We start from the raw sequence: 60,948 nt of genomic DNA, 5'->3' as shown, positions 1-60,948 counted from the left end.
TCCTTATTCGTGTTTTTCTAGGGATAGGTAAGTATCACGCATATTTCTCGGAATGCGCATTTTCAAGAGCACGCTGTACTCACACGCATGTAAATGAACGAGTAAGCTTCCTACGCATTTTGAGGGGTACGCATTTTACGCATTTCTACTTACTTGTACTCTAGGGAAGAGCAAACTTCTTGTACATCTCTAGGGATAGGCGAGCATCGCTAGTATTCCTAGGGACAGGCAAGTAAGAACACATTTCTAGGGACACTATTTTCTTCTCGTGGCCCTCCCTGTCATATATCTGCACTCCCCACTCCTCTACCACCGTCATCCAGGAGCAAGATCCTCACACTTATTGAATGAAGAGTTTTGAGTAAGTTCTTGTGAAAATTTTTATGAATAAATTTCGGACCCCCCTGGGCTGGAACACCATTGAGTTCTATGCAGGGCAGTCTCAAAATCTCGGGACCCTGGGCATGGCCTTCTTGAGAGCGTCGTGGGCCTCTCCCACTAAGAAAGTGATTTTTCTGATATCAATCAATCTGCCTATCAATTTAGATGCTTAATGTCGAAAACTTCAATCAATTCTCATTGTCATAAGAGTCCCCCTTTCCCCCCCCCGCCACTCGGTGCCCCCGGTCCGTAACCGGGTGGGCTCATACGTTAAGACGGCACTGACGCTGGACTAAGGTATGTTCTGGGGGGCCTCCGTACTTGGCCTTTGCCTTCAGATCTGCATCTTTTTTCATCTCTCTATGGTCCCTTTATCACCACGTCACGAGTCCCCTTCTCACTTGATTGTTTTCCCGTGGCCTCTAGAATATCCCAGTGCCACAAGGGGACCACGTTTCCCCGGATTAAGAAACACTGGTCTAATGGTTCATAATTTCTATAAATTCCTCGTAAAATTGTTCAATATTTTTCGGCTCCATATTTAACAGCTCCATCTACTATTCGCGGCCTTTTCTAAAACGAATCTTAATTATTATTATTTTTCTGTTTTCAAAGAAGTTCAAACCTAATGATTGTAAAACATTCACAGACATCGCGCCATGATTTACGATTGACAACAACAAAAAAAAAGAGATAGAAGAAGAAGAAGATTCTACAACTGAGATAAGACCGTTTGGTAGACAGACATAAGAGAGAGAGAGTGGGCAGATTTCGTATAAGGTTACTTGCGCGCCAAAATGGATGCATGTTGCGTATGAAAAAAAAAGCAACATCTTCATCAAGTTCATTCATGATGTTTCAGACTATATATATATGAATGAAAACGAAGACGCGTACGGAAGGATCCAGAAGCGAATGTGGACGTTTCAAAAAAAATAACAATCGGAAGTTCGAAACCCGACACCACATTCGACATGAAGGACATCACAGAAGTGAACAAACCCTTTCACCTTTTTCATGCCTTGCTTTCACAGTTATTTTAATATCTTTCTTCTCTTCGTTGAATCTCTTGAATTGACTTCTTCATCCAGAGCTCCTGATTCGTCAATGAATTCTAATAACGTCCAATGGAAGGAAACAAAGCCAACTGACGTCATAGATGTTTAGCTCTGTGATTGGTGCACCGTGTAACTCCTCGTGTACAATCGCTATTACTATAATTACTGGGACTAAATCTCGTTAGAAAGTTGTTTTTTTTTTTGTTTTTTTTTGTAATTTTATTTTCGAGTTGAGACATGCTTGGAAATTTATGACTTCTGTTATGTGGAGAGGTTCTCGAGAAGCAACCAATCAGCACGACTTTCGCTACTCCCTGACCAATCAGGGACGTTGAAGATTTGATGATCATTTAGACTGTTATGCAAACTAACCATAAAATAACACACTGTTAAATAAACATTGTGATATTTTGATTGTGGGTTCGTGTTCTGGTGGATATCCCGGGCGAATGTTTGTTTTCTTTCGAAAGAAAGGGGAAGAGTTCATTGTCTTTCGTCATCAATTCGATTATTGACTCTTTTGGGTAAGAACTTGTGATCCTCTTTTCGGTTAAATACTATTTTCCCGTTATCGAGTAGAGATCTTCAAAATCTTAATAAGTTTCTGTTACATACGTACCTGGTAGTCTTTTGTACCCTGCATATATGTGAGAAGTAAATTTCAATTAATGTAAGAGACATTATAATCGACAAAATTGAAATACATTTTTGTAACTTTCACATGTTTGAGCATTTTAGGATCGTCCACAATAAACGCGTTTGGATGGTCTTAAAACACTCTTGCGAGATTTAAGATTCAATGTTGCCAGTTTTAATTCACGTTGTTTCGCATTTTTCATGGCTTGCAAAGTTGCGAATTTCGTCGTGATTTACAATGTTGCGAGTTCTTTCATAAGTTGAAATATTGTGAATTTCAATGGCTCCACTGTTTTGAGAAATTCACATTGTTCCCAGTTTGATTGTTTTTTTGCTTTTAAAATTCATATTGTTTCGATTTTTCTTTTTCCGCGTCACGACTGAAGAACCAAAGACAATGGGAATTATCTCTTTAGCACTAAATACAATTCACATTGTTTGGAGTTTTTTTTTTTCATTCATATTTTTTCCAGTTAATTATTTACATTCACATTGTTCCCGGTTTCTCTTTATTCTTATTGCTTCCAGTTGTTTCTTATTAATATTTTTTCGTTTCTTATTTTTTTTCACTCGCATTTTTTTTCCATTCACATTTTTCCAGTCCTATACAATTCACATTGTTTCCAGTCTCAAATACAATTCACATTGTTTCCAGTCTTAAATACGATTCACATTGTTTCCAGTCTTAAATGCAATTCACATTGTTTAGTCTCAAATACAATTCACATTGTTTCCAGTCTTAAATACGATTCACATTGCTTCCAGTCTCAAATACAATTCACATTGCTTCCAGTCTCAAATACAATTCACATTGTTTCCAGTCTCAAATACAATTCATATTATTCCTAGTCTCAAATACAATTCACATTGTTAAGAGTTTCTTTTCTCCATTCACATTGTTAAGAGTTTCTTTTCTCCATTCACATTGTTAAGAGTTTCTTTTCTCCATTCACATTGTTAAGAGTTTCTTTTCTCCATTCACATTGTTAAGAGTTTCTTTTCTCCATTCACATTGTTAAGAGTTTCTTTTCTCCATTCACATTGTTAAGAGTTTCTTTTCTCCATTTACATTGTTAAGAGTTTCTTTCCTCCATTCACATTGTTAAGAATTTCTTTTTTCCATTCACATTGTTTCCAGTCTTAAATGCAATTCACATTGTTTTCATTTTTTCTCATTGTTTCAAATGTTGAAGACCATTCAAATTCTTACTAGTTTGAAACCATTCGCACATTTTATATCGTGTTTTTTTTTTTTTTGCAGAATTCACATTGTTGCAAGTTTTTTCAGAATCTCAGCATTGTTTGTTTTCTTTTTTTTTGCAACTCCCATTGTTAAGAAATCATTATTATGAATGGTTTTTTAAGCAAGTGTACTCGAATGGCAAGAAGGAGGATAAGTCATGGGTGATCAAACAGACTAATCGAGAGTGCGGTGCAAAAATATCTATTCAAAGAAATTTTTTAAATATATTTTTGAATTGAGAGGCAGAAAAGAAAAAAACGTTGTCGTTACCGCAAACGAAACATCTCATTCTTTTTATAAATCTGTATTACCAATGTTTTATAACCCATCTTGTCACACAAAGTTAAGATCATGTTTCGTAACTCATTTTATCACCAGCTCAATGCCATATTCTGTAATTCATCTTATCAAAAGATCATTATCGTGTCTGGTAACTCATTTTAGCTCAAGACTGCGTTTTGAACGCATATCTAATGTCATCATGTGAGGTTTATAACGTATATTTTAATGCCAATAATAATAAACCCGAAATCACGTTTTTTTTAATTCAATCATTCATAAAGTCATATAGAGTGATATTCTCTTATTATAATATTGAGATTGTGTGTTTTTTTTTAACTCGGTGCACACTTGCTCATTTTTGTCGCACTATGGCCATTTTCTGCACACGAGGTCTAATTAGAGCGGGTTCTACAATTTATTGCCGATTCCAAACGGCAGTTTGTTTGGTGCTCTAACCCCCTCGGTGTGGGGGATTCCCTGCGGTTGTAATCTTTTTCTGCGGTCGCGTCACCGTTTCTGTTGTACCCCTGGGTTAGGAAAGTTCCTGACAAGGACGAACTGGGTGTAGAACTCGCGACACCTCTACCTCTATAAACACATCCTTTGGTACTTTAGGCGAGTATCTTGTATATCTGGGCTGCCACACCACACACACACACAAACTATCTAGTTTTTTTAACTTATCTATCCAAAGGTAGGTATCGTGTTTCTTTATTGCTGCTGTTAGAACGTCGAGATTAAAACACGATGCCAGGTGCGTATATAATAACAAGAATTTAAAAAATACAATTTCAATAACTTCTGCTGTCGTGAGATCAAGACCGTTTGTTTTATGATATGGTCACTGAGATTAGAATCCAAAATTTTTTTACATATCGTCAGTAGGTGTGTCATCACTAGATCGTGTTTACTGTAGGCGCTGTAAATAGCTTTCCTTGTGTAAACTGTGTGTGTGTGTGTAAATAGCCACTGTAAATCCTTATACAGTCGCCTTAGTGTTTACTAACTAATCTTTTCACAAGAGATTGAGATCATGTTTTGTGATTCATCTAATCATAAAGTTGAAATTGTGTTTTGTGGCGCATCTTATAAGGATGAGATGTGTTTTGTAGCTAATCTTATCATAAAGTTCAGATCATGTTTAGTGACTCATCTTACCAAAACACTAACATCGTGCTTTACAGCTAATCTTATCGCAACACCAAGATCGTGTTTTGTTACTCATTTTAGCATAAGCTTAAGATCGTGTTTTGTTGTTCATTTTATAAGGCTGAAATGTTGTTTTATCACTCGTCTTATCATAAGGCTGAGATCGTGTCTTGTAGCTGATATTATCATAAAGTTTAAATCATGTTTTGCAGCTAATCTCATTACAAAGTTGATATCACTCTTAGTGTGACTCATCTTACCATAACACTCAAGATCATGTTTTGTGACTAATCTTATCATGAGGTCAAGATCGGGTTTTGTAATCTTATAATAAGTTCTAATCCTGTTTTGCAATGATCTGATCACTAAAATCATGTTGTCTCTCATCTAGTTTTTTATAATTCGTCTAACACCAATAACTTCAGGTAACATTAAAAAAATGTTTTAATATCACCATTCTTATTTTCAGGTGAGTTTGCCGACCAAGATGCTACTCGATGAACCGAATCTGTCAGATTCCATCAATGATTTCGCTGGAAGTGACGAGTATTTCGTGCCATCGTCGCCACCATCATTCACGGGAGATCTAACGACATCCTCGATCGAGGCGACGAAATCAGAAAGTTCTCTACAGTTCTATCCAGAACATCCTCATAGCCAAGAGCGATCTCTCGTAAACGATCTCTTAGAGGTCTTGGACAGTTTCCTCAACGAAGACGGTTCCTCAAACACCCAAGAAAGAGCTGATAGCGACAGCTTCTGTTCAAGTCAAGGAGGCGCCCACCGCGAAAACAACTCGTTGCCCAGTGACTTGGCCGACATTCCATCGGGCACTTTACTCCCATACAACGTTGGCTTCAATTTAACCAGGCTGCCGTCACCATCTTCGGTGGCGTACAGTGAGGGCCACGGAGAAGACGATGGTTGCAGTTTGTGCTCGCCTTTTAATAGAGATTACACAGCTAAGAGACATTCGTCGAGGAAAGAGCATCCGACTCCGGTGAAGAGCATTATTTTGGACCAATCACGATCGCTTCATTCGTCCGACAACTCCAATGTTTTCATACAAGCTCCAGAAAGTCCAAAAATGCCGCACGGTAATGTTCAAAAATTCGTCATCGAATCGATCCCCTCCCGTCCATCGAAGGACGATGGCTGCCATTTCAGACAGCGGGTACCTTCTCCGGAAAATGGCTGCAGGCACAGTCTGCAGGACAGATGCGGTTGGATCGAAGAATGCTCCGATTTGAACAACCTCATAACTGACCAACGGAGCTCCGCAACAGCTGCCGCTGTCCCGAACTGTTCAATCAAGCACGAGTCGTACGAAGAAGTCGAATACAGAATGGGTACCGAAGTTCAGGTGAAAATAGAAAACCCATCGAGTCCCTGTTGGTTCGAGTCCAGCAGAAGCCAAGGCATATCGAATTTCACGAGTCCTGCGAATAACTTACGTGCTCTGAATCCGGAAAGTAACGCTCCGACCTCGCAGAAGCTCTTCCAGTCGGCCGGCGGTGGTTTCCATTGCCACTGGGTGGACTGCCGCGCGTATTTCCCGACGCAGGAGCTGTTGGTTCGTCACATAACCAGTGCTCACGTCGACCAGAGGAAGAGGGAAGACTTCAGCTGCCTTTGGATCGGATGCCCAAGGAAACTGAAGCCGTTCAATGCAAGGTACAAGCTGCTCATCCATATGAGGGTCCACTCCGGGGAGAAACCGAACAAATGCATGGTGAGTAACGATTCGTAAAAGCATCGTAACTTTCAATAACACACTCATGATTTTCTAGTGTTTTTACCTAAACTTAAGATATTGACGATGGGTATGCGTAGATTAGGGGCCGTTCAAGTATTACGTAAGCAAATTTTTTTAGCCATTTTTGATCTCTTCCCCCCTTGTCAGCAAAATGTCAACATCACTGCCCCTTACCTCCTAACACATATTGGCGGGATCAGAAACGTTCGTGGGGGGGGGGGGGGAGCTCGTGCGCCTCCCTCCCCCCAGACGAAAAACAATTATTTTTTAATGCAGAAAATATTTTTTTAAAAAATTAAAATTTCGAAAGAAAATACCTTTATATGTGTTATTATAATCGATTTCTGTTAATTTCAATGCTATTTAAAGGGTAAGAACTCAAAATTTGTCTTTAAAAAATCGATTGCGGCCCACCCTTTAAGCCATATATAGTAAACCCTTGACCCGCAGACCAAATGTGGCCCTGAAGGTTATCTGATGTGGCTTGGCCCCCTTCAACCTAATTTTGTAAAAATGAACTAAGCGGCACATTTACAAATCGCTTAAATGACCCGTGGAACAATTCCAGAGCATTTAAGTGACCCGTGGCACTGAGGTAGGCCTCAAAGATCACCCCCCCCCCACATTCAAAGATCACCTAAGTAACCCGCGACACACTTAAACGATCCGTGGCACATTTAGAGATCCCTTGAGTGACATGTGGCACAGTTTTAGAGCTCCCCAGTGTGGTTCTACATATCACTCGAGTTACCCGCGGAACATTCCCAGATTACTAACTGATCCGTGGCACAGTTCCAGAGCACTTGAGCGGCCCTGAAACATTTCCAGAGCACTTGAAGGATCCGTGAAACATTTAAAAATCATTTAAGTGGCTCTGTAGGGGATGACTTATCAATCGGAAAACCCTCCCTCCCCCCCCGTCGACGCTGACGTAATACTTTAATGACCCCTTAATCATGGATTAATGGATCTCGCAACAATAAAATTCTAATGAAACCGTCATTAATCAATTTAGAGCTCGTTCTACCTGCAAATTTAAATTTTTACAAATTTTTCCGGTTGATTTCGCTCTCCATTCTCTGAGACCAGGGGCGACCTCTTCATCTTTAAAGAGTGATCGGGCTGGAACAGAGTATTCCAAACTTGTCTCATCGCACCACTTCATAAGACCTTTTTCCATCTTTCCTCCCCCCTTTCCACTAAGCTAACCCTTAAGCCGGGTCTACGACCGCAGTGCTATGTAGTAACTCCGCGGGAAAACCAGTTGTAGGTTGTGGCTAGCACAGTGCATGCTATTTTAGTGGACGATTTTGCGTAGTCAATCCCCTGGGAAGCAATCAAGGGAAACAAAACTGCCCAGCACTGTGGACGGAGGCTTCGTTTCTTCGTTTCCCGTCACAGCTGGAGGCGCTGTACATATTTTTTGTATACACATTGTGTATTTAGACCATTCTCAAATCTCTTCCACTTCACCATGCCCACTTCAACTACTGCTTCTTCGTACTTGCCCACAAGTCTTTTCCACACTTCTTTCGAAATACCAGACTGCGGTCTCGGCCCTTATGTGCCACTGGGCGCACGTGCAATTTTTCTCCCTAGTCATTGGATTTATCTATACATTTTAGTGAAATGGCTTGTCCGTTGCATCGAGTTGATGGCTGTCTACATGGAGAGAAAGACGCGAGTGATTCGATACTTGCGAGCACGGGGGCAAGGGGAGCCGCCACTTTAAATCTCTGCTAACTTTTCCGACACAACTCTGCCTCTTTTGAGGTAACGGGAGTAAGGTGCTCTGCATCAGTCCGGGGTTGTGAGCGGTTCTATTTATCTATCTTAGGAAGTTTTAGGTTTTACGTTGGATAATTATTTTTTGACTGCTGCGCTTAAGCTAGAAAATATGGGGGCATTCGCTGGGTGGTGATGTCCTGACTCATCCTTCCCCCGTTTAATGCGCTCTCTCTGAAATAATGCCGATTCATCCTTGAGGAGAAATACCAGTTATGTCTTATCCGCTCTATTTACTGCCCCTCTCCCGTTGTTGTCATCGTGACCATGGGGGGTGGTCTGCAATATTTTTCGAGTCCAGAGTGCTTCACAATTTTAAGAAGAGTAGCAATGTGTTGCCTACGTATGCTAAAAGTATGACCAGCATAAGCGAATTCTCTTCGATGATTAATTCTCGTACCGATCGAGACCTCGCGAGTATGAAATCATGCACATTGAATTCTTGGTATTTTGGAGGGCACCACGGTGATCGCTAGCGAATTCTCATTAATGAGCAATTTTGGACCGTACTCTCCCGTGGAGATATCTAAATTCTCAAAGTTCTCCAGTCTTTGGTTTGATGGAATAGAATAGAAAGAAAAAGGGTTAGGGGAAGAGAAGTTATACGTATATAGTTTCCGCAGAGCCCGATTTCCGCGCAGGCAAATGAAAGTCCGCAATTTTAGAGAGAGAGAGCTTCAAAAGTGAGCAACAGCGCAAACTATGATGTGCTAAACATTTGACAGCCTTGTTTGTTAGGCAACCACTTCCCCCAAATCAGTGGTTCTCAAACTTTCGGCTATCCGCGGCTCCATGGAAACGTTGAAACGCGGCTCCCCCAGAATTAATGAAAACGAACAAATCGCCCAAGAACGAGCTACAGTACTTCAAAGCACTGAGCAGGCATATATATATCAATGTCGCCAGAGCTCGCCACGACACCCCCTCGGAGTCGCTGCGCACACTTTGAAAATCATCGAGTGAAACGGTAGTAAATTGCTTAATGGCCGGAGATGTACTCGGTTTTGGAGAAGTTTGTTAGAATAATTGTAACGTTGTAGGCCTGTTGCTCTCTGCTTTTCAACGGGGAGATCGGCTCGCATTCGCGCCTCGAAGTTGGGAGCCGAAGAAAACCAACTCCAGTCGACCACCACTGCGGCGACGGTGGGGAGTCCATCACTATGACCACTCCACCATCACAGCGGCTAGGATGAAGCAACTACTTAATCATTCACTGACTGGCCAAACTTCTTAATTCCTCTCTCCCCCCCCCCCAACAACGAGCCCCTTGAGTCAAAGTCAGACTCTTCCTGCATTGCAGTTGGCATCAGTTTCGGCGTTCTCATACCGAGTATACGGTGGCCAGATGTCCCGGTTTCCCGCAATAAATTCACTGTCTCGGAAAAGGATTTCCGTGACGCCTATTTGTTCCGGTTTTATTTTGCGCAATCAAATACCGAATGAAATAGAAACATTTTCAAATACAGTCCGTCCCGCTTAATCAGATAACGGTTAAAACGTTCTGCAGCCAAAATTTCCCCCATAAAGACAATGCCAAGGTTTCCCGCTCAATGGACCCGCTTACAATTCAAGCGACAACTATGAATGTATATTAACCACTCTTTATGTACATAATATTTTTATTTTAAAAAAAAACATTTGAAAATTGTAAAAAAATATATTGCCAGTGAAGACTTAATAGAAAACCTGGACTTAGAGGGTTTGAAGTGCCTAAGCTGTCTTCAGTTACGTATTTTTAGTTATTTTATTTTGGTTCTCTGTAGAACTAATATAGAGAGGGCGCTAACGTTTTCAATGGAAGTAAAAATCTCAAAAAGTCTGCACAAATGCCATAGCACAAAATATAGCTTCATGAAGTATGTCGAAATTTTAGAAAAACGATCACGAAAATAAATCCCCCCCCCCACCCATTCACGATGTGCTCCCTTCAATCCCGTATATATACTGGATGTCCGACATTTATAGCAGGGCCGTCATTTCAACTTTTTCCTGGCGGGGGGGGGGGGGCAAAGCACATGTACTCAATGTATGTACACTGCTCAAAAAAATTAGGGGAGCAAGCAAAAAAGTGAAGAAAACCGTGCGAGACAGCCACGTATTGGCATACAATGGATATCAATGCGCAATACAGAAAAAAGACGTAAAAAAATTTGGTATTAAGCTTTAATTCTTTGAAAATATGGAAAAAACATGAAAAGATGATTTAGGGCAACAATTTGGTTACATGTGGACGATAAAAAAAAGTACTGTTTAGACATGATGCATGAGTTTTAATAGGGCGTGTGGTCTCCTCGAACAGCTAAGACTGCTGCACACCCGTTTGCCATGGATGCGATGAGGTTATCGATCAGACTTTGGGGAATACTGTTCCACTCCTCAAGAAGTGCAATCTACAAGTCTCGGACAGTAACAGGCGGCCTTGGTCGCGCAGCAATGCGTCACCATGTTTGGGACATGCTCGATTGGATTCAGGTCAGAAGAGCACGCTGGCCATTCCATACGCTGTATTGTTTCAGCTTCAAGCATGTTCTCCACCAGACGAGCTCTATGCGGTCGGGCATTACCATCCTGGAAAACAAAGGAATCTCCAATGGCTCCAGCGTAAGGGATGACATGAGGTCGTAGTATCTCGTCTGCATACCTTCGGGCCGTCAAAGTGCCATTCCGAATGATATGCAGGTCCGTACGTCCGCCTATGCTGATTCCACCCCATACCATCCAACCAGCTCGTCTGTATTGTTACCTTTCACGAACGAATGCGGGGTTATTTCGAGTGCAGGGGGTCCCTCCATACCAGAACACGTCGGGTGTCACACTCCAGACTGAATCGGGACTCGTCTGTAAACAGCACTTGGCTCCAATCATGTTGCTCCCAATCTCGATGTTCAGCAGCCCATCTTCTTCGGGCCGCACGGTGGCGTGGGGTCAACGGAATGCAGACCATTGGCCTACGTGCATAGAGCCCTCCCTCATGAAGCCGATTACGTACTGTTTGGCTGGACACCCTTCGTCCTGTTGCCAAGAGCAACCGCCTTTGCAGCTGCGTAGCATTCTCTGTTCTGTTTCGACGGGCTGTTAACCGTACATACCGGTCATCAGTTGCTGTAGTGGTGCGTGGCCGACCTTGCCCTGGTCGACGTCTAACATTTCCTATTTCTTGGAATCGATTCCACAGCCTTGCAACAACACTTCTGGCGACTCCAACAGCGTCCGCGACGCTACGTTGTGTTTGCCCGGATTCCAGTCTGCCTATAACACGCCATGCCATGGATTCCGGTAAATCACGTTGTTGAGACATCCTCAAGTCACCTTGTCTCAAAAAAAAACAATACTGCGCAATCGAATTTCACAGTAAAACAGACGTTTCTGCAACATCCCGATTTCTGCCCTTATCTCCTTTTTCTGGTTTTTGACGTCATGAACTTTGATTTGCATATGAAGTTTTCTTCTTCCGTTTCCTGCTAGGCTTTAAATTATGGATGATTCATTTCATGTTACTTATCGGTACACATCTTTGCGTAATTTTGTTAAAACCATGTGCTCCCTTAATTGTTTTGAGCAGTGTATATATATTTGTATATATATTCCTACCGATTCATTGGGGGTTCCGGGGGGGGGGAAATGGCTCGGGGATCTATGAGGGTCTTAAGTCAGCCACCTCGTTGGGCAATTTGCCTGTTGTGGCGTTGTACTTGTACTTGTACTTGTGTAGATATATATACCATTTTTAGTGTACTTTCAAAAGCCGGGGGGGGGGCGCAACGGCCCCCCCTAAATGACGGGCCTGATTTATAGTCGCCCTATCCTGATGTTTTAACCATTTTGGCAAGTACGATAATATTTTCGTAATACAATGTAAGTTTGGAATTTTATACTTTTTCTTTTCTTTTCTTCAAACCGAGCACAACTCAGGTCTATCGCCATGGGCAATTTACTACCTGCTAGTGAGTTGTGCCGGAAGTGTAAGTATGTGTACCTAACAGTCTGAGTGCGTATCTAGTGTTGTGCATGATTTTTCTAGTGCTGCCATCTATACCTCAGAAGTGCAATGACTGAATATTTGTACTGTTTGTAGGACTGTCGCTCTCTGTGGCGAGACTTTTTAACGGGGAGATCGGCTCGCATTTGCGCCTCGAAGTTGGGAACCACAGAAAACCAACTTCAGCCGACCTCCACTGTGGTGACGGTGGGGCTCGAACCCGCGCGATGCGAGTCCGTCGCTATGACCACTCGACCACCACAGCGGCTGCAATTTCATACTGTAATGTTTAAAACAAAAAGCGTTTCAACAAAATGTCCCGGTTTTTACTTGGGAATCGATCCCGGTTTCTCACGTATCTCATCTGGCCACCCTATACATCCAGCACATCGTTTTATCCAGGGTGCCCACGATGCAATTAGGACGGCCCATTCCCAAAGAAGATTAAAAAATTATTCCAATAAGTCTCTTCTTAGCATAGAAGCCGAGCAACAAGAGAGCAACAGCCACTACTGGCCTATATTTTCCCACCCAAACTGGTTGCTAAATCAAAAGAGCAAACAAAAAAAACCAAGAGCAATATCAAGGTCGGCAACGAAAATGTCTAAAAAAAAAACAAAAATGTCCGACACGAACTCATGAATGACTTTATACGAGCTGTTAGTTCTTAGAAGGGTGGGAAGAAAAAAAGAGCTCGACAACGAACAAATGAATGAAATAAATTTTACCGCCACAGACGGCCATCAATGGGATTCTGCGCGAGCAAAAAAAACATGGCGCTGACCTTATGCCCTTGGTACAGACCACTTAATAAAGAAAACGATATCGTTTCAGAGATATATATATAATATTTAAAACGAGAAGAAAGAAAAAACTCGAGATATAGATGGAGCAGCATCTGGTTGCCAAAACGGGAAAAGAAATGGCCCGACACATTTGCGTCTTGGACTCAAAGGTCTTGACCTAAACTAGTGTCAAAAAAAAAATGGTCTCCGTCGGAAATACATGTTAAAAGAAACAAGAAGAAGCTGGATTAGTCTTTGACGACGACGATGCTAATTCGCGTAACTCGGTGGCTGCAATGGGTGACGGTTTTTTGTTGTTTTTTTGTTTTATCGGGACATCTTTATATTTATTCATTTATTTATTGCGTGTGTAAAGGTTTCGCGGGGGCTGAAAAAAGATGCGGCGTCTTATTACGGGACGACGACGAAAGAATACGTACAGGCATTTCCTCTTCTCGAATGGCAGTTGAGTTATCTCACGATATATGTTAAGACGATCGTTTGCTGGGGGGCGGAATTGGGTATTTTGCGGCCCCGGGGGTGCGGAAAGAGCTTTGCGCTCCCCTCCTCTGAAACGAAGTTTTCCGATCCCCCCAGTAACCGTGAGCACCCTGGTGCACGCCAGGTTTACATTGGCACTCGATAATGAGTATTAAATATTATTTCTCTCTCTCTCTTTCTCTTTCTTTCTCTCTTTCTCTCTATCTTTCTCTATCTCTTTCTTTCTCTCTCTCTCTTTCTCTATCTCTCTCTTTCTCTCTATCTTTCTCTATCTCTATCTCTTTCTTTCTCTCTCTCTCTCTCTTTCTCTATCTCTCTCTTTCTCTCTCTCTTTCTCCCTCTCTCTTTCTTTCTTTCTTTCTCCCTTTCTCCCTCTCTCTTTCTTTCTTTCTTTCTCTCTCTCTCCCTTTCTCTATCTCTCTTTCTCTTTCTTTCTCTCCCTTTCTCCATCTCTCTTTCTCTCTCTCTTTCTTTCTCTCTCTCCCTTTCTCTATCTCAATTTCTTTCTTTCTCTCTTTCTTTCTCTCCCTTTCTCTATCTCCCTTTCTCTCTCTTTCTTTATCTCTCTTTCTCTATCTCTCTCTCTTTCTCTACCTCTCTTTCTTTCTCTCTCTCTCCCTTTCTCTATCTCTCTTTCTCTATCTATCTCTCTTTCTCTATTTCTCTCTCTTTCTCTATCTCCCTCTCTCTTTTTCTCTCTATTTTTCTCTCTTTCTTTCTTTCTCCACCCCCCCCCCCTCTCTCATGGTTCCACAATATGCAATTGTCGATAGTATTCAATATCAATTCGACATAAGTTTGGTCGTTGGTGCCCGCTACCCAGCGAAAAAATTTCAAGTGTGCTCCTAGGCATTTAAAGGTTGGGGGGGGGGAAGGGGAGGGTGTTGGGCTAGAGAACCGACTACCCAGGGCCACAAATAGATAGTCCTTCAGCTGGGCAAGCATGAGTTATGCCTCCCTCGTATAACCATGAATAGTTTTAAATGAAGAATTTAGTGCCCCTATCTGGTACAACGCCCGGGACACTAGATTGACCTGCATCCTTCTCTTGGCTTGGGGGGGTCTGTGAAACCCCTAGGTCAGAGGGCTCGATGTCTGAACTTTAGAGTTCCTGGACAGAATTTTAAGCTGTTGGCTTTGTTAAGAACGTCCAAGTCAAAATGTATTTTTGCCCCATTTTGCGGCCCGGTGCCACCGCACCCTTCGCACCTGCCTAAGTCCGGCCCTGATCGTTTGAATTGATTTTAGAGGTGGAAAACGCTCGTACGCATCGCTCTGCAACACGTTGAAGGAGTTAGATATTCACATAACATTCTAAAAATTTAAATATTGCGATGATTATTGAGAAAGCATGTGCGTACAAGTGCAACAAAGCGTAAAATAATGTTTTACAAAAAAAAAACCACTAAAATTTTGCGCAACAAAAAACATAAGCTAAAAAAGAGTATAGCAGTAAGCTTAGTTAAACAGTTCAGCATTATCAGCCAGGTGGTGAAAGGACCCGTGTATCATCTTGGGGGGGGTGACCAAACTTTCAACACAGACACGTACATTCCAACGCGTACCAATTCGTTAGAAGTTCCGCAGAGGAATGTGGACGAGGTTCATGTATGGTTTAGTAGTTGCTATGGTAGTCTTTCGACCTTCTGTGGGGTGAAAGGAAATTTTTTTTTTTTTATGCTATATATATGTGCTCCCATGGCCCCCACAAGGGGGAGGCTGACAGGGCCCGGGACTATTCTCATAATTTTTTTGTTTTTTCACGCCGCAAATTCACTATAAAGGGGCCCGTGAAAAGTCTGGTCTGGGTTGCCGCCAAAGATCCCATCCTAGGGGCCCTGCTCCAGGATGTGGGGGTCATGTATGCCCCTCAGCAAGGTATGTAGGTTATCGGCTGGAAGTTGTGTGTGTGTGTGTGTTATGGCGCTGTTTCCACCTTTTCTTCTAGTGAAAGTAAATTTTGTATGCAAGGTCCACAACAAGAATTTTTTTTTGGGGTGAAAAATTTTTCTATGCAACATCTCGCAACAATATGTGTAATTTACCATCCCGGCAGTTGTTAAGGCAGTGTTTCGACCTTTCTTTTACGTGTGGAAGGGAATTTTTTTATTGCAGCTTCCCTCAACAAGGTGCGTAAGTTATCAGCTGGCAGTTGTCATGGTCTTGAGCCCGACACGCACCTGCGCTGCACCAAATGCTGTCCAGAAACGACGTCCTTTCACTTCAGTTCACCGGTCGCCCATCTTACGCAGACCATGGATGCTTGGCAAACTACGTCGAGAGGAATCAAAAGAAAAGATAAGGAAAATGTGGTGAAATTATTTAAGCAACATCCCGAGAAGATAAAGGATCCGACTCCTCCAGCTCCTGTAATTCCGGCACCTACTCCTCCGTTAAGATCACCGTGTCTCCACCCCCACAGAGCGCTGGTGGCACCCATGGCCCCCACATCCTGGAGCAGGGCCCCTAGGCTGTGATACTTTTTGCGGGGCCCCCCCCGACCACGCTTTCACGGTCCCCTTTATGATGAATTTATAGCGTGAAAAAAAGGAAAAAGATGGTGAAAATCGTCCCGGGCCCCCAGGGCTGGAGCCTTGCCAGCCCACCATGGTGGCACCATTTGCAAGCAAGGATCAGGATGAATCCCTAATCTAAGGAAATCCCGGAGAAATTTTCAAGATCTTCAACAGTGATCAAGAGTAAATTTAGATTAGGCGGATTGAACTGTCCGAGCGAGCGCAATGGGTTGCTCCGCCTTTCTGTCATACAATACTTGAATAGATCAAACTTTTGATTGCGCCTTTTGCGAAATTGATTTTATACAACTTTCTCTATGATTGTTCATTATCGGTGCCATAGTTGCACTTTGACTATAACTTGATTGATTTGATTCTTCGATCTACATAATTCTAATTACGATGCACTATTTGTAATTTTTGGCGTTTCAATAAACTTTTGGTTTTGCCGGAGATGCCCTGGTCGTCGTAGTCCCCCGGGGGCCTAAGTGCTTACGCTGCTTCATGTGACAGTGCCTGGGTGTCTCGCGGTTTCTCCAGTTGTTATGGATGGAAGTGTTTCGATCTTTATTTATCAGGTCAAAAGATTTTTCTATGCAACGTCCCGCAATGGGCTATGTAGATTATTGGCTGGCCCGTTATTTGCTATGACGGTGTTTCCATCTCTTTTCTTTCGGTTTAACCTTTCTTTCTGTTCCCACCTCTTCGAATGAAAGGAAATTTTTAATATACAAGGCCTGCAACGAGATCTTTTCTTGGGGATGAGAAGAAATTTTTCTAAGCAACATGCCACAACACAAAGTGTGCGGGTTATCGGGCGGCAGTTGTTATGGCAGTGTTTCGACCTTCTCCAGCTGAAAGAAAATCTTCCCATAAAACGTCCTTGAAAAAAGATGTGTTATTTATCATCCGGCAAGGAATGCCATGCACGACCAGGCTCTATCACGTGATTTCAGCACATTGCCCCGAAGGGCGTGGTGTTATCATTCGGCAGTTGTTATGGCAATGTCTCGACTTTTCTTTCGGTTGAAAGGAACTTTTTTCTAAGCATTGCCCTACGATACGGTGTGTGTCAGGGCAGTGTTTCCAACTTTTAGGGGTTGAAAGGAAACTTTTCTGTGCATCGTCGTGTAAATAAAGGCGTGTAACTTATCGGCTGTGGCAGTTGCAATGATAATGTTTGGACCTTCTTTTTTTTTCTGCAATGCCCCTTAACAAGGTGTTCAACAATATTATTCATCCGGCAGTTGTTATGGGCAATGTTTCGACCTTTTTCTCAGATGAAAGAAAAAATTTCAATGCAATTTGTCCTTCAACAAAGTGTGTGTGAGTTATCGGTTACAGTTGTCAAAGCAGTGCTTCGGTTTTCATTTATCGGTTGATAGTAAGTTACCAGATGTACACCACTCCCTTTCCGAGAGAAACACCAGAGCATTCCCAAAGGTTGGACACCATCTTAAAGAACTGCTTTGCCGCTGTGGTGGTCGAGTGGTTATAGTGACGGACTCGCGATGCGAGGATCCGGGTTCGAACCCCACAGTGGTGATCGGCTGAAGTTGGTTTCCTGTGGTTCCGAACTTCAAGGCGCTAATGCGAGCCGATCTCCCCGTTAAAAAGTCCCGCCACAGAGAGCAACAGTTCTACAACGATAAGTCATTCAATCATAACACTTCACTCATAGTTAGAAAAACTGGTGGCAGATGGCAGCACTACACATAACAAGCATTACAGAGAAACAAGAAACTTCACGTCAGGTTTCACTACACGTACACGCACATTCCCGCATGTACCGATTCGTTGATGATGTCAATTCATATATACATATATGCATTAGATCAGTCGACTCCACCTTTGACGCTGGGGGGGGGGGGCGGCGCAATTGTTAGTAGTGTTTCGATCTTTTTTCTGGTTAAATGAGATCTCATTTCGCCACTGAACAAGCTATGCAGGTTTTATTTTGCAAGTAATTGATACCAGCGACCAATATTTTGATCTTTTTTCGAGAGGAAACTCTTTCGTGCATTTTGTCTTCTCTCGCTATAAGGTAAAAATTTCAACGGTGGGCCGTCATTACAGCGTCTCACTCCGATTTCACGGCCAGGGAACATTCGCGTGCATCGCCTCGCAACACGGTTTGGCAAACGATATAATTCGTTATTACATTTTTCACGAGCGTAATTTCTTCGTGGTGCGTTGAAGTGATCGAATTCTCGAGTCTGCAACTGCGTCGATACACGATAACCACGGAATGGCTGGCCATTGTTCGCAATTAGGATACCTTTTTCGCATCTGATGCTTCTTAATATTCCACGTCGGAGACAGTTTTGAATATTTTTCGAAATTAATGATTGGAGTTCGTTACCCCCCTCATGGTGACATACGACCGGATGTCGGAGGCATCAGGTGGCACAAGAGAGAGAGACGACAAGAAATGCAAGTTGTGCATCTGCTTATGTATTTATTGCATTTCTTTCTTTGATCTTTCCCCTTGTCTTGAATCTGACAAAAATGAGATAAGACGTTTTTTTTGCTTTCTTCTACGTATGGCTTCTACAATGGCATATAAAAAAACCTTCCTTTTCCCCCCCATTTTTTCATTATCCTTTTCTACTTACGTATTCTTGAATTACAATAGCTATATGCATTACTACTACTACTACGAATTGTATGTGCTACGCAGCAGGAATTTAATACTGGACATGTTGCAACGCGTATGCGGAGCATGCGTTCCAGTGTTTTTTTTCTTCTGCATTTTTATACTTGTGGCCTCATTACTTCCACTGTCATCTGGAATGGCAAACGTTGACTGTGTGCGTAATTGTTCGAGGACCTCCCCCTGAGAGTCCTTGGACCTAACATTCCGTAAGCATTAATATAACGGTATCAGCGTTATCTGCGGATAATGAGGATAAATATGTATTTCCGCTTGTTATATAGGGTCGAGCAAAGTTATTTAAAAGAATGGAAAAGCATTTAATGCTGTTGAAGAATTAGCGGTTGCTGGTACGGAGCAATATACAGCGATACCTTGGTTAACGAACGCCTCAGCTTACGGCTGATTTTTCGTGATTTTTCTGCCTGGGCTAACGAATACTGATTCGACTGACGAACGTTTTCGTTGACGTGGATGGACACGCTCATGTAACACGAGCATGTCGTGAGCTGAATTTTGGCACCAATCATCATCGGCGCAATTAACTCCTATCCAGCACGGAATCTTTTTCCAGATGTGCCTCCACTTCTCTTTCTGAAAGCTGAACCATTTCCTGTAAAATGAAAGATTCAGTTGATGTAAAAAGCGCATTGAAAGAAGAAACTATGTTTTCAGAGTACGCGTTCTTTCAGTGCAAGACTCAAACTCAACAGTTTGGGAATTACAGGAGCTCATCTTTTCCATCTGCGTGTATCAGGCACAAAAATGAGCTGACTATGGGGGCCACCTACGAACTCTTGACTGGGTCATATTTTAGTTGCGGGCATTGTGATCTTCAGTATCTGATCTTCCTATAAATTCTCATTAACCAGTTTTGAAGCTGTTCATTATATTCTTCGGTCAGATTTTTTTCTTCTGGTGTTTTAAGGAAACTTATCTTTAAATTTTGGGCCTTTATCTGGAACGTATTAGACGGTTTTCTATGGAAAAAACACAAACCTATGAGAAATTGCGAAGATTTCGGCTAACGAACGTGATTATTATGTTCGTTAGACAGGGTATCACTGTATATGGGAGCGAGAATTGACTTAACCAATCAACTCGTACGACGTGACGTTCACGTCCTTTCGTGTTAGCTATCTTGGAAGTTAACATGAAAATATACAACTTCAAACACGGCGCGTGACATTCACGTCAACGGAATTAAAGGCCCAGTTACGAAAGGACGTGAAAGTCACGTTGTACGAGCCGATTGAGTAAAATCTGTGCGCAGTGTTTTCGCATAGGCCCATTTAAATCAGAGTTTGTTGGGTTAAGTTAGAAGCAGGGCCGTCTTAAGAGCATCTTGGGCCCCCCCCCCCCCGGGCCAAATGATTTTTCTGAGGCCCTACCAAGCAAATTCTCGAAGATCTCAACCAGATCTCATTTTTGTGAGGCCCCTTTTCTCTTGAGGCCATGCCTTGAGACGGCACTGGTTAGAAGTCCTCACAGAATCCGACATCTTTAAGAGGCGGAGAATCCGTAACGAATCATTTCGGTTGGCCTGCCCGCTATAATGGCTCAATGAATAAACTGCATGAAGCCACCCATGACTGAACAATTCGAAGTGTTTTCCTGTGTTGTGATTTTGTTGAACTGTTCCAGCGGCATATGATATCTTTTTCAGGGCTTTCCGAGGCTTCCCCGGCTCAAGCAGCGTTAACTTCTTCCACCATGGCCCACGTCTCAGGACACATCGCTTATATCTCCTTTATAGATATAGAGTTGAACGCGGTCGGTCTTGATGTTGCGCTGAAATGCCTTTTGTTATGCTGCGCAAATTTTGCAAAATGCTACGTATAGCCGATTCTCTCATCCACACAGGAGAAGGCTGGCAGGGCTCCGACCTGGGAGCTGAAGAGATAAACCCCCATAATCACGTATTTTTCCACTATAAAAATCGACTACTGTACTGAGGGACCAACACAAAAACCTGGCTCAGGAATCCACCAAAGATCCCACCTCCAGGATGGGTTGGGGAGGAGGGGTGGGAGTATGGCAATATTAGCATGGAAATTATCTGACTTTTTTGCCCCCCCCCCCCCCACTTTCTGTATCCCGATCTGTGCATGCAAATTCAAGCATTCACCATCTTCACTTTAAAATATGGATGACAGATGGCAACGCCAGTAAAAACCATGAAAGCAGCACAACTCTGTGAAAACGTTATAACCCCGCATTATACATACAGCACGTTCTAGCATGTACCGATTCGTTAGAAATTCCGCAGAGGAATTTGTGCGAGGCGCATGTACTGTCAAGTAGTAGTAGTAGTAGTAGTAATCCGATCCGTGATCGTGTGACTCTCATTGGACCTTCAGAAAAAGTTTCGAAAGAAGCAGGAAATAAGAGGTGGGGAGGGGCCGTGTGACACAAAATCACTCCATACAATATCATACTATACTCAACAGTCACAACATGCCATTGGCCCCCAGCTTCTTCAGTTCTACCACAACTACAGTGCCGTCTCGACTCGTGGGGCCCACCCGAACACGGAGGCCCCACGGTACATGGGAGAGTCTCATGATTGTGAGACCTGGTACTATGATTTTCGAGAGTAAGTACAAATATTCAAACTGAAAGCAACCCCTTCCCATCCCGTAACATCACTTGCCCGGAGGCCCGTGCTGATCTTGAAACAGCCCTGCAACACTAGATCAGATCTAGCTTTGATATTTCATGTTACGATCAGACGCGGATTTAACGGTGGGCCCGACTTCTAAAGAGCCCAGGAGAAAACCCCAATTTCACACTTTTTTTTTTTCCAAGGGGCCCAATATTTTCTTTTGCGCCCGGGGCTTCGACTGACTTTAATCCCCCCACTGGTTAAGTTTCAACAGGGGCGCTCAACCTTTAGTGCGGGGTCAGTGTTCAATGGACTATAAACATGTCGCGGGTCGCTTAACCCTTTATATCCTGACGGTAAACTCAAGCAGGGTTTCCCTAGGAGTAGAATTTCTGCGCCGCGTACAGCGGGAAAATGCTGATTGGCTAAAAACCTGAAATTCAGGTTTTTTTTACCACGGGCCGTTCAAGTTTTGCGTAAGCAAATTTTTAGCCATTTTTGACCTCCTCCCCCCCCCCCTTGTCAGCAAAAGTCAGCAAAACTCTGACCCCCTCCCCCTCTTGTCAGTAAAATTTCATCAACTCTGCCCATCTTAATCCCAACGCATATTGGTGGGATCAGAGACGTACACGGGGACATGGGGGGGGGGGTTATCTGATGCGGCCTGCCCTCCTCAAACCTAATTTTGTAAAAATGAACTAAGCGGCACACCTACAGATCGCTTAAGTGTCCCGTGGTACAATACCAGGACATTTAAGCGGCCCGTGGCACATTTTCAGATCACTTAAATGACCCGGGACACAGTTCCAGAACACTTAAGCGATCCGTAACACATTTGAGTGACATGTGACGGAGTACCGGGGGCAGATCTGGAGCTCGCCGTTGGGAGGGGTAATTTTACAAGTTGTTGTGAATAAGGTGACCATACGTGTTGCAGTTTGTGCCATGTTTTCCGGATCAGTCCCCGTTTTTTAGCCGAGGTTTCCTTGAATTTCTTTATTTAATCAAAAAACGTTGATCTCATATAATTTTCAACGGATTAATTAATTGCATGCAATATTACCTCATGGACGTTATGAAAATTTCATGAATTATTGCATTGTGGGCAATAAATGCATATTTCGCTTGGGGGGTGGGGGATTGGAGTGATTCCCCCCTCCCCAATAGATCTGCGCCTGTATGGCAGCATATTATTTTGAGATTCTGCACAGATATTGAAATTCTATTATCAGAGAAACAGGTCAGTGCAGGTGAGATAAAAGACACTATGCCCCCGCTCCCGAATTTTTATTTTCCCCGCGAACATTTCTGTGCTCATCATGGACCCCCCCCCCCCCGACCCATTATGGAGTCAGGCCTCTATGCTAAGATCGCTAGTGGGGCCTCCTCCATAGTGAATTTATAGAGTAAAAAAAGAAATCGCCAATTCAGACAAACACCCTATTGTTTAATGCATCGTGATTATTTAAAGCATTTTCATGATTATTTAAAGCATTTTCATGATTATTTAAAGCATTTTCATGATTATTTAAAGCATTTTCATGATTATTTAAAGCATTTTCATGATTATTTAAAGCATTTTCATGATTAGCACAAACCAGAGTTCTTATACGGGAGCCCTGGTGATGGTTATAATCATATTTTTGATTCGTGAATACGCCTCCAATAGAATGAGAGTTCCAACCTCTAGAATTCCAACCATGAGTTGAATCAGGCACTGCACGAAGACCCAACGTTCTCCCCCCCCCCCCTCATCCTTCTGTAGGGCGCATAAGCTAAGATCTTTGGTGGGCTCCCAGGTAAGACTCTTCAAAGACACCCCTCCTATTACGAACTCATATCGTGAAAACATAAACGTTGATAAGACTAATCTCGGATCTCAGGCAGGAGCCAGCGCCACCCCCTCGTATGGGACATGCGGGGACCTCAGTTGAATTCCACGGTAAGATTTGGCACAATGTTCTACGGCAGTAGGGGGACCATTCAAGTATTACGTAAGCAGATTTTCAGTCATTTTTGACCCCCACCTTGTCAGCAAAACACTGCCCCCCCCCCCGTCAGCAAAATTTCGTCAGCAGCTTAGAATATTTCATATCTTCAAAAAGGGGTGGTTGATGATGACGTAAGCAACCTTCAAACCCTCCTCCCCCCCTTGTCATCAAAAGTCAGCAAATCCGAACACCCCCCCCCCCCGCCCCGATGCTGACGTAATACCTAAGTGGCCCCCTATAGGGACTAACTTTCCTTTTGTATAAATATGCAGAAATTTGGATCCCGTAGAACAGCCTCATAATGGGTTCCGCTGAACCGCGTTGTAACCCATCAAGAGTTCCGCGAGCAACTCCAAGTTGGGAAACCCCCTGGTCTAGAATCTCAGGAAAGCATTAACGTTTCCTCACCTCATCGGCAATCAGATATAAATGATTCTCAATTGGTTGAAAAAGCCGTCGGTTCTTCGGGACCAGCCGATCTAAATGCGTGGCGCCGAACGTTTTCAAGTGCTCCATTTCCTGAACGAACGAACCCACAGCTTTTTTTTTCCTTTGTCGTCCAGTTTGATGTCCTTGCTCGAAACGAACAATGTCTTACATTTCTTATCTGTGTGACTCTTTTTTTTTTTAACATTACGTCGTCCATTTCCTTTGTGACAAAAAACTTTATTCTCACAACAAGAGCCTAAGGGTTGAACTTTGTGTCTTCTCTCCCCACTCCATCACTTTCGTCTCGAACTCATGGGAAAACGGAAGTTTTTGAATTCACTGAAGGACTTGACGAACAATGAGATGATAATAACAGAGCATTGGAAATCGCTATGTATGTGATCACGGATGCGTTCGAACCACTTTCCACTATCGTTTCCGGGTCTTCTTGAACAGTCGGGAAACTCATATTGTCCCCGACGGCCCTGAGAAATGATCGCAACATGCGTCTAGTAAATAGAACGATATGCGCTGAATGGGCTCCGAAATGCGTTCAGCCAACATCAGCTTCATGAACGGGAAAATTCCGTGAAAACAAGAATTCCATGTACCGGAGTTCTTTGTTTCAATGTCAGTAGGACCATCTTAACGTTTGGAGCTCGGAAGCCTCAGGTGCGCGTGGGGCCTTCCTTCGAAAAACATATATGGCAACATTATTTTCGAAACTGAGTATGTAGATCAGGGTTTTTATCCTATGGGTCGCGGGCTTCCCAGATGGGTCGTACAAATCAACTAATATCAAGGGATTCTTGAGCGCCATTGATCACGACCCAAATTTGATTCACAGGGAGCTTCCGAAATGAGTCGTACAAATTCACTTACAGCTAGAGATTCTTAAGCTACTACTACTGCTAAACCAGGCATGCACCTCGTCCATATTCCTCTGCTGAACTTCTAACATTGGTACACGCTGGAATGTGTATGTATGTATAGTGAACCTTCCGTGAAGTTTTTTTTATGTGTGGTGCTGCCATCTGCAATCAATTTGTTAAACTATGAGGTTTTTTCTCACCTTGTAGTGAGTGAAGTGTAATGAATGAATAATTGTTGTGTGTGTGTGTCGGGGAGGTCGGCTCGCATTCACGCCTCGAAGTTGGGAACCGCAGAAAATCAACTTTAGCCGATCACCACTGCGGTGACGGTGGGGGTTTGAACCCGGATCCTCGCGATGCGAGTCCGTCGCCATGTCCACTCGACCACCACAGCGGCAAAATAACAGATTCTTAAGCTATGAGTCACGACTCAAACTTGATTCGCAAGGGCCTCCGAGATGGAAATGGGCCGTGCAAATGCACAAACGGCCAGGGATTCTTGAGCTATGGGTCCTGACCAAAGACAGGGTTTCCGACATGGGTCATGCGGCTCTTGAGCTGTGGGTCAATATCCAAATTTGATTCGCATTGCATCCGAAATGGGTCGTACAAATTCGCTTACAGTCAGGGATTCTTGAGCGGTTATTGGTTACAACCCAAACTTGATTTGCAGGACCTTCCTAGATGAATCCACTTACAGTCTACTATAAATACACATATTGTGTCGCCCAGGTTTCATTAATTTTCAATAACAAACAGTAACATGGGTCGCAAAGCTGATCTTGTTGTTGATTTTAGGTTGCAACTGAAAAGGTTAAGAACCCGTGATGTAGATAGATAAGCTGGTATTTTTTTTTTTTTTTTGCCTGGGTATAAGGACCCAGAAGCAGGATTGACCTGGTTCCATCGGGCATTACGTGGAACCTCGAGTACGTGGGTGGGGGGGGGGGAGAAGAACTCGTGATAACGATATTTTGTTTCTTTGATTTGCCTCCGACAGTGGGGGTGGGGGTCGAGGGTGAAGATAAGGGACACATTTACCCCTGAGTTTCTTACCCGTCTACTTAGTTAAAACTGCTCACTTGCCCAAATAATTGTGTATACCCATGGGCTTTTTACTTTAACTATGCCCTAATGGAAATATACCCGCGGGTCACCACTTTGATTTGGAAGTAAGTGGAATTCCAGTTAGGTGAGAAAGGCCCCCCCCCCCACACATAATATCACTTCGCCTGGAGGCCATTTACGCTGTTTTAGATGCCATGTCCAGAAGACCCCCCCCCCCTCCCCCTTTATCGTGATGCTGAACACGAATTAGTCAAATTGTAAGATTCCAACTGTTCGACATCTGGCTCCACGACTTCCTTGCCATATGAAAACCATTTACCTCCACTCCCCTCAAAATCATTTCTTCACTACTCTCTTGCCCTAGCGCTCAACATCTTGAGCACTAGGGCACAAGCGCTTGCCCTAATACAGTTGTGTATACCCATGGGCTCTTTACCTTAGCTATGCCCTAATCGAAATATACCCGCGAGTCACCAATCCTCCCACAATCACTTGCCCTAATACAGTTGTGTATACCCATGGGCTCTTTACCTTAGCTATGCCCTAATCGAAATATACCCGCGAGTCACCAATCCTCCCACAATCACTTGCCCTAATACAGTTGTGTATACCCATGGGCTCTTTACCTTAGCTATGCCCTAATCGAAATATACCCGCGAGTCACCAATCCTCCCACAATCACTTGCCCTGATACAGTTGTGTGTACCCATGGGCTCTTTACCTTAGCTATGCCCTAATCGAAATATACCCGCGAGTCACCAATCCTCCCACAATCACTTGCCCTAATACAGTTGTGTGTACCCATGGGCTCTTTACCTTAGCTATGCCCTAATCGAAATATACCCGCGAGTCACCAATCCTCCCACAATCACTTGCCCTAATACAGTTGTGTATACCCATGGGCTCTTTACCTTAGCTATGCCCTAATCGAAATATACCCGCGAGTCACCAATCCTCCCACAATCACTTGCCCTAATACAGTTGTGTATACCCTTGGGCTCTTTACCTTAGCTATGCCCTAATCGAAATATACCCGCGAGTCACCAATCCTCCCACAATCACTTGCCCTAATACAGTTGTGTATACCCATGGGCTCTTTACCTTAGCTATGCCCTAATCGAAATATACCCGCGAGTCACCAATCCTCCCACAATCACTTGCCCTAATACAGTTGTGTATACCCTTGGGCTCTTTACCTTAGCTATGCCCTAATCGAAATATACCCGCGAGTCACCAATCCTCAGCGTAATATAAATTACAGCGCACTCTGAAGGTAGAGAGACAAACAGTCATAAATTCTAATTTTTTCCTATTAATCTTCATTTTAGTTCATATCGATATCCTCGGGATCGCTAGACGGTTTTGGGAGCCGTGAGGCACACTTTGAGAACCACTGTACTAGGGCGAAGTATGTCTTAAGAATTAGATTTTATGATGTAATTGGTTACCATTAACTAGCATGATTTATCGTAATATTCTTCGGTGTTCTCCACAGTTCATAGGGTGCGAAAAGGCCTTCTCTAGATTGGAAAACCTGAAGATCCACCTGAGATCTCACACTGGAGAAAGACCCTACAGGTGCCAATATTTCGGGTGCCCCAAGGCCTTCAGCAACTCCTCGGATCGAGCCAAACACCAGAGAACGCACCAAGACTCGGTGAGCAGTTATCATACGCATCATGATTTTTTTTTTCGTTGAGAAGATGTGGTACTTCTCCATTCTTACACAAATGTGCTGCCGCCGCTTCAATTAATTAATGCAGTAGTTGATATATTTTTTGTTCTTCGATTTAAACAGAGGCCGTACAGCTGCGTGGAGCCCGGGTGCAACAAGCGCTACACAGACCCGAGTTCGCTGAGGAAGCACGTCAAGAATCACCTGGCCAAAATCGAACAGAAGAGGAAAAAGGTGAGAATCGTTTAATTAATTAATTAATTAGTTAATTAATTAAGAGTTTTTCAATGTTTCCAGATTTGAACAATGGGTCTAATTGTTGTGTTTTGTTTTTTCAGTTCAAAATTGATGATGAAGATACTAGCAAATTAGAGTATCAGGAGCAGAATTTCAACAGATTCAAAGAAATCACCGAAATGGTCATGATCAAGGGTAAGTTGATCAATCATGATTCTTTAATTTTTTGTTGTATTTAAATTGTAACAATACTGATTTGGCATTTTGGCTCTTTTATCATGCTCATTTGGCATGGTAAAAGTCAGAATACACACTGGACCGATACGATAAGCGATACAACCTGCAACTCGACACGGATTGGTTAAAATACCAGAAATTCGGATTTTTAACCAATCTGTGTATCGTATCGGTACAGTGTGAACCCGGTCTGACACATTTTCCGGGGAAAGTCTTTCTGTGATGAGAATTGTCCTATGGTGGTGACGTAGAATTTCTCCGTCTTCCTTCCCCGGGTTCAGCTATCCATTTTTAATCAAAAATGCCTTGCACATTACATCGACTTGATAGCTAACTATCGACGTAACTTCATGGGAAGAACGACGCGAGTGATTTGATACTTGAGAGCAAGGGGGGCCTCTATTATCAATATTCGCCCACTTTTTCCGACATAACCCTGCCTCTTTTGAGACTGTATTCACCGACATGGAACGTTTCGAACTAGGGGTCTTCACAACGTTTTACGCTCCGAGGGCCACATACAAAATTTCTCGTCACTCATTAACGTCGTGGGGGGAGATGCAACCCCCCCCCCCAAAGACGATCACAAACTAAATATATTTCAAAACATTTAAAAAAATTTAAACATTCAATTAATTTTAACAAATATTAATTTTGAATGATTTAAAAAAAAAAACATTGCAAATTATAGTGTCAAAAAATGCCTTTTTTTGCTATATTGATGCATTTCTGTTACTTGAAAATGCTTTTGAAAGTTGATAAATGATTTCTTGTGCCTCCAACCAATCTCTGTGTGTCCCAGCCCTGCCAAAGGTTGATCCTACGTACGCTCAGATACGACAAATTAAAATGCGACACGTACAACATAAACTGAAGAGCCAAAAAAACTGGTACAGGCATGCGTATGCAAATAAAGAGATATGGAACCAATCAGAGTACGGCGCTGCGGTCGGCAACGCCTATATAACACAACAAGTGTCTGGCATAATTGTTAGATCGGTTACTGCTGCTACAATGGCAGGTTATCGAGATTTAAGTTAGTTTGAACGTGGTGTTATAGTCGGCGCACGAGAGATGGGACATAGCATCTCCGAGGTAGCGATGAAATTTGGATTTTCACGTACGACCATTTCACGAGTGTACCGTGAATATAGATCATGCGGCCGGAAAAATCTTTTTCCGGCGGTGGTATAAAGCTCGACAATGGTAGAGCAAAGTGCACTGACGGCATGTGATACAGAGAAAGAGACCGGAAAAAGATCATGCAAGAACGGGACCAACGACGACTGACGAGAATCATTAGACGTGACAGACGTGCAACCCTGCAGGCCATCAACAAGCGTCGGCGTGCTAACCATTCAACGAAACATCATCGATATGGGCTTTCAGAGCTGAAGGCCCACTCGTGTACCCTTGATGACTGCACGACACAAAGCTTTACGCTTCGCCTGGGCCCGACAACACCGACATTGGACTGTTGAGGACTGGAAACACGTTGCCTGGTCTGACGAGTCTCGGTTCCAATTGCTTCGAGCTGATGGACGTGTACGGGTATGGAGACAACCTCATGAATCCATGGACCCTACATGTCAACAGGGGACTGTTCAAGCTGGTGGAGGCTCTGTGATGGTATGGGGCGTGTGCAGTTGGCGTGATATGGGACCCTGATACGTCTAGATACGACTCTGACAGGTACGTAAGCATCCTGTCTGATCACCTGCACCCATTCATGTCCATTGTGCATTCCGACGGACTTGGACAATTTCAGCAGGACAATGCGACACCCCACACGTCCAGAATTGCTACAAAGTGGCTCCAGGAACACTCTTCTGACTTTAGACACTTCCTCTGGCCACCTAAATCCCCAGACATGAACATTATTGAACATATCTGGGATGCCTTGCAACGTGCTGTTCAAAAGAGATCTCCACCCCCTCTTACTCCTACGGATATATGGACAGCCCTGCAGGATTCATGGTGTCAATTACCTCCAGCACTACTTCAGACATTAGTCGAGTCCATGCCACGTCGTGTTGCGGCACTTTTGCGTGCTCGCGGGGGCCTTACACGATATTAGGCAGGTGAACCAGTTTTTTTGGCTCTTCAGTGTATTTCATGACATTATGTAGCATTTTCGTTTTAAAAAACTGAATTGGGGACCAATTATTACCAATAAGACCAATTATTTTAGGCATATTAAAGCGAAACTTGACATTGTTTTTGCTTGACTAAAGCTTCATTGTTAGGTAAAATTTGTGTGTTGTATTCGTAAGGTATCCTCCAAATGCCAATCAGCCAAACGTGTTCTAGTTTTTGATTTTGTATTCTTCATTCGACTAAACAACTGTTCGCATATGTAAGCGCTGCCAAATATAGAAGACACGAACAGTGCATATGTTTGCGTATCTCTGGATAATTTTCTTCGGACACATACTTAGAATGTGTAAATCAATTGATGAAGAGGAATTTCAAAAAACACACTTGCATTTAACTGCAGAGTCACATTGCAAATCTGCAAATTCTAATTGTAGCTCTGGTGGAACACTTTCGATATCGACCGAGATTTGGTGAGGAAAAAACATTTCCATAGAAATTTCTTTCTCGCGGAAGTCGGAAAATCTGCTTCTGAATTCCATTCTCAGATTTGAAATGCACTGTCCATAATCGTCCGGTTTCCAAGTTGTAGATCTATTTACCAAGTCCAACAATTTAGGAAAATGTATGCAGTTTTTGTTTTGCAATTGATGTTCCCAAAGGACTAATTTAGTTTCGAACGCTTTCACGTTGTCATAAAGAGTATAGACAAGTAGATCTTTTCCCAGTAAGAGGTAGCTTAGATCATTCAGATGAACGGTGATATCGACAAGAAATGCGGAATCTCTCACCCACTTTTTATCTTGAAACTCCCCAATAAGTTTTCCTGTGCATTTCATGAATTCGTCAACTTCTTCCAGGCGGAGTTGCTTGCGCTGCTCACAGCTACGCAACAGGCAAGCGCCAGAAAGAAACACACATTCTTTCCGATTCACTTTCTTCGTCTGGTGACTAGCTTTTATATCCCCTATGGGGACAGAATGGGGGGGGGGGGGTCACGGTCGGTATCGGGTCTTCGCGATGCGAGTCCGTCACTATGACCGCTCGACTACCGCAGCGGCAATTGAAAGTACAGCCGTTCCTCGCTTTATGCAATTGGTTCCGCAAAATAAACGAGTAATGTAAGTTAAATTTAACATGAGGGGTCATTCAAGTATTACGTCAGCATCAAGGAGGGGGAGGGGGTTTCGGATTTGCTGACTTTTGATGACATGGGGGGAGTGGGGGTTTGAAGGTTGCTTACGTCATCAACCACCCTTTTTGAAGATAAGAAATATTCTAAGCTGCTGACGAAATTTTGCTGGGGAGGGGGGGGGGGTCAGGGTTTTGCTGACTGTTGCTGACGGGGACGGGGGGTCAAAAATGGCTAAAAATCTGCTTACGTAATACTTGAACGGCCCCTAAGTAACATAGTGGGGGTTTTCTTCAGGAGGATTGAAGAAAAAGTAAACCCAACATAAATAAAGCAAAATAATTTTTTTTAAAATAAATTACCAAACCTTATGTATAAATAAATCTCGTTAATTCATTCGATGTCTATGAGTCGGTGTGAGTGTCGATGTTTTCTTTCCTGAATAGCCTGACGTGGTGTAGACTGATGGCTTTTGCAAATGAAAGCAGTCGGCATTTCGGCTGACAAGCAGCACATTCTCCTCGTCTCTTTATAAAAAGCCTTTTGGAAGAAAATCTAGGGAAGTCTGAAGATTCCTCTCAAACATGGCAATTCTGGATTCGTTGGGATCATTTTCTTGGATCGGAATTTTGATGGCGTTATCGATGCGCCGCCAAAGAATGTCAGTGAGATCTGGACATCTTGTGACGTGGGATTCAAGCGTTTCTTCCATATTTGTCTCAAATACAAACACAAAAGCCACAACAGGCAAAATTCCCAACGAGGTGGCTGAGAAAAAGGTGCCCATAACAAATACGTCATAATATTTCTAAAATACATCAAACCAATTAAAAATACAATTACAATAACTAGGAACAATATATATACATGATAAAATATTTATACAATGCCCATAAAATGTATTTATTGTTTTCTTATTCCACGTATGGATAGAGCTTCTCGATTTACTCCATCATGTTCATCATATTTCTTTTTAATTGTGTCATCTACTTCTTCAACTACAGTTAAATCCCGTTTTAACGAATACCGTTATAGCGAAAATCTCGTTTTAACGAATACTTTTCTAATCCCCAGATAAGTAGGAACAAAATGCAAAAACCTGGAATTCCTTTACAACGAAACTTCGTTATAGTGAAGTGGCTTCTTTGGTCTCTTGGAGTTCGTTATAACGGGATTCGACTTTACTTCAACAAAACTTCTCACCTACATCAAAAAAATCCAAAGGATTTTATCATTAAAGTTACGTCATATTTTTAGTTTTCAAGCCCATTTTCAGGATGAAAATCAAACTAGAGACCAAATTTTGCGGATCGTGATTGTTCTAAAATTAATTTTTTTCCAAAATCGCGTTATAACGAAACCGCGTAAAGCGAAGGATGCCTGTATGCCTCTAGGATCAATGGTCCGCCAGTAAAGTTCGACAAAAGGAATTACGGTATCAATCTGTATCAATTCCTTATATATTTGCGTATATTTTTCTTAGTATATTGTACTGGAACGTCATAAAGGCAATAATATATTGAGTTAAAACTTGGTTTTTGTTTTTTTGCAGGTGAGCAAGTGACGTTTCAGCTGTTTTCGTCGGACACCGAAGATTATGAATCGTCTTCGTTTAGCAGGAGTAGCAGCTTCTCCAACACCTCTGACGTGTGAGTACTCTTCTGCCCATTTCATAACACGTGTACATCGTATACCTCCTGCAAGTTTGCGTTTCGATGCATACGAATAAACAAGGCTGTAAAAATACCTACAGGTCCTGTAAGTAGCGCTTTCCCGACATTCTCGAAACCAAAGCTCGCCCATCGGACTGCCATACAGCGTAGCGCGATCCGTCTCTTCGTATCACACGCCGTCAGTGCACTTTGCGCCACCATTGTCGAGCTTTACACCACCGCATGAGATGGTGGTTCGGTTTATATGCGATTGCCGAGCACCTGCCACACAATCACGCACGCGATCCGTCTCTCTCTCTCTCGGTCAGGCAAAGCGCAAATTGAGCCGCGTGCAGCGTTCGCGACACGGAGCAGGGCAGCACTCTGTTTTGCGGCCAACGGAAATCAGGACAGCGCAAATTGATACATGTGAGGCGACACTACGCTAAGCGCGTGTGCGCGCGCACTCGATGGCGCTGCTGTTGAGCCGCAGACTTTCGTGTCCCGCGCGCACGATTCTTCGTATTCGGTAGGGGTTTTTTAAAAATTAAACCGTTATTTTGATAGAGTTCGCATTCTCTTATGAAAAATGTTGTTTAATATCAACGTTATTTACATATATTATCAATTATTTCTTTAATTAATTCCTGAATTATTTTATTTCGTTCTGAATTTTTATTAAATATTATTGTTCTTTCCAAGGTTTTGACTTTTCATTAGCTCTAAATTTTCTTTCATTATGGAGTTATTTTTAATTTCGGAATTAATTTTTGGATTCATTAATTTCGGAATTCATTTTGGGATTCATTAATTTCGGAATTCATTATTGGATTCATTAATTTCGGAATTCATTATGGAATTCATTAATTTCAGGATTTTCATTGATACACCGAATTTTCATTAATTTTGTGATTGTTTCCAAATTTTATAAATTGTCATTAATTCTGAATTTTCATTAATTCTTATGCATCCATAATTTTTCATTAATTTTTAGAGAAAAAATCCACTTTTATTTTTTTTAATAGCCTACGAAATATTTCCAAATAAATTTCTGAAATCGGCTTTAATTCCGAATATTCATTAATTATATTTTATCGATCGATAGAGGAATAATTTTTCATTGAATCTGAAATTTCACTAATTCTGGTGTTTCATTAATCTAGTTGTTTTCCATTAAATATGAATTTCCAGCAGTTTTGAAATTATTTATTAATTTTTTATATTGTGATCAATCCTTTCATTTGTTTTAACTTTTCACAAGTTCCAAATTTTCATTCATTATGGGATTGATATTGGAAATTAATTTCGGAAAAATTCCATCAATTAAATTCCATTAATTTCGGAAAAATTCCATCAATTAAATTCCATTAATTTCGGAATATTCATTCATTCCAATTTCTGTTAATTATATAATAATCGTTAATTTTATTAATTCTGATTCATTCTAAATGTTGAATTTTCTTGAATTCTATATTTTCATTAATTTTCATAAACCCTGAATTTTCATTAAAATTTTTATCCCTCCTAAATTTACGTTAATTTTTATCTATTTTCAATTTCGATTAATTTATGTAAATAGTTTTCATTAATTTATGTACATTCATTATTTATGTTATTTTAAGGAATAATTTACCAGAGAAAAATCTGAATTTTCAATAGTTTTTAATTATTCATTAATTTCGAATTGTCATCAATGCTGATTTTTTATTTCTTTGTGTTCACGTTTTTATATATACGGTATTTTAATATATTTTTCAACGCATTCCCGTACTTTATATTTTAATTAATGTTATGTCTTCATTAATGTAAACTTTAATGACCAATATATAATATCCAAGCTCCGGGAGCCTCCCAAATGCCAAGGCTGCAGACCCCGAAATCGTTTCCTTCTGAAAACGCTCGTGCACTTGAAACGTGTTCCAATATGCGCATCCCCTCGCTACGCATGGGGCGTGTTGACGTCATGGCACTTGGGTCCCGCCCACTCGCGAACGCTGCACGCGACTCAATTTGCGCTTAGCCTAACACACGCCGTCAGTGCACTTTGCTCTACCATTGTCGAGCTTTATGCCACCGCATGAGATGGTGGTTCGGTTTATATGCGGTTGCCGAGCACCTGCCACACAGTGTAGCGTGATCCGTCTCTCCCTCTCTCTCTCTGTAACACATGCCGTCAGTGCACTTTGCTCTACCATTGTCCAGCTTTATACCACCGCATGAGATGGTGGTTCGATTTATATGCGGTTGCCCGATCCGTCTCTCTCTCTGTAACACACGCCGTCAGTGCAGTTTGTTCCACCATTGTCGAGCTTTATACCACCGCATGAGTTCGGTTTATATGCGGTTGCCGAGCACCTTTTTCTGAACTAATATTTGTTCGACAGTTCTCGGCGTATAATTACATGCTCGTACAGTGCCAAGTTTTGTTTATCTATATACCGCAGAGCATCCTTGAAATGGACGAGTTAATACAGTATGGTTTTAGAAGCGACTGTATATTTTCTCGTCTTCATTCTGTAATAGATGAGTTTAGCTTTTCCAAGATTGTTAAAAATCGGTTAGCCAAGTGTTTCTCAACTTTTTTTTCGCCCGTGCCCCCCCCCCTCCGGTTGGACTATATTTTTTTCTGTCTTATCCAGCATCCCCCCTTCTCATCTCAAGGACACTTCTCCCCTCCACATATTTCCCTCAAAAGCTTCACAGCTTCACATCTTAATTTTGTTCTCTGTGGCCCTCCCCTTGACCACCTGAGGAAGGGTTTTTCGATCCTCCCACTCTGGATCCTTGCCTGCAGATAGAACAGTGCAGTATTATGCATTCATATCTCTCAAACGCCAATTTTTTTTTTTTCTTATTCAGGGATGACGAAGATCGTGAATCTGGATCGATCGAAGAGCATTGGCTCAACGATATCACTTCCACTGATGATTTCAGAAGCATGTTTCTGGACAGCAGCCGCAGTACGTCGGACAGCCAACATGATTCGAATTTCTATTGACATCAAGTCTTCATTAAGTCACGTGTAAGTTGGATCTTCCATATCAGTGAGAAACATGCCGGGATATGATGTAAGAGTGTTTGGTCATTTCTCATGTGTAATAATTTTTCTTTTATCATGTTTTTCAGGTTTGTACACATGGAGACGTTTCAAATGATCTCATGAACATTATCCCGATGACATTTTTTGTTTTATGTATGTAGATAACATTGTAATTCATTTTCGTTGATCTATCACATGTGCACAGGTTGAGCGTGAAATATCTCTCCCAGGGGGGGGGGGCTCCCTGGGCCATCTTAAAGGCATCGTGGGCCCCGGGTAAATTGATGCTCTAGGAAAGGGGCCTACTTCACTGGAAGTATCGATTTTCCGAAAATTCACCGACAGCAATTCACCACTGGGAAAATTCACCGACAACAGTTCGACACGCGGCAGTGAGCGGGGAATGACCGAGTGAGTGACCAGTGAGTCAGTAAATGATACAGTAGTTTTAGTGAGTGAGTGAAAGAGTGGTTAAGTGTTGGTAAGTGAGCAAACTAGTGAGTCAGCGACCTGTGACGTAAGTGAGTGACCTAGTGAATCAGCGACCTGTGACGTCAGTGAGTGACCTAGTGAGTCAGTGATATATTCACGCACTCACTAGCTCACTCAATGCTCATCCGTTCACTTGCTCACTCGTTCATTCACTCATGTCGAACTGTTCCATGTGAATAGTTGTCTGTGAATTTCCCTAGAGGTAGTGAATTCAGAGCCGTAACTAAATACTTTGCCACCCGGGGCAAACCGGCATTTTGCCACCTCTTGCCATGTAGAAGAATCAGTTAAAGGATGAATTCTTCTGGTCCAGGGCATCAGACACCCCCCCCCCCTCCGTTGCGGCCCTGGGAGAATTGCATGGCGGGGAATTTTCCGGACACGGGAAGGATCACCCTAACAATTTACATACTTTCAGCAATAACAGCACCAGATCTCACTATCACAGAAGATTCCCAAACGCTTAAGGCCCGCTGGGCCGTGCCTGGGTAGGCCCATGCGTCAAGACGGCCTTGCTCCGGTTGAACCACAGATGCAAACCGGACGTCGATGCCACCATCTGCGTGCGTAATATCGAGAAAAATATGTGCTCGAAGATTTCGCAATGAGAATATTTACAAAATCACCCGAAAGACGGAGCTTCGCGCAAGCTGGTGTTCGCTAGAAACTACGTTTACACTGGATGAATCCGACGGGGACCAATCAGCATCTCCTAGAGATAGAAGGCCTCTGCACTACTTGCCATAAACGTCATTCAGACTAACTAGCAAGTTTGCCACATTTTGAAACACAGCGTCCTATTTCGTTTCTTCTTATTTTGGCGTAGAATCTTCCTGATTGGCTCACAAATACCGCATGGTGATTGGATGTGGGCATAGAAGTCGCCAATTCCAAGCCCGATCATTTCTTTTCCGCAAAACGATGATAGGGAATTTTCACTAGCAGGGAATTTTTCCCCCTGAATATTTCGAGGGGAAATGGACTACTTACTGACGTTACAAGCAGACTGCAGAGGCCTTCCATCTCTAGGAGGTGCTGGACCAATCAGTATCGATCCGAATATTAGTACGGTAGTTATATAGAACGATCTAAAAGGGGGTGCACTCATTTTATGTCTCATCCTGTATTTTTGTATGGATTGTTCGGACCAATTGGGTTTCGCGAGGACCAATCACAACACATTCTCAAACAAACTCTATTTTCTTATGTGCAATTTTGTTTTTAAATTTAGAATTGTGAAACGATTTGAATTTTTTTGATGATTTTTTTTTGTATAATTTTTGAAAATAAAATAGTAAATTTTCCTTAAATTCTCATTTCTTTTTTTTCTTCCGCAGCACACCAACATAACACACTGTTGCGTTACTGTATTGTTTAAACAGTACAATATATACCAGGATCGCTCTTACTAGACGCGGGGGTCCGGTGCGGGAATGAAAGCGGGGTCAAGAGGCGTCAATAATTTCTGGGGCCCCGTTAGCCCCCCCCCCCCCCGATTTAATATATTCTGTTGGAAAGGGGAAATCAGAATTATCGTGGTTATTTCGTAAATACGAAATTTACGTATCCCTAATGATAGGTAAATTAAGCTTCTTTGTTTTTTTTAAGGCATGCTTGTGTGTGTGTGTGTGTGTGCACGCACGTGCGGGGGGGATGGGGGGGGGGATAAACATGATTTTTCCGCTACCGCCATTGCAAAATTCGATGATTTTATAACGGTATTTTGATTCTTTCCAAAACTTTGTCACCCTGGGCAGTTGTCCCCTTTGCCTCTTTCCTCTAGTTCCGGCCCTGCGCTTATTACACGATGTACGAATGTAAACAAATCGCAGAATATTTTGGGTATTAATGGTATTTTGTATGCCTCGATCGAAATGAAAAAATAAATAAAATCGCTAACTGAAAAAAAAAAAAGCTTTTGGGGTGTGATCCATATTTTCTTCAAATAATTGAAATGTTAAATTTTTCTCATCAGTTTAATTTTCCGGAATCATTAGTCGACAGGTTATAAATTTTTTTCCAATTCGCTCGCACCCCAAAAATTTTAGCCCAAAAACCCCAGCACAGTGTCTATTAACCGGCACCCTTGATTAATAGCCACTGTGCTAGAGCTTCTTGAAAACCTTGTGGGCTGACTTATCCACCATGTTTGTGAGATGCGAGACTTTATTACACTCATGTCCATAAATTAAGGATAATACCAGCTCCGGCAAATAAAGGTTCAGAAACAAAACAAACGTTACTTATTCATAAAGGCCATTTATTAAACAAAAGATGAAGAACAAAAACGATGGTGTATGTATGATACCATTCATAAAAACTACGATTTTTGCTCCCTGGAGCAACCATTACATGGTTGGTATGATGGTTAATACATTGTATGTCTCCCATGCGATGAAATACAGTCCGTACACCCACGCTTAGGCATGCTGAGTATCAAATTGTCGACCTGATCTTGGGGAAGATCACTCCACTCAGCAAGCAATGCTCTCCGAAGTTCCGGTACACATGTAGGAGGTGGTTGACGGGCTGCAACTCGTCGGCCAAGCATGTCCCACACATGCTCTATCGGATTCAAGTCAGGTGAGAATGCTGGCCATTCCATACGGGTTATATCCTCAGATTCAAGGCATTCGTTTACGATGTTTGCTCGGTGAGGACGGGCGTTGTCATCCATAAACACAAATTCTGCGCCCATGGCACCCCTAAAAAAACGTACATGTTGTTCCAGAATGATGTCCCGATAAATTTGGGCTTTCATGGTTCCGGTTCGAACATGCAGATCTGTTCTGGAACCCAGTATAATTCCCCCCGAACGAGCAATGCTGCACCACCGTAACGGTGCCGTTCAATGATGTTGTCTTGGTGGTAACGGGTACCTGGCGTTCTCCATATGAAAGTCCGACTTGAATCAGACTGCAAGCTAAACCTGGAAAACATCACACAAGCCCACTGTGACGATGTCCACATTGCATGTTCTCTACAATCGCTGCCGACAGTGAGTTGCCATGAGTGGAACACATCTGACAGGACTGCGAGCATATAGACCAATATCTCCTAAACGTCTGTACACGGTTTGTCTTTAAACTGTGGTACCCATGGCTGCAGATAGCTGACGAGACAGGTCGGATGCTGTGCTCCGTCTGCTTCTTTTGGCAGTTACTGCCAAATACCGGTCTTCATTCGGCGTTGTAACTCGACAAGGGGCGACCTGTACTGTAACGTCTACTGACATTTCCGTTATCTTGGAATCGTTGCCAAAGCCTAGAGATGACACTTTGGGCAATTCCAAGTTCCTCGGATACTTCCATCTGACTACGCCCACATTCCAGGCGGCCGATAATTCTACCACGAAAAAAATCATCCACATGCGTCCTCTGTGTCATAGCTATTCGCTTATGGCACTGAGCGCCTTACAGAACTCTTGTGAACAATTTCATTTCTTTGCCACCATTCCTTATATACCCCCCTCTTACACTCTCGTCATTGTGACCTACTATTGGCATCATCTGGTGACTTCCTGAAATTTGCATATCATTCTTGCAGATGTGTGTGATAATTCTACAGGTGAAATTTTTACTTTAGATTTCGATTTCCGTGTGATTCTGAATTATCCTTAATTTATGGACATGAGTGTATATCGCTATAGCCAGGGATGGCCAACAGCTGTCCATGGGCGGAGATACGGGGGAGCGGGCACCGCGTCAAAGGTGGAGTCGACTGATCTAATGAATAAATGTATATATGAATTGGCATCATCATCATCGTGCACCCCCCCCCCCAGACTTCCAAGTCTATTTCCGCCTATGCAGCTGTCCCTTCGTGTCGCAGGCGGGCCACGAGGTGATTTTACGTGACCCCGGACAAGCTAAAACTACTATGAATGTAAGTTAAATTTGTGCTGATTATTTGAGCTATTAGTTTAGCCAGCAGCAGAGACTTCCTGATTAGCAAACTAAATGCATTCATAATTTCCAGTAATGAAAATAATTTACAATTTTCTCACTATACTGTCTTTTCGAACATAAATTGCTCATAAAAAGTTCGATACGGACTTTTTTTTTCTTCTCAACTTGCAACTTGCCCAAAAAAATTACCACTGCGCCCGAGTGGCACAGTGGTAAGCTAGTCTTCCACTATGAATGTTGCCTTCACGGTCCACGGGTTCGAATACAGGCATAGAACGCGTAGTGGTCAATTTATCGCAGAATCAATTCGTCGAAACGCGCGCGTCGATTCTTCACTGTACATGTTCAACGTGATCTTGTATGTAGGCCAGGGCATCTTCAACCCGTTGCTCGCGAGCACCACGGTGCTCCCATGGGCTCGAGAGTTTCTCCCCACACCCGTTCCGAGACTCACCGACATTTACCACTACAGTACCTTCATAAGAACCTGAGACATTTTATTAATTAATAACTCAATTAAATTAATATTTAATTTTCACCGCATAAGCCGCATTTCCCGCTTCCTGTCAGGATTTCCATTTCTCGCAGCGAAGGGCGTTGGGAGAGCACGTCAAGATGATAAATTGATTTAAATAAATTTTGAAAATGTAATTTTCACCGTATAAGCCGCACGTCCCGCTTTCTGTTGGGATTTCGATCTCTCGCAGCGAAGGGAGTTGGGCTCAGATCAAGGATGGAAATGTACAGAGCTTATGAATGACGATTCGATGAAGTTTTCATAATGCCCACTGGATGAGCACCGATAAAGGCCATATAATTGTCAATAACAAAGACGACTATGGGTCAGTCACATTTAGATATAATACAACCATTAATCTTATGTCTATAGTGACTTAAGCCATTAATATGGAATTAAGTCAGTGTTATATTTTATAATATAGATGCCCACACTAAGACGGGGTGTCAGAAAATTCATCCTGAAATCTGGGTCAATACTTTCATTTCATCATGTATATGCTCATTAAGAAAGAGTTTATCGAAATTTGAACCTTAAAGGGGGTCATAAGTGGGTTGAAATGTTATACAGAGAAATCACGCCTAGCCAAAACCACTGCAGCTATAAATATGAAATTCGGTCAGTAGTTCTTATTCACCCCCCCCCCCACCAGACGTGTGGTTAAATTGGTTTGTTTTCGCAATTCTGGGAGAAAAAGAACATGAAACACCACACACTCACACAAGGTGAAGTATCAAATAAGGAAAAAAAGCCATAGCACAAACGTCATATCTGAAAAAGTTGTAAAAAGCCTCCCCCTACCCAGGATTATAAACTTCTGTCGGTAAAAAAATTATATTCCCCCCTCGTCAGACAATCTCTGGTACCGCCCTGCATCTAAAAGGGGTCATAAGTGGGGGGTAGGGTTCAAAGGTTATACTCGGGGCAATCATCGCTAAGTCCAAACCGATGAAGCTGTAAATACGAAATTTGGTCAGCATTACATTTTATAATATAGAGACTCACACTAAGCCAGGATTTCTGAAAACTTAACCCTCGAGGAGGGTTCGAATGTTCTGTGGAGGAAATCATCGCCGAACAATTTTCAGCTTATCAAATACACGCGAATGAATCCGCGGGTAACAGCTAAGTTGCATATAAAATAGGGAAAACGTCTTGCACTTGAAATGATTTTGATCGGTGACAGCAGTAGGCCAGTGGTTCTTAATCTTTGGAAGCCCAAGGTCCGGTTGATTTCTTTTTTGCGAGTGGAAGGCCCGGTCATACACACGATTAATGGGAAATAAATGGGTAAAAAATGAACCGATAAATCACTCACGGCCCGATTTGACTGATGTTAGGGCCCGGCGGTTGAGAAACACTGCAGTAGACGACCGGCAGATCCAAAAAATTCGGGATCTTACGCGACTCTGCGTAAGATCCGTCTCTGCACAAGCGCAGTGCAGTTGTTTACTTTTTTTTATTTATATTCGCCTTTTTCTCACACCGTTTTTTTTTTTCTCTCACTCCTAACTCCGTCTCTGACTCGTTTCCTGCGTGAGCATGGAAACTGGAAATTCGATAACTGCTGTTCATGTACTGTGATGGTAAATGTGGTAATCGATTAAATATTTTTATTTATTTATTCACAACAAGAATGACTTCACCGAGTTTGTGTCAGATGTCCCATCATTCATAGACTTGATAAATACCGGTCTTTTGGATCCATTTCACGAAAATTTTAGTTTTTTTTAATATTTCCTTAAGATTGTTAACGAACGTACTCGTCTGCACTGAGTGCAGTGTGGAATCCAATAGCGTGTAAAGGTCACTTTTTTTCAGTGGATGATGTTAAACTCCAGTAGCCGTCTGCCTGAATGTCGGCTGTTGTCGCTCACAGCGAGTTGTCACTTCCAGAGAGAGAGAGTGGACGACCGGCCCAAAATGGGTTTTTTGCGCATCCCGAGCAGCTGCAAGGTGGCCTGAGAGTGACACAAGAAGATGATGTAAAATTGTTGCATTTCTGTAGATGCAAGCAGGGTGAAAGACTGTTCAATAACTACTTGAAATCGGGGGAGCGGGAAAATCTAAAGAACGATAATGAATAGTAAAGTCCAGATATTTTCGACTGGGTTCAAGTCTGGCGAATCGAAAAACCAGAACTGTATTCGAAACTCTTAGTATGAATTCATCTACAACACCCAAACATTTTAGGGTTACGTGATATTTCGTATTATATTGAAGATTCCATGCGCCACGGGGGAAATGGAATAATTATTTAGAGATAGGTGATGTCACACACTCTCTGTGATTCGTACAAGATAGCAATTGAATAATAACGTAAACATCATCTCACAACATCATCATTAGCACCTCAGGCGAAAACATTTTACAACGTGCCACTTGTGACAATGAGACAATTATCTAACACTGAAAATAAAAAAAAAAGAATATTATTGACTGTTGAAATCCTAATTGTTGAACAACAGAGACTTGTTATATAAATAGAGGTGTTCTTAAGTCTTTCCATAACTCTGGAGGCACATCTCTCAAATAGCAGGGTGCGGTGCGTGCCAATTCGGGTAAAAGTGGCTCGATAACGGTAAACTATAAATCAATTTGAATGTGAGTTAACAGCATATCCGTATCTCTGTACTACAACAACGATTGTTGTTGTTCCCATGTATATGAGTGTGCTCTGGTCAGAGCTCGTAATCTGTTCATATCGCGTTGAAGCCGGCCTCTACTTTACGGCCGAAGCCAGATATCTGGATGGAGCTGTAAGTAACTGGCAACTCAGAGACCGTTGCGTAGCTCTGGTCATAGCATACCTGTATACATTAAAAAATGAAGTCCTTGAGGTCCATCAGCTTGTAGGAATACAAGTCGATTCGGGTAATAGCGGCCCGATAACGGTAAACTATAAATCAATTTGGATGTGAGTTAACAGCATATCCGTATCTCTGTACTACAACAACGATTGTTGTTGTTCCCATGTATATGAGTGTGCTCTGGTCAGAGCTCGTAATCTGCGCACATCGCGGAAAGGCCTGCCACTATTTTATGGCCGAAACCGGATATCTGGATGGAGCTGTAATTGGCCGGCAACTCAAGAGACCGATGCGTAGCTCTGGTCGTAGCATACCTGTATACATTAAAATATGAAGTCCTTGCGGTCCATTGGCTCGTCATCGCATGGCCCATTCATTGGGTCCCTTGAGAGGAAAGCCTCGAGTGAATGCGTTTGCTCACCCAACGGGCTGAGTTACGTTGTCATTCGAAACAGTGTGTTGCGACGTGAGAACAGCGGAAAATCATTAGTTGTTCGCTAATTAATGGTAAGATCTCGCTAGAAGGTGATGCTTGCGCCCAGCCCCGAATCGGTCTGAAATTTTTTTTATTGCGGGTGAGTCGAAGCTCGAGGTTCGTAATGGAGGTGGTTTCAAAATTCCGTCTTTTCTTTGGAATTTGTTCTAAAATCATTGCTCCTGCCCAGAGTTAAATTCTGTTTGTACACATACAGTCAAACTGCGTTAGTGTTTTTCCCTTGCAACGCGTCACTCCGTTTAGGGCGGTATTCACCGACATGGTTTTAAGCTATAGTCACAATTTTTTTATAAGAGATCGACACGGATTGGTTAAATTCAGCTGGTTTTTAACCAATCTATATTGATCTCTTATCCAAAACTTGTGACTACAGTTTAAACCATGTCGGTGAATACGGCCCTTACTGGGTCACTTTCTGGAAATCTCAATTGTCTTCTGTGGTGTTATAATGTTATTAAACTCGCGATAATACATCAACCCACTCCGCTTAAGAAGTCAGTTTTAGTGAAAGCACTTTTTCGTAAATTACCATTCAAATCGGAAACTCTTCGGACAATATACACGATAAGTTCAACGTTCACTCTTATCATGTCAAATGTCCATCCAGCGCTTCAAGCATAAGGCACTAAAGCCTCCCCCTCCACCCCACTTCACTACAGGCTTGTTGACAGATTCTTTCAACATTGATCCATAGGCGGAGATAGACGTGGAAGTCTGGGGGGGGGCACGATGATGATGATGTCAATTCATATATGCATATATACAATAGATCAGCCGACTTCGCCTTTGACGCCGCCCCCCCCCCCCGTATCTCCACCCATGCATTGATCTTTTTCTTACGTAGGAATTTGTTTTTCTTGGCGGGTTGCGGTTCTTGGTCAGCTTTTGTTGAAAAGGCGTCCATGACATATATTCGCAGTTTATTTTATAGAGGAAAGGAAAATGTTCTCAATATTTTTGTCGGCATTTTGGAAATTTTCGTTAAGATTCGTAAGAATGAAGAACTTCATTTTCGTTTAAGATGTTCCAAAATAATCGAACCGCCATACAAGACGACAATGCTTTGATTTCCATAAACATGCGGAAAATTTTTGGAGTTTTTAAAAACCAAAAAACCATAATATTTTCTGATGTTCAAATGCGTAATTATGTAGCAAATAGGGTAGAGGGGGGGGGGCCCAAAATAGCGCCTACTTAAGCCATTGTTTTAATTACAGGACTAACTCATGTGCAATTCGTGTAACAATTGTTCTACTCTATTGTCTAGACCAGTGGTTCTCAACCGGGGGCCATATGACCTCAGGGGGGCCCTAGGATATTCCAGGGGGGCCACGAATGAAAATCTGGCGAAAGGGGAGCCACGGCTACTGATACGGAGGCCACGAAGAAGTTTGTGGAATTAAATTTTTTTAGTCACTCTGACTAAAAAAATTTTAATTTCAAACAAAAAAATGCATAGAATATATTTTTCGCAATTTTTCCCCATTCAAGTAACATTAACATTAGGAAGGAAATAAAAAAAGCGTTGCATGTAATCTCGGTGGGTTTACGACTTGGCGGTGACAGTAGGCCCTGACACAAACTATAGAAGAGGTTTAAAGCAAAATGGAGTAACTGTAAAGACGGAAAGTTGTTCGTGTTCGAAGACTTTTCATTCAAAGAGGGCTGCCATAAAGACAAAGCAGACAAAGATTTGTTGACCATTCATTGTTGACATTATTTTGAGTGCTGGTAGAAAATGCAATCCAAGAAGTAAATGGGTGAAAAATGAAAGCTTGTAAAAAAAAACCATCGTTTTTTCATGCAATTACAGACGGATAGTCTAGTTTAGCACAAAGCTATCTTCAACCGGCACTGAGTGGTCTGATCATTGATCATTTTTGTCGCACCACGGTCATTTTCTGCACACGAGGGCTAATTAGACCCCGGGACCTGCAATTTATTGCCGATTCCGAACGGCAGGCTTGTTTCTTATACTCATCGAGATAGTGGTGCGCTAACCCCTCCATGGGGGACTCCGTGCGGTAGCAATTTTTTGTTGCACCCCTGTGTCAAGAGAGTTTTCTGACAAGGACGAACCGGGTATCAAACTCGCGACACCTTTAAACCTGAGTGGTCTGATGGGGAATATATTTATAAAAATTGAATAAAGAACGATTGCTCTGGGGTAATTTTTTAATGAATTTTTGGGGAGGGGTGTGCCAACACCGATTGCCTCCACTGAAAAGAAATAAAGTCGAAGACCAAATCATACATGAGGAAAAATACCCACGAAATTACATTTTTTAAAACTACATAGCTGTATAACTTAAGAAACTGTAATTGCATAAATTTGCTGTTGTTTCAAAATCGCAAGTGTTCATGTGCCATTCATTTCAATTTAACAGGAAAAGCGTGATTTTAAACATATTTAAGACGGTCTTAACGTCATCTGATTTGCTGATTGGTTTCTATATGCAATCCAAGCAGATAATGTATTGGGAATTAGTAGGACTAAGATTGACACCACATCTTTAAAGTTTTTTTTTAATCTATACTGTAATGCTTCCTATTAACTGCCCTACTGCATAAGCCTGCTGCTGGCCTGCAACATCCCAAATACGTAATTTCAATACAATTTTCCTATCCTGCAAGAACAATGTTGTGGGCATTAAAAACAAAATTCTAAAATGGCGTATGACCACATTTAAAGCTATTTAAATCCGTTTATTTGAGGCTCACTGCGTCTGTTGATTTCTCAGAAAAGTGCAATAAATTCTCACGCAAGTCTTCATTTTGAAATGTCCCATAACCGGCTCAATGCGTATCTTTGTATCTGTCAACCTAAAATTTGTGGTTTTTAGTGTTGATAATACACATGCAAAACCAATTCAGCGACGCATTTTTCACAATCTGCAAAAACTGCTTGGATTTGATAGTTGGAAATGATGTCTAAATGCCAAAGATTTGGGGTTCGAGTCAAAATGAAAATGCCAAATAATTGAAATTGTGCTTCGTATAAATGAAATATTTTAATATTGAAAGAGCTATATAAAGAGGTTAATCGTAATCGTAGTCAAACGTCTCATAAATGTGAAATTTTGTCATAAAACTGAGAGTGAGGCCCGAATCCCCTTGCGCACAAGTGGAATTTCAAGGCATTTACGCACAACCGAGCCCCCTTAGCCATTTTTCTTTTTTTCTCTCTCCCCACCCTTTCTTTCTTTTGTTTCTTCTTAAATTTCTAAAAGTAAAACGACATAATCATTACAAAAAGGACTGCTTTCACATCAAAAATTGCAAAAATATCAGATTTTTTTTGGTGGGAATACAGTCAACCCCATTAACATGAACTCCAAGAGACAGGAGTAATAAAGAAATTTCGTTAAATTTCAGATTTTTATATTGTTCCTATGTAAACTTATCCGGGGGGATTAGAAAAGTATTCGTTAAAACGATATTTTTTCCGTTATAACGGTATTCGTTAAAACGGGAGTCGACTGTATTTTTTACGTGTATATGTAGACTGCATGGGTAACAGGGCGTGTGGCACTACTTGCGAGCCGTTAGTCTTAAAGACATACCCAACTAGAAAAAGTATCCGAATCACGTGCCCAACTCAGATATGTCATTCATGTTGTAAGGGGTGGTGTAGTTATAAAAATAAAAATAAAAAACTTTTTATACCGTCCCCGTGTGCTGAAGAACCCAATTAAGAAGCTGTTGCTCTGTCTTTTCCGAGGACAACTAAAATAATTTCGCGTTTCTAAATGCAATATTCACCGAGACATGCGAATTCGAAAAATTGAGGAAACTTGGGGAAAAAAACAGCGTTAAATGCGGATAAAATGGTTTCCCCGCATTTAATGATGTTCCTTTTTTCCAACTTTCTTCGAATATCTCAGTGAATATTGCACTTAGAAACGATGAATTTTTTTGTTGGAGACCAAGAAACAACTTTCCAATTGAGTTTTGGGGCGCAGGGTGTCCGCATAAAAAGTTAATATTTTTATTTTAATTACTATGTAACCCCTAGCAACATGAATCAAATATCTGAGTACTACACATTATTCGGGAACTTTTCCCAACTGGAAGTATGCCTCTAGCACCAATGGTTCGCCAGTAAAATGCCATATGCCCCGTTACCTATGCGCCCTGTATATTAAATATAGTAAAGACTATTGTGTGAAATATTGTGTTGTGTTTAAGCCAACTCGCACGTTGCTTCGTTCGCCTGCGAGAGAGCGGCCATATTACGAACCAAAAAGCCACTTGAAGGCAGCTTGTCATCCAACGAAATATCAGATTTTCACCGTATCGAAATTGAAGTCAACAAATTGATAATTTTCTTATTTAAAAATCTGATTAGGGGTCATTCAAGTATCAGCATCGAGGGGAGAGAGGGGGGGGGGGGTTGGGATTTGCTGACTTTTAATGATAATGGGGGGGGGGGGGTTTGAAGGTTGCTCACGTCATCAACCACCCCTTTTTGAAGATATGAAATATTCTAAGCTGCTGACGAAATTTTGCTGACGGGAGGGGGGGGGGGGTTGGGTGTCAAAAATGGCTGAAAATCTGCTTACGTAATACTTGAATGGCCCCTTATTTATGTTTTCCGATGGGCTTGACATCCTGATAATGAATCATTATTATGTTCACATGAACAGTTTTGTCACTGCGTTACGCAATGACAAAATCCGTATATACCGGGTGACTCGAACTGTTACGCCATCCGCCAATAGCAGTTGTTTTTTTTTTGCCTTGTAGCATTTGCCGCGAATTCACAATGGCACTAACAATTTTAAAAGGGAATTAAAATTAATTTAATACTCTAGAATACTTTAAGAAATTCATTCTTAAAAATATTGTTGGTGCTGCTACCTACTTTCAAAATCAGAAGTGCCTTATGTGGTGATGACGAGAAGCTCAGGTATAAAAAACTAAATTCTTCATTCAGCTATATTCCTTATAAACAACGCTTATAAACTGACCTGAAAGATCAAAATTCAAGTGAATTTTTTCACACTGCACTTTATAGTAATGTGCTGCCATCTAATGTCAAATTTAAAAGTGACTCATGTGGTGATGATGAAGTTCAAAGTGAAAAAAAACTATATCCTTTATTCCGCTCAGCTCCTTATAAACAAAGCTCGTGAACTGAACTGGAAATTTAAACTATAAGTTCGGTTATTTTATTTGAGCATAAGGAGACGTCCAAAACAAAAAGCCTCTTAATGAGCAGACGACAGTGAAGAAGTCGGTTCCCTACAAGCTAAGCTCACAAACAGAACTGGAAATTCGAACTGCCAGTTCAGTAATTTTTTCAGGGCACAAGGAGACGTCCAAAACAAGTAACCTGGAGAGAAGCAGACGACAGAGATTAATATATATTACTGGAGGGAGCATCCAGCCACCGCGACTGCAGCGACATCAAATGCAAGGAAATCACGGCACTCGATGAAAACAAACTTCCCGCCTGGCAATTTGCCCATAGAAATGTACAGTTCGGTCTCTAAATATTGGGTTTTAAAGATTTAAAAAAGGGATAGAGAACTCATCTAAGGGTGAAAAAAGATAAAATTATTTATTTCACTAATACTGGAGAATAATTTCTTTCATAATTGCTTGAATTTTCCTTCATCATTTTTTGAATATTCTTTCATTAATTCTGGAATTGTTTCCTTTATTAATTATTATTTCTTTCATTACTTCTGAAACAATTGCTTTCATCAATTCTGGATTTGTTTCTTTCATTAATGCTGAAATTAATGCTGAAACTATTTCTTTCATTAATGCTGAAGTTATTTCTTTCATTAATGCTGAAACTATTTCTTTCATTAATGCTGAAGTTATTTCTTTCATTAATGCTGGAATTATTTCTTTCATTAATGCTGGAATTATTTCTTTCATTAATGATGTTGAAGTTATTTCTTTCATTAATGATGAACTTATTTCTTTCATTAATGCTGAAGTTATTTCTTTCATTAATGCTGAAATTATTTCTTTCATTAATGCTGAAACTATTTCTTTCATTAATGCTGAACTTATTTCTTTCATTAATGCTGAAGTTATTTCTTTCATTAATGCTGAAATTATTTCTTTCATTAATGCTGAAGTTATTTCTTTCATTAATGCTGAAGTTATTTCTTTCATTAATGCTGAAGTTATTTCTTTCATTAATGCTGAAGTTATTTCTTTCATTAATGCTGAAACTATTTCTTTCATTAATGCTGAAGTCATTTCTTTCATTAATGCTGAAACTATTTCTTTCATTAATGCTGGAATTATTTCTTTCATTAATGATGTTGAAGTTATTTCTTTCATTAATGATGAACTTATTTCTTTCATTAATGCTGAAGTTATTTCTTTCATTAATGCTGAAATTATTTCTTTTATTAATGCTGAAGTTATTTCTTTCATTAATGCTGGAATTATTTCTTTCATTAATGCTGAAGTTATTTCTTTCATTAATGCTGAACTTATTTCTTTCATTAATGCTGAAATTATTTCTTTTATTAATGCTGAAGTTATTTCTTTCATTAATGCTGAAATTATTTCTTTTATTAATGCTGAAATTATTTCTTTCATTAATGCTGAAACTATTTCTTTCATTAATGCTGAACTTATTTCTTTCATTAATGCTGAAGTTATTTCTTTCATTAATGCTGAAATTATTTCTTTCATTAATGCTGAAATTATTTCTTTCATTAATGCTGAAGTTATTTCTTTCATTAATGCTGAAGTTATTTCTTTCATTAATGCTGAAACTATTTCTTTCATTAATGCTGAACTTATTTCTTTCATTAATGCTGAAACTATTTCTTTCATTAATGCTGAAATTATTTCTTTCATTAATGCTGAAATTATTTCTTTTATTAATGCTGAAACTATTTCTTTCATTAATGCTCAAGTTATTTCTTTCATTAATGCTGAAACTATTTCTTTCATTAATGCTGAACTTATTTCTTTCATTAATGCTGAAGTTATTTCTTTCATTAATGCTGAAACTATTTCTTTCATTAATGCTGAAACTATTTCTTTCATTAATGCTGAAACTATTTCTTTCATTAATGCTGAACTTATTTCTTTCATTAATGCTGAACTTATTTCTTTCATTAATGCTGAAGTTATTTCTTTCATTAATGCTGAAGTTATTTCTGTCATTAATGCTGAAACTATTTCTTTCATTAATGCTGAAACTATTTCTTTCATTAATGCTGAAATTATTTCTTTCATTAATGTTGAAGTTATTTCTTTCATTAATGCTGAAATTATTTCTTTTATTAATGCTGAAACTATTTCTTTCATTAATGCTCAAGTTATTTCTTTCATTAATGCTGAAACTATTTCTTTCATTAATGCTGAACTTATTTCTTTCATTAATGCTGAAGTTATTTCTTTCATTAATGCTGAAACTATTTGTTTCATTAATGCTGAAACTATTTCTTTCATTAATGCTGAAACTATTTCTTTCATTAATGCTGAACTTATTTCTTTCATTAATGCTGAACTTATTTCTTTCATTAATGCTGAAGTTATTTCTTTCATTAATGCTGAAGTTATTTCTGTCATTAATGCTGAAACTATTTCTTTCATTAATGCTGAAATTATTTCTTTTATTAATGCTGAAATTATTTCTTTCATTAATGCTGAAGTTATTTCTTTCATTAATGCTGAAACTATTTCTTTCATTAATGCTGAAGTTATTTCTTTCATTAATGCTGAAGTTATTTCTTTCATTAATGCTGAAGTTATTTCTTTCATTAATGCTGAAATTATTTCTTTTATTAATGCTGAAGTTATTTCTTTCATTAATGCTGGAATTATTTCTTTCATTAATGCTGGAATTATTTCTTTCATTAATGATGTTGAAGTTAATTCTTTCATTAATGATGAACTTATTTCTTTCATTAATGCTGAAGTTATTTCTTTCATTAATGCTGAAATTATTTCTTTCATTAATGCTGAAACTATTTCTTTCATTAATGCTGAACTTATTTCTTTCATTAATGCTGAAGTTATTTCTTTCATTAATGCTGAAATTATTTCTTTCATTAATGCTGAAGTTATTTCTTTCATTAATGCTGAAGTTATTTCTTTCATTAATGCTGAAGTTATTTCTTTCATTAATGCTGAAACTATTTCTTTCATTAATGCTGAAGTTATTTCTTTCATTAATGCTGGAATTATTTCTTTCATTAATGCTGGAATTATTTCTTTCATTAATGATGTTGAAGTTATTTCTTTCATTAATGATGAAGTTATTTCTTTCATTAATGCTGAAGTTATTTCTGTCATTAATGCTGAAACTATTTCTTTCATTAATGCTGAAACTATTTCTTTCATTAATGCTGAAATTATTTCTTTCATTAATGTTGAAGTTATTTCTTTCATTAATGCTGAAATTATTTCTTTTATTAATGCTGAAACTATTTCTTTCATTAATGCTCAAGTTATTTCTTTCATTAATGCTGAAACTATTTCTTTCATTAATGCTGAACTTATTTCTTTCATTAATGCTGAAGTTATTTCTTTCATTAATGCTGAAACTATTTCTTTCATTAATGCTGAAACTATTTCTTTCATTAATGCTGAAACTATTTCTTTCATTAATGCTGAACTTATTTCTTTCATTAATGCTGAAGTTATTTCTTTCATTAATGCTGAAGTTATTTCTTTCATTAATGCTGAAGTTATTTCTTTCATTAATGCTGAAACTATTTCTTTCATTAATGCTGAAATTATTTCTTTTATTAATGCTGAAATTATTTCTTTCATTAATGCTGAAGTTATTTCTTTCATTAATGCTGAAACTATTTCTTTCATTAATGCTGAAGTTATTTCTTTCATTAATGCTGAAGTTATTTCTTTCATTAATGCTGAAACTATTTCTTTCATTAATGCTGAACTTATTTCTTTCATTAATGCTGAAGTTATTTCTTTCATTAATGCTGAAATTATTTCTTTCATTAATGCTGAAGTTATTTCTTTCATTAATGCTGAAGTTATTTCTTTCATTAATGCTGAAGTTATTTCTTTCATTAATGCTGAAGTTATTTCTTTCATTAATGCTGAAACTATTTCTTTCATTAATGCTGAAGTTATTTCTTTCATTAATGCTGGAATTATTTCTTTCATTAATGCTGGAATTATTTCTTTCATTAATGATGTTGAAGTTATTTCTTTCATTAATGATGAACTTATTTCTTTCATTAATGCTGAAGTTATTTCTTTCATTAATGCTGAAATTATTTCTTTTATTAATGCTGAAGTTATTTCTTTCATTAATGCTGGAATTATTTCTTTCATTAATGCTGAAGTTATTTCTTTCATTAATGCTGAACTTATTTCTTTCATTAATGCTGAAATTATTTCTTTTATTAATGCTGAAATTATTTCTTTCATTAATGCTGAAACTATTTCTTTCATTAATGCTGAACTTATTTCTTTCATTAATGCTGAAGTTATTTCTTTCATTAATGCTGAAATTATTTCTTTCATTAATGCTGAAATTATTTCTTTCATTAATGCTGAAGTTATTTCTTTCATTAATGCTGAAGTTATTTCTTTCATTAATGCTGAAGTTATTTCTTTCATTAATGCTGAAACTATTTCTTTCATTAATGCTGAACTTATTTCTTTCATTAATGCTGAAACTATTTCTTTCATTAATGCTGAAATTATTTCTTTCATTAATGCTGAAATTATTTCTTTTATTAATGCTGAAACTATTTCTTTCATTAATGCTCAAGTTATTTCTTTCATTAATGCTGAAACTATTTCTTTCATTAATGCTGAACTTATTTCTTTCATTAATGCTGAAGTTATTTCTTTCATTAATGCTGAAACTATTTCTTTCATTAATGCTGAAACTATTTCTTTCATTAATGCTGAAACTATTTCTTTCATTAATGCTGAACTTATTTCTTTCATTAATGCTGAACTTATTTCTTTCATTAATGCTGAAGTTATTTCTTTCATTAATGCTGAAGTTATTTCTGTCATTAATGATGAACTTATTTCTTTCATTAATGCTGAAACTATTTCTTTCATTAATGCTGAAATTATTTCTTTCATTAATGTTGAAGTTATTTCTTTCATTAATGCTGAAATTATTTCTTTTATTAATGCTGAAACTATTTCTTTCATTAATGCTCAAGTTATTTCTTTCATTAATGCTGAAACTATTTCTTTCATTAATGCTGAACTTATTTCTTTCATTAATGCTGAAGTTATTTCTTTCATTAATGCTGAAACTATTTCTTTCATTAATGCTGAAACTATTTCTTTCATTAATGCTGAAACTATTTCTTTCATTAATGCTGAACTTATTTCTTTCATTAATGCTGAACTTATTTCTTTCATTAATGCTGAAGTTATTTCTTTCATTAATGCTGAAGTTATTTCTGTCATTAATGCTGAAACTATTTCTTTCATTAATGCTGAAATTATTTCTTTTATTAATGCTGAAATTATTTCTTTCATTAATGCTGAAACTATTTCTTTCATTAATGCTGAAGTTATTTCTTTCATTAATGCTGAAGTTATTTCTTTCATTAATGCTGAAGTTATTTCTTTCATTAATGCTGAAATTATTTCTTTTATTAATGCTGAAGTTATTTCTTTCATTAATGCTGGAATTATTTCTTTCATTAATGCTGGAATTATTTCTTTCATTAATGATGTTGAAGTTAATTCTTTCATTAATGATGAACTTATTTCTTTCATTAATGCTGAAGTTATTTCTTTCATTAATGCTGAAATTATTTCTTTCATTAATGCTGAAACTATTTCTTTCATTAATGCTGAACTTATTTCTTTCATTAATGCTGAAGTTATTTCTTTCATTAATGCTGAAATTATTTCTTTCATTAATGCTGAAGTTATTTCTTTCATTAATGCTGAAGTTATTTCTTTCATTAATGCTGAAGTTATTTCTTTCATTAATGCTGAAACTATTTCTTTCATTAATGCTGAAGTTATTTCTTTCATTAATGCTGGAATTATTTCTTTCATTAATGCTGGAATTATTTCTTTCATTAATGATGTTGAAGTTATTTCTTTCATTAATGATGAAGTTATTTCTTTCATTAATGCTGAAGTTATTTCTGTCATTAATGCTGAAACTATTTCTTTCATTAATGCTGAAACTATTTCTTTCATTAATGCTGAAATTATTTCTTTCATTAATGTTGAAGTTATTTCTTTCATTAATGCTGAAATTATTTCTTTTATTAATGCTGAAACTATTTCTTTCATTAATGCTCAAGTTATTTCTTTCATTAATGCTGAAACTATTTCTTTCATTAATGCTGAACTTATTTCTTTCATTAATGCTGAAGTTATTTCTTTCATTAATGCTGAAACTATTTCTTTCATTAATGCTGAAACTATTTCTTTCATTAATGCTGAAACTATTTCTTTCATTAATGCTGAACTTATTTCTTTCATTAATGCTGAAGTTATTTCTTTCATTAATGCTGAAGTTATTTCTTTCATTAATGCTGAAGTTATTTCTTTCATTAATGCTGAAACTATTTCTTTCATTAATGCTGAAATTATTTCTTTTATTAATGCTGAAATTATTTCTTTCATTAATGCTGAAGTTATTTCTTTCATTAATGCTGAAACTATTTCTTTCATTAATGCTGAAGTTATTTCTTTCATTAATGCTGAAGTTATTTCTTTCATTAATGCTGAAACTATTTCTTTCATTAATGCTGAACTTATTTCTTTCATTAATGCTGAAGTTATTTCTTTCATTAATGCTGAAATTATTTCTTTCATTAATGCTGAAGTTATTTCTTTCATTAATGCTGAAGTTATTTCTTTCATTAATGCTGAAGTTATTTCTTTCATTAATGCTGAAGTTATTTCTTTCATTAATGCTGAAACTATTTCTTTCATTAATGCTGAAGTTATTTCTTTCATTAATGCTGGAATTATTTCTTTCATTAATGCTGGAATTATTTCTTTCATTAATGATGTTGAAGTTATTTCTTTCATTAATGATGAACTTATTTCTTTCATTAATGCTGAAGTTATTTCTTTCATTAATGCTGAAATTATTTCTTTTATTAATGCTGAAGTTATTTCTTTCATTAATGCTGGAATTATTTCTTTCATTAATGCTGAAGTTATTTCTTTCATTAATGCTGAACTTATTTCTTTCATTAATGCTGAAATTATTTCTTTTATTAATGCTGAAATTATTTCTTTCATTAATGCTGAAACTATTTCTTTCATTAATGCTGAACTTATTTCTTTCATTAATGCTGAAGTTATTTCTTTCATTAATGCTGAAATTATTTCTTTCATTAATGCTGAAATTATTTCTTTCATTAATGCTGAAGTTATTTCTTTCATTAATGCTGAAGTTATTTCTTTCATTAATGCTGAAGTTATTTCTTTCATTAATGCTGAAACTATTTCTTTCATTAATGCTGAACTTATTTCTTTCATTAATGCTGAAACTATTTCTTTCATTAATGCTGAAATTATTTCTTTCATTAATGCTGAAATTATTTCTTTTATTAATGCTGAAACTATTTCTTTCATTAATGCTCAAGTTATTTCTTTCATTAATGCTGAAACTATTTCTTTCATTAATGCTGAACTTATTTCTTTCATTAATGCTGAAGTTATTTCTTTCATTAATGCTGAAACTATTTCTTTCATTAATGCTGAAACTATTTCTTTCATTAATGCTGAAACTATTTCTTTCATTAATGCTGAACTTATTTCTTTCATTAATGCTGAACTTATTTCTTTCATTAATGCTGAAGTTATTTCTTTCATTAATGCTGAAGTTATTTCTGTCATTAATGATGAACTTATTTCTTTCATTAATGCTGAAACTATTTCTTTCATTAATGCTGAAATTATTTCTTTCATTAATGTTGAAGTTATTTCTTTCATTAATGCTGAAATTATTTCTTTTATTAATGCTGAAACTATTTCTTTCATTAATGCTCAAGTTATTTCTTTCATTAATGCTGAAACTATTTCTTTCATTAATGCTGAACTTATTTCTTTCATTAATGCTGAAGTTATTTCTTTCATTAATGCTGAAACTATTTCTTTCATTAATGCTGAAACTATTTCTTTCATTAATGCTGAAACTATTTCTTTCATTAATGCTGAACTTATTTCTTTCATTAATGCTGAACTTATTTCTTTCATTAATGCTGAAGTTATTTCTTTCATTAATGCTGAAGTTATTTCTGTCATTAATGCTGAAACTATTTCTTTCATTAATGCTGAAATTATTTCTTTTATTAATGCTGAAATTATTTCTTTCATTAATGCTGAAGTTATTTCTTTCATTAATGCTGAAACTATTTCTTTCATTAATGCTGAAGTTATTTCTTTCATTAATGCTGAAGTTATTTCTTTCATTAATGCTGAAGTTATTTCTTTCATTAATGCTGAAATTATTTCTTTTATTAATGCTGAAATTATTTCTTTCATTAATGCTGAAATTATTTCTTTCCTTAATGCTGAAGTTATTTCTTTCATTAATGCTGAAGTTATTTCTTTCATTAATGCTGAAGTTATTTCTGTCATTAATGCTGAAACTATTTCTTTCATTAATGCTGAAACTATTTCTTTCATTAATGCTGAAATTATTTCTTTCATTAATGTTGAAGTTATTTCTTTCATTAATGCTGAAATTATTTCTTTTATTAATGCTGAAACTATTTCTTTCATTAATGCTCAAGTTATTTCTTTCATTAATGCTGAAACTATTTCTTTCATTAATGCTGAAATTATTTCTTTCATTAATGCTGAAACTATTTCTTTCATTAATGCTGAAGTTATTTCTTTCATTAATGCTGAAACTATTTCTTTCATTAATGCTGAAGTTATTTCTTTCATTAATGCTGAAGTTATTTCTTTCATTAATGCTGAAACTATTTCTTTCATTAATGCTGAAATTATTTCTTTTATTAATGCTGAAATTATTTCTTTCATTAATGCTGAAGTTATTTCTTTCATTAATGCTGAAACTATTTCTTTCATTAATGCTGAAGTTATTTCTTTCATTAATGCTGAAGTTATTTCTTTCATTAATGCTGAAACTATTTCTTTCATTAATGCTGAACTTATTTCTTTCATTAATGCTGAAGTTATTTCTTTCATTAATGCTGAAATTATTTCTTTCATTAATGCTGAAGTTATTTCTTTCATTAATGCTGAAGTTATTTCTTTCATTAATGCTGAAGTTATTTCTTTCATTAATGCTGAAGTTATTTCTTTCATTAATGCTGAAACTATTTCTTTCATTAATGCTGAAGTTATTTCTTTCATTAATGCTGGAATTATTTCTTTCATTAATGCTGGAATTATTTCTTTCATTAATGATGTTGAAGTTATTTCTTTCATTAATGATGAACTTATTTCTTTCATTAATGCTGAAGTTATTTCTTTCATTAATGCTGAAATTATTTCTTTTATTAATGCTGAAGTTATTTCTTTCATTAATGCTGGAATTATTTCTTTCATTAATGCTGAAGTTATTTCTTTCATTAATGCTGAACTTATTTCTTTCATTAATGCTGAAATTATTTCTTTTATTAATGCTGAAATTATTTCTTTCATTAATGCTGAAACTATTTCTTTCATTAATGCTGAACTTATTTCTTTCATTAATGCTGAAGTTATTTCTTTCATTAATGCTGAAATTATTTCTTTCATTAATGCTGAAATTATTTCTTTCATTAATGCTGAAGTTATTTCTTTCATTAATGCTGAAGTTATTTCTTTCATTAATGCTGAAGTTATTTCTTTCATTAATGCTGAAACTATTTCTTTCATTAATGCTGAACTTATTTCTTTCATTAATGCTGAAACTATTTCTTTCATTAATGCTGAAATTATTTCTTTCATTAATGCTGAAATTATTTCTTTTATTAATGCTGAAACTATTTCTTTCATTAATGCTCAAGTTATTTCTTTCATTAATGCTGAAACTATTTCTTTCATTAATGCTGAACTTATTTCTTTCATTAATGCTGAAGTTATTTCTTTCATTAATGCTGAAACTATTTCTTTCATTAATGCTGAAACTATTTCTTTCATTAATGCTGAAACTATTTCTTTCATTAATGCTGAACTTATTTCTTTCATTAATGCTGAACTTATTTCTTTCATTAATGCTGAAGTTATTTCTTTCATTAATGCTGAAGTTATTTCTGTCATTAATGATGAACTTATTTCTTTCATTAATGCTGAAACTATTTCTTTCATTAATGCTGAAATTATTTCTTTCATTAATGTTGAAGTTATTTCTTTCATTAATGCTGAAATTATTTCTTTTATTAATGCTGAAACTATTTCTTTCATTAATGCTCAAGTTATTTCTTTCATTAATGCTGAAACTATTTCTTTCATTAATGCTGAACTTATTTCTTTCATTAATGCTGAAGTTATTTCTTTCATTAATGCTGAAACTATTTCTTTCATTAATGCTGAAACTATTTCTTTCATTAATGCTGAAACTATTTCTTTCATTAATGCTGAACTTATTTCTTTCATTAATGCTGAACTTATTTCTTTCATTAATGCTGAAGTTATTTCTTTCATTAATGCTGAAGTTATTTCTGTCATTAATGCTGAAACTATTTCTTTCATTAATGCTGAAATTATTTCTTTTATTAATGCTGAAATTATTTCTTTCATTAATGCTGAAGTTATTTCTTTCATTAATGCTGAAACTATTTCTTTCATTAATGCTGAAGTTATTTCTTTCATTAATGCTGAAGTTATTTCTTTCATTAATGCTGAAGTTATTTCTTTCATTAATGCTGAAATTATTTCTTTTATTAATGCTGAAATTATTTCTTTCATTAATGCTGAAATTATTTCTTTCCTTAATGCTGAAGTTATTTCTTTCATTAATGCTGAAGTTATTTCTTTCATTAATGCTGAAGTTATTTCTGTCATTAATGCTGAAACTATTTCTTTCATTAATGCTGAAACTATTTCTTTCATTAATGCTGAAATTATTTCTTTCATTAATGTTGAAGTTATTTCTTTCATTAATGCTGAAATTATTTCTTTTATTAATGCTGAAACTATTTCTTTCATTAATGCTCAAGTTATTTCTTTCATTAATGCTGAAACTATTTCTTTCATTAATGCTGAAATTATTTCTTTCATTAATGCTGAAACTATTTCTTTCATTAATGCTGAAGTTATTTCTTTCATTAATGCTGAAACTATTTCTTTCATTAATGCTGAAATTATTTCTTTCATTAATGCTGAAATTATTTCTTTTATTAATGCTGAAATTATTTCTTTCATTGATTCTGAAATCATATCTCATGAATTCTGGAATTGTCTCTTTCATTAATTTTGAAATGATCTCTTTTTCATTAATTTTGGAATTATCTCTTTTTCATTAATTTTGGAATTATCTCTTTCCTTCATTCTGGAATTATCTTTCATTAATTTTATTATTATCGCTTTCATTAATTCTTTCACTAATTTTGGAATTATCACTTTTTTCAATGCTGTAATTATCTCTTACATTAATTCTAGAATATTTTCTTCCATTAATGCTGACATTATCTTTCTTTAATGCTGAAATTATAACTTTCATTAATTTTGGAATTATCTCGTCCAAGCTGAAATTATTTTTTCATTCATTGTTTTAAACTCCTATTTATGCCATAAGAAAATAACCGGGGATGGGGGGGATCGTGTTTGTTTCCACCGAGCCACGTGATGTTCCGACGAAAGATGTTGGGGGGGACAGTTCTCAGCACTGCCAAGGCGGAGACCACTGACGTCCTACTCTCTCCAGAGGCTTGATTTATATACTGTTGGTGCTGCCATTTAATCTCGAAATTCCAGGCAACTCATGAGATGATGAAAGAGAGATAGAGAGAGAGTTCTTTGTCATTTTTTGGCATGAAATTTTTTTATGAGACGAAAATTGCGGTAACAAAATTCGTACATTTTGCAACAATCGATTTTATGTAGAAAA

The 60,948-nt window shown here is 38.8% G+C and overlaps 1 protein-coding gene across 1 annotated transcript; it reads left to right on the top strand.

Moving 5' to 3' along the window:
• Positions 1-1,756: 1,756 nt before the first annotated feature.
• LOC149080904 (uncharacterized) lies at positions 1,757-37,558 on the top strand. The gene is made up of 8 exons (XM_089237586.1): positions 1,757-1,963; positions 5,219-6,481; positions 27,185-27,346; positions 27,488-27,598; positions 27,703-27,796; positions 32,617-32,713; positions 35,576-35,738; positions 35,843-37,558. The coding sequence occupies exons 2-7, from the start codon at positions 5,237-5,239 to the stop codon at positions 35,712-35,714; spliced, it is 1,848 nt and encodes a 615-aa protein (XP_089093712.1). The 5' UTR covers positions 1,757-1,963; positions 5,219-5,236; the 3' UTR covers positions 35,715-35,738; positions 35,843-37,558.
• The last annotated feature ends 23,390 nt before the right edge of the window (positions 37,559-60,948 follow it).

This window comes from Pholcus phalangioides, unplaced genomic scaffold, assembly GCF_987345545.1.
Source record: "Pholcus phalangioides strain wild (caught in Gottingen) unplaced genomic scaffold, Ppha-v1.0 ptg000010l_1, whole genome shotgun sequence".
Lineage (NCBI taxonomy): Eukaryota > Metazoa > Arthropoda > Arachnida > Araneae > Pholcidae > Pholcus > Pholcus phalangioides.
Note: the sequence above shows the minus strand (reverse complement) of the source record. Positions and strands in the feature narration are given on the sequence as shown.

Bases quoted from the DNA above. Each gene is read 5' to 3' on its own strand.
- LOC149080904 (XM_089237586.1), top strand. From the start codon at position 5,237: ATGCTACTCGATGAACCGAATCTGTCAGATTCCATCAATGATTTCGCT. The intron at 27,599-27,702 runs GTGAGAATCGTT...TTGTTTTTTCAG, and splicing joins TCGAACAGAAGAGGAAAAAG to TTCAAAATTGATGATGAAGA. The intron at 27,797-32,616 runs GTAAGTTGATCA...GTTTTTTTGCAG, and splicing joins CGAAATGGTCATGATCAAGG to GTGAGCAAGTGACGTTTCAG.